The sequence below is a fragment of the Pan paniscus genome, chromosome 6 (genome assembly GCF_029289425.2).
Source record: "Pan paniscus chromosome 6, NHGRI_mPanPan1-v2.0_pri, whole genome shotgun sequence".
Classification (NCBI taxonomy): domain Eukaryota; kingdom Metazoa; phylum Chordata; class Mammalia; order Primates; family Hominidae; genus Pan; species Pan paniscus.
Window position 1 is genome coordinate 117,739,793 of NC_073255.2, and position 72,089 is coordinate 117,811,881.

Consider the following 72,089-nt stretch of genomic DNA (forward strand, 5'->3'; position numbering starts at 1 on the left):
GAACAAGTGGTAATATCACTACTAGTCTCATGTTTCTTTCCAAACTTAGATTAGTAGTAGAAAACCTTTTTGTAAACTTGTTCTTGGTATACATCTAGTGTTTTTATTTTTGCTATGAGTATTCTGCATTTCTGGTCCCTGCCCCTTCAGAGATGGTCTTTGCTTTCCTTTGTCTTGTTGTCATTTGTCAGAAAGAGGAGAATTGTAGGGCAGAACATGGGCATAAGGTCTTTTTATAAGCCTGTCATTTAAGCCCACCAAGCAGACTGGTGACTTCATATTTCTCAGCAGACCAGCATCTGTTTAGACAAACTTTGCAGTGTATCTCTCAGAAAAAAATCAAATGAGATCTTCCTTTTGTCTATTTGTATGTCCTGAGAAATTGGCTTTGTTGCCAAGTGAGAACATCTCTCTCTGGTCTCTGTTACCTGGGGGTCTGATTGTTGGTTCCCAACTGGCTGCTAGTCAAAAAGGCCAGGGACCCATGACATGAAGTAGAAAGTAGCATTCTCTTTGTCTGACCATGCCAGCTCATAGGGGAGTTAGTCTTAAGAGGCTCAAGTCCATGAGGGCTTTTGTCATCTCAACCTTCACCAAAATGAGTGACTGAAGCATAAGTCTCAATCACCGAGGATTATTGAGCCAGCTTAAGTGCATGCCCAGGAAAAATGTAAGTCACACATGCATCTGTGGCTGGTTTTTTTCCAAAGAGGTTCTCAGAGATTTAATATTTATACATTTTCCTTTAAAATGGTGGGGGGGTGTTATGAGATGAATGATTACATACTTGTGAGACTTTAGTTAGTGCCTTGTCATATGATAAGGTGAACATTTAAAGAAAAAGTAATAGAGGAAGTAGATATCTCAGGGAAGGGTGAGGGAAGGATTAATCTCATCTTATCCTTACCCTGTACCTGGAAGGATAAGCTCATAACTGACAATATTGGTGTGGAATCTTTTGAAGGGGCTGCTTTCTTTTTCACCTTTAGGAAAGAAGGTCTAATGACAATGAGCAATGGAGGGGGTATAATGAGGCATGCTGGACCTCCCTTTTCCTCATGCCCTGGAATTCAGTTTTTCAGGTTCCTCTGGGGTCCACTTAGCCAATGGTGGGTCTGTTTATTTGGTGGAGGGGGCTTGGGATTTTGTTTTTGGTTTACATTCTCCTTTATTTGGGCCAAGATTTTCCAGAGCCAACATCAGTGGCAGACTTTTATTTGGTCTCATCATTGCTGTAATGGTGTGGCTGTCTGCCCCAAGTCCACCCTGTCCCTCCATGGGGCTCTTATGGCCAAAGGACTTAAAGCCAAAAGACTAATCGCTGATTTATATGTTCTAGGCCAGACAGGAATAGAGGTGGGAAGGCATTCATCAATCCTTAAAATCTTTTTTAAGTAATATAAGAGCCAAAAAACAAAAGTCAAAAGACTTTTGTCATGAAAGGCAAGGTTACAAAATAGACTTATCTGTAAGTTGTATGCATTGAGCTACTATAATCTAGGTTTTAGTTACAGACTTGTAGCAATTAGCTGTATAAAACTTGAGCATTTTGTTAAAACCATTTAAGCTAAGAAATTTAGAGACTCTGGTTGTCCTGCAAAGTTTTTTGTGGTCTCTCTAATATTTGTCCTAAAGTGGTCAGTACATTTATTTTTATAGATCTATTTGCATAAATTCTATAACTGGGAACAAGTGTACAAAGGTTATTGATGGCAGTGGCTGCTCCAGACAGCCTGCCACTGCCATCACGCTGGCTGCAGCAGGGAGGTGGGCGGGGCTGCACACTCCATGGAGCCCTGCCCAAGTTGGGGCAGGAGCTCCCTGGGTGCTGCTGCAGCCACCCAAACCACAGCTGCAGACCCAGGCCTCCAGCTCCATGGAGCAGGCAGAAATCCTCCCTCACCCACCCCTACAACCCACCCCACCTTTCCTCACCCCCATCCCCCCTACCCTGCACAGCTGCAGCCACCCACCAGCTGCAGACTCAGGCATCCCTGCACTCTTGGGGGCCCAGGAAGGCCCCCCTACCCTCACAGGCTCCAAAGTGCCTGCTCCTGCTCCCTGGCTTCTCCCTGCTGTCAGCACCCTCTCCAATCTCATAGCAAAGTCAGGCTGAGCCCTGGTGCCATGAATGGAAGCAGGAGGCAGACAGATTCCCAGGTAGAAGGAGGTGGGTCCCCAGTGAGGCCCCACCTTCAGGTCAGGGAGGGCCTGAAGGCTGGTGGCTGGGCTGCCAGTCCCATTGACCAGACTGGGAACTTGTGATTCTTTTTCCAGCCCTTCCATGGCTGCCCAAGGACCAATCAGTGCACACTTCCTCCCCTCTAGGGCCCATAAAAGCCCCAGGCTCTGCTAGAGCTGAGCAGACATCAGGTGGACCAGCTGCAGAAATGAGCTACCCTCTCTGCTGATAGCAAGAGACATTTAGACAACCAGCGGCAGAGAGGGGCTACCCACTCTAGGGCCTCCTCTCTGCTGAGAGCCTCAGAGACCTGCAGAGACATGCAGACTACCAGCTGCAGAGAGGAGCAACCCACTCCAAAACCCCCTCTCTGCTGAGAGCTGCAGAGATGACAGGATGACCTACCTGAAGAGAGGAGCCTCCCAACCCAGGGTGTCTTCTCTGCCAGGAGCTGAACACTGATCGGGCCACCCTGACTGTGGAAAGTAGCTACCCTTTGTGGGTCTCCTGTGAGCTGTTCTATTGCTCAATAATGCTCCTCTTCATCTTGCTTTCCCTCCACCTGTCTGCATACCTCATTCTTCCTGGTCGAAGGACAAGAACTCAGGACCCACTGAATGGTAGAGGTAAAACAGCTATAACATAAACAGGGCTGAAACAGGCCCCTTGCTCACCACGTTGCAGGCAAAGAGAAGGAGAGAAGAGCCACAGTCCTTCAGGGAGCCCAGACCTGGAAGCTCCCCAAAACAGGGTTGTGACTCTTTGGTATCCTGCAGTGCCTGGTGTCTCCAAGTTTGCAGTAACCACTGCATTCCCCAGTGCTGGCTGGGGAAACTGCTTGCAGTACACCTGGTCCAGCCACAGCCTCACAGAGAGCCAGTGCCTGTGCCGGCACCTGGAGCTGCCTGTCACTGCAGCGGCTGTAGTGTCTGACTGTGCAGTGGCCTGACCCCACATTCATTCACACACCCCTCATGGCTCCATTCCTAACTCACCCTTGGCAGGCATGGGATCCAGGCTGGTAGTGTGGGCTGTGTGCAGCTTGCCAACCCAAGTGGGTGGAAGAAGCCCAGCAAGTCCGAGCAAAACTTGGGCAAAGGTGCCACTGGCCAGAGGTTTTAGGCCATAAAAGCAACACCTCAAGGATCCTATAACATTATTGTGATGTCTTCTCCATAATTTTCTTATCTTTTTATGGAAATTTCTTGATTAGATTACTGAATTCAGGATGGAGCTCTTAAATAGAGTGATGAAAGCTTTTTTTCCCTCTTTTTTGAAACAGTCTATCTCTATCTCCCAGGCTGGAGTGCAGTGGTGTGATGTCAGCTTACTGCAACCTCTGCCTCTCGGGCTCAGGTGATCCTCTGGATCACCTTAGCCACCCCAGTAGCTGGTATTACAGGCATGCGCTACCATGCCCAGCTAATGTTTGTATTTTTAATAGACATGGGGTTTCATCATGTTGGCCAGGCTGATATTGAACTCCTGGCCTCAAGTGATTCACCTGCCTGAGCCTCCCAAAGTGCTGGGATTACAGGCGTGAGCCTCCTCACCTAGCCAAAGAAAGCATTTTAATGTTTGGCTGTACTATGAATAGTTCTCAAAAGAAGTCAGTCTATTTTACCTGAGGATCTATCCTTTATAAACATTTTAGGCTTTGATTTTTTAAAACTGAAGGTACCCTTTTGAGTGAAACCAAAACCAGTAAGTTCAGGCCTGTTGATATGTGACACTGGGTAGGTTCTCCGGGGATTGGACTTTCCCAGGACTAACCAAGTCACAAGGGTTAGGGAAGCAAAAGACCCATAGGGATGGGGCTTCTTAAGAGAAACTCCCCCGAGAGCTGGACATGTGTAGAACAACAGGTGTGTTCTTCAGAAGCACCAGCTTCTCAGTCTGCAGAGCCAGCTCCAACAAGTGGGCTTATAGGGGTTTCAGGCCCATGTTCTACACTCCTGTAGCCCCTTTTATGACAGAACAACACAGAAATACAGGAACAAAGGAAAAGACTATTTCTAGAGGAAAAGGGGATCAAACAATGTGAGTATTCATAAGAGAAAGTACTAGAGAGTACCCTAGAGTTGCTGCACCCAGCACTAGTAACACAAATCCTTTTCTCCTATTTATTAAGATTTTGCAGAGGAGACAAAGAGCAATTCTTAACATCTGCCCAAGTGGATCTCCCAGAAAGAAAGGCCAGGAGCTTGTCTGGAAAGAAATTCTTACTTTTCTCAGCCAGACATGGAGGCGTGTGCCTGTAGTCCCAGCTACTTGGGAGACTGAGATAGAAGGATCACTTGAGCCCAGGAGGCGGAGATTGCAGTGAGCCAAGATCACACCACTACATTCCAGCCTGGGTAATAAAATGAGACTCTGTCAAAAAAAGAAAAAGAAAAAAGAAAAGAAAAAAAAAGAAATTCTTACTTTTCTGCTGACTTACAAGTGCTTGGGCTCGCTTCACTGAGGCTTCTGAAAGAACAGAGTGGCTTTGGTATCCTGCTCATAGGGACAGAACTGCTGAGGCCAAGAAAAATGTTTGTCCTTTCTCCTCTGAAGGTTTGTTAACAAAAAAAAATCACCCACAAAGGAGATTAATGGGAGAAATAGCATACATATTCATTCATATGTTCATGGAGGAGAAATACAGAGTGATTCCCCCTTCTTGAGAAACAGTAAGTCTCAAAGAAAGAGACTTTCTTTCACTCCCTTTTATCCAGGGGTAAGAACAACTAGCTGAACAAAACTGACAGCTGTCAATCAAGTGGGAAGTCCAAAACTCATGAGAGACCCACCCAGTTTTCAATCATCATGAAGGAGCCAGGGGCTCAATGGCCCCTGCTAGTACCAAGTTGCCAGGTCCCTGCAATGTTCCAGACAAAGACAGTGATGGTAAAAAGGGAAAAGTGGAGGTAGAATGCAAGTGCAGCAGCAGGAAGATATGGGACTCTCCGTTTTAGGGTCTTCAAGTTTTTCAGATTTTCTGAGACATGGGTTAACTCTTCAGGTTAGTCTCCTATTAAAACACAGCCAAAGTCCCAATTGTGTTTGAAACTTTCAAAAATGCAGATTGAAAGAAAGCCTCTTACTGTCTTTGAGAAGTCCAGACTCCTCTTATCCTCATTGCATGCTTCAGAGTTCAATTTAGGTGTATCTCACACATCCATTTCTGTCAAGCCTTTACCTTTAAATTTTAAACTTGAAAAACTGCCAGATCAGAGACAGAGCCACTGAATTACCCGATGGCAGGCCTTAGAGACCATGGCCTTAGGACCTAGGTTATGCATAGCCCTCACCTTAGGAAGGGGTCCCTTCAAGGGCAAATAAAATGCGATAGTCCTTGCAACACTGAAGCATGGAGTATCCTGTGAGGCATGAACTTGCTTGATGCAGCATGAATGCACCCCAAGAAACATGGGCATGCCCCTCCAAGTGCAAGCATACCCCACAAGTGGGTAGCCATAGAGCCAGAAGGGCAGGTTCCCTGAAAAAAATAAAGACCTCAAGACCTCATCCTAAATGTGAGATCTTGGATGTAAGAGGATTTACTGATTTTTCCACAAAACAGCCAGGCCAGGAAGATAACTGAGCTTAGAGGACTCTTGCTGGTGCCAATGCATTGATTAGTCCAGATGGCACAAGGGAGAGGATCTTGAGAGCCAATTTTGATCCCTTCCTCATCACCAAGAAATATGAGTAAAGATTGTGGGATCTGTGGAGGACAGAGGGAGAGCTTCATTTTCTATAAAACACAGTCTGCAGATTGAGGAGATGCAGCCTCGGAGGTGGAGAGCTATAAAGTCAAAAACCACAGAGCAGGATAGAGGAGTCAGAGGAGTGAAGAAAAGAGTCTTGATTGGACAGCCTTTAAGCCCCAAGTCACATGTCTCTTAATTGGCTGTTCCTAGGTGGTCAGTTAGTTCTTACCACATGATCTGTTGGTGAGCAGTTGGAAAATTCCCAGGTACAGATTTTTTCAGAAAATGTTATTTGACTTGGCTACAGAAAAATAGGTTTTGCAACACTTACTAAGAACACAGAGAACATGACCATCACCTAAACCTGCCATGGCCTCTTGGGTTTGTTTTTGCTTTTGAGGCACAGGGAGTCCTTCTTGTCTGTTTACCTGGAGGCATGATTTGGCAACCTAGATAACAAACAGAGATAGGCTTTCTAAAAAGAATTATTTTTATTTGGGAATAAAGCATTGCAATGGGAATATGCGTGCCAGGGTAAACTATGTGCTTATTCAGGTAGGTAAAGTAAGACAAAGTTTAAAAAAATAATGAGAAGGATTACATATTTGTTTTGGAATGATTATCCTTGGCTATAAAGATCAATAACAAGACTGACATCAGTTTGAGGTTGGACAGGCAGTTGCTGGGCAGATGTTCTTGCAGAAGTATTTTTCTTTAGGTTTCTGAGAATCTATAACCTTTGGGCTTACCAATAGCAGTGACTGATTTGTTTACTGATTGTTCACAGAATAGGAAATCAAAGGAGGCCAAAATAAGGACAGCCATAATTATTTGCCAATTGTCAATTTGAAAAGGGTACCCAAATCCCTCCATATGAGGAGTAGCATAAGTGGCTTTTCTACTGGCTGCCGCTGTAGACCCACCTCCTTCTCCAGCACATAAATATCGCTGTTAACATTAACTAAATCACCTCTGGGCAGAGAAACAAAGCTCTATATGCACAGCCCAGCAAAGAGCAGCACACAGCTGAAAGAAAAACTCAGAAGACAGAGCTGAAAAAGAAAACTGGTGATGGATCTCATTCCAAACTTTGCCATGGAAACATGGGTTCTCGTGGCTACCAGTCTGGTACTCCTCTATATGTGAGTAACTATGCAGGCATGTTTGCTCTTAACTCTAAGACCTGAAGTGCTAATTGGGCCCATCTTTTTCTTATTTGTTTTGAAGATAAAAGAGATAACAGAGGGGAAGTTACCTAAGTGCCAAATACTGTGAACACATAAAATATTATTAATCTGTTAGGACTCCTAATACAACATTTGAAAATGTAAAATTTAGTCTGGGTGCGGTGGCTCACACCTGTAATCTCAGCACTTGGGAGGTGGAGGCAGGCCAATCACAAGGTCAGGAGTTCAAGACCAGCCAGACCAACATGGTGAAACCCCTTCTCTACTAAAAATACAAAAATTAGTCAGGCATGGTGGCACACACCTGTAATCCCAGCTACTTGGGAGGCTGAGGCAGGAGAATCGCTTGAACCCAGGAGGCAGAGGTTTCAGTGAGCGGAGATTGCACCACTGCACTCCAGCCTGGGTGACAGAGCAAGACTCGGTCTCAAAAAAAAAATGAAACTTTGTCATACTGAGTAGTTTGAACTAAAGAAGACTGAAAGACTTCACAAGTGTCTTCAGAGTCTCTGACCCTCTTCTGTCTACCCATCCCCCATTCTTTCCCTCCTGAAGTGCAGGGTTGCTCTGAAGTTCTCTTATCTGACTAAGGGAAGATCTTCCAAAAAGAATGCAATTGTCTTGAGCCTCTCCAAATAATCTCATCAATCAGAAAACTAATTCACAGGAAAAGAGAAAAAGTTTGATAATAACTTATTCTTTGGAGCACTGCTACCTGAGAGACTTTATCTCCACAATAAAATAACCTTTGTTCATCATGTGTTTTCTCCCCTCACCTTCCCATAACTTGTGTCAGAAACTCCCTATCAGAAGCCACTCCCTACTTTTTAGCTTACAATGCTATTTAAGCTTTACTCATTCAGTCCTTATTTTAGTCTCATATATTGTGGGCCTCCAGCACATATGCATGTAAAATTTTGTATGGATTTTAACTGTAACCACCCAAGGGATTCACCTTGCCCCCTGCCTCAACAGAGCCCATTCATCAAGACAGGGGAATTGTAATAGAGAATGAGTTAATACATGCTGCCAACAAAAAGAGCCAAACTCTGTACAATACTTGAAGAGATTTATTCTGGGCCAAATATGAGTGACCATGGCCCATGACACAGCCTTCAGGAGGTCTTAAGAACATGTACCCAAGGTGGTCAGGGTGCAGCTTGGTTTTATTCTTTTAGGGAGGCATGAGATATCAAATACATTTAAGAAATACATTGGTTTGGTCCACAAAGGCAGGAAATGTGATTTTTGCAGAATTCTTTGTGATAGAGCAGACTCCAGAGAAATTGCAACAACTTAAAGTCTTTCAGATCTGGCCCTAAGGAGCTATAGGAGAGAAAAAAATCTGTCAGATCACCATTGCCTACCTCTACTCCAACTGGAGCTGTTTCAAAACCAACATGTAGAAATCTTTTTATCTGGCTGCCCTGTGAACTCAGAAACTAGTCTGCTAAATGATTAACTTTTGGTCTCCTTTTGCTTTGGTAGAATGACCTCTTATTAAGTACCTGTTTAACTGCACCATATACAGACCTATCTTTCATGACAGCAGACCTGCAACATCACCTCCTGAAATGAGGCACAGCTGTTTAACTGGACTGACATTGCTAGGAATGTGAGACTGGTTTATACTGGTTTAATGTGATTCCTTGCAACTCAGCTACCAATTCAATTGTCCTCTCCACAAGCATCAACTCAGCTTTAGTATGTACATTTTCTAGGGAAGTTTATGACAGGGGAAAGTTGGGGCTCCAAAAATGAAACCCCAAAATATGGCACTTAAGCATGTTGAGGACTTTGAACCAAAGGAAATTGAAAGGTCTCAGAAAGTCTTCAGAACCAAGCTAACTCTTATGTTCTCCTGTCTCCCAACCCTGCTATTTCTCCCAAAATATAGGAAGGGGCTTTCTCTGAAGTTCTCATACCTAAAGGAAGATCCTTCTAAAAAAAAAGCAATGGTCTTGAGCCCCCTCCCTATAATCTCATGAAAAAGAATCTTAGCAGGGCCAGGCATGGTGGCTCATACCTGTAATTCCAGCACTTTGGGAAGCCGAGGTGGGTGGATCACGTGAGGTCAGAAGTTCAAGACCAGCCTGGTCAACATGATGAAACCCTGTCTCTACTACATATACAAAAATTAGCTGGGTGTGGTGGCAGGTGCCTGCAATCCCAGCTACTCGGGAGGCTGAGGCAGGAGAATCGCCTGAACCCTGGAGGCAGAGGTTGCAGTGAGCCAAGATTGTGCCTTTGCACTCTAGCCTGAACAACAAGAGCAAAACTTAGTCTAAAAGAAAAAAAAAAGAAAAAAAGAATATTAGCTCACAGAAAGGGAGACTAAGGTTGATAATACTTGTTCTTTGGAGCACTGATGCCTGACAGACATTATAATAAGATGACTTTTGTTTATCATGCTTTTTCTTCCCTCACTCTCTCATGTCTTGTGTCACCCACTCCCCATCAGAAGATACTACATTTTTATAGCTCAGAATGCTATTTAAGCTTCAATCATCAGGCCATTCTTTGAGTATCATATATTTCAAGGCTCCCGTGCATATTCATGAGATAAATTTATAAGGATTATCTCCTATTAATTGATCTACTGTTAGTTCATTTCTCAGACTCAAATATCAAACCTCCATAGAGGAATGTTCTCTTGACCCTACAGATGTTACACAGATCCATTGAAGAAGTAAATAAACATTATCCACCTCCTCTTCATTCAACTTCCAATTTCTGTTACTAAGAGTGTTTACCAACATCATTCAATCCTGGGGATGCTTTCTGATTGACTACGAGTTTTGATCTACCTAGACTAACAACCAGAATTTAGCATGGGCAGGTAATGGATTATAAACAACTGGAAACCCAAGAGGTTATTTTCGATGTGTGAGTAGGAAAAGATCCCCACAGAGGGAACCAAGCTAACAGCTGGGCCTGGCCAGGGTGCCACTGTGGGGTCCTTCAAACACATTCTCTTCATGCAATTTTTCAGCTTTATCACATTTTATAAGATTTATTTATTTGTACTGAATATTTAGGATCTAAGAAAAGCTAACCTATAAAGAAGAGAAATCAAGTTTCTAATTCAACTGTCTGGAATATTTTATGGTTACTTATGCTATGTAGCACAGTGAAACTTTTCTATCAACAGAAATGTTCCTGAATTTTGGAAGACCTCTCTTTCAGCTGAAAGCACATAAGGGGCATTTAAAACTATTTATGCACACCATAATTTTCAGCCACACTTTCCTAACTTACCCCTATAGGGCCTACTTTGTGGCACCAGCAGTTGCATGGTTACATCGGTGGGATGCAGCCTCTCTTTTTCCTCCAGTCTTCCATCCCTCAGTAACACCAGAGTGGGAAGTTCTGCAAGGATCCAGAACGTGCAATTGATGGAGTTCGCACATAACCCATCAAAGATGAGTTGCAGGCAGGCCTGCCATAAGGAGCACCAGACTTAATGGGTTTTCCTGCAGGATAGTTGATGTACAGAAGCAGTAAACTGACTCTGTGTGACTGATCATTTTGAGAAAAAAAAAAAGTGAGCATGACTGGCATTGTGCTTATCAAGTAAGGATCACCAGTTGGAGGGCCAGATTGCACAAGAGGAGGAATGGCCTTGAAATTTATTCTTTAGTCGTTGGTTCCTCTGCATAGTGCCATTCAGAGAACATATAGGTCAATCACATTTACTGTAGTTTATATCAATCAAATCATCTGACCACAGAGATTTGGGTGTAGCTGGAAGGTGCTCACATTTCTATGAAGCCAGTGGAAGCCTTGAATATGGTTGTCATTCCATAGAAATAAGAACACTATGGTTCTTCCAAAGCTCCTCTGTGCAGGAATGTTTAAGGATGGCCAGATCCTAAAACAAGGTCAGTGTTTAGAGGGAAGGAAAAGCATAAACACCTCTGAGAAAACAGGAAAGAAGGTGTCAGCAAAGGGCCTCAGTAACCCTCTGTAATTCAATGGATGTAGTGATGCACAAACTCATTATTAGTTCAAAAGATAAAAAAAAAACCTCACCTAGTGATATGGTTTGGCTCTGTGTCCCCAGCCAAATCTCATCTTGAATTGTTATCCCTATGTGTCAAGGAAGGGACCTGGTGGGAGGAATTGGATCATAGGGGTGGTTTCACCCATGCTGTTCTCATGATAGTGAATGAATTCTCACAAGATCTGATGGTTTTAAAAGTGTGGCACCTCGACCAAACACCGCATGTTCTCACTCATAGGTGGGAATTGAACAATGAGAACACATGGACACAGGAAGGGGAACATCACACACCGGGGACTGTTGTGGGGTGGGGGGAGGGGGGAGGGATAGCATTAGGAGATATACCTAATGCTAAATGATGAGTTAATGGGTGCAGCACACCAACATGGCACATGTATACATATGTAACAAACCTGCACGTTGTGCACATGTACCCTAAAACTTAAAGTATAATAATAATAGAAAAAAAACAAAACAACAAAACAAGAAAAAAAAAGTGTGACACCTCTTCTCTCTCTCTCTGTCTTTCTCTCTCTCCTGCCTCCATGTAATACATGCTTTGCTTCCCCTTCACCTTCCACCATGATTTTAAGTTTCCTGAGGCCTCCCCAGCCATGGAGAACTGTGAGTCAATGAAGCCTCTTTTCTTTATAAATTACCCAGTATCAGGTAGTTCTTTATAGCAGTGTGAAAATGGACTAATACACCTAGAAAGAGAATTTCCAAATCAGGAAAGAATCAATTAACTAAATAGACATACGTGAATGAAATGCCCTGGAAGAATTCCAGTCTGAACCTCTTAAGGGCACTCAAATTTGGGAACATTTATTAAGCATTCACTCTAGCACTGGGATCATGCAGACTTCAGCTGCTTTTAGTTAATCATTGTGACTTTTTGGGGTCTCACAGAGGAGGCAGCAAAAAAGATGAGGATTGAAATGTAGTGGGATTTTAAGGAATCAGAGAGACTGATGGGGTTCAGGAGGATATTTATTAATTATTTAGGTGCACCAGCCCAGTCGGATTAACATCCAGAGGACTGAGCTCTGAACAAAGAGTTTAGTTACCTTTTAAGCATTTCGTGGAAGGGGGGATATCTGTGGAGAGGGAAGCATACTAGAGAAGTAAGAAACAAACACAGTTATTCAATTGAGAAATGCATTACATCATTTCTTACATTTCAAGGAAAAACACATTTTGTGACTTGAGTTTATCTGTCTAGTGACCTTGCAGCTGCACGGCTAGGGAAACAGGGTCTTTGCAATGCCTGGGAAGGGAGGAGAGATAAGGCTCACTAGCCTCAGAAAAACAGACAGTTAGTTTTTAAAAGACTCCAGCTCTTTCTCTTTTTCAGGGGAAGTTGGGTTTTTTTCATATACAACTGAGTTTCTGCTTACGCACTCTTTAATTTCTTTTAATTCCTGTTCCATTGCCCTCTTTGGTGCTTTTTACAACAGAAGTGTTAATAGAAAGCACCACTATTTGCCACCTCCTCGTGGAGCTGAGCTTTTTCTTCTACCGGCAGCAGCTGATATCTGGTTAATGCCACAACTGTGCGGTAGCGTGTCAGGCTACTATTGCCTCTATAGTTGACTGAATACTCCTAATAAACAGGGGTAAAAGGCAAGGGAGGATGAGGCAAATGCCAAAAATAAGCAAGAACTCACTAATGAGGGTTTTGAATTCTCCAAAGGCTGACAACCATCCTCCAGATAAGGAATCCAGGGACCACCTGGACCAAGTCTGAACTAGAACATGTGCCAACTTGCACATTCTAGCTGTGATTTTCATGACAGCTAGGCCATTATCATCGATTTCTAAGCAACAACTGGTTAAATTAAATTTTTCACATACTCTTCCTTCTGAGGCTAAGAGGAAATCTAAAGCCAGCCTATTTTGATATATAGCATTTCGCATTTGTGTTGCTTGTATTGCCAATAAATCTAGTGCCCTTGATGTTTTATTGGTTATAATTTCAAGGACTGCCCGCAACCTTATGATGCAGTTGAACATATAGATGGGGGTACGGTACCCCCATGACCTTTCTTGCACCTAGGTAGCTGGCCTATAGTATTTAATGATTCTTTCAGGAGGCCATTTGTTATCTTTCCAGTCTCCTATGTCCACATCTTTTTTGATATTTGTGTTTATTTTTGTGATTATGCCTCTTCTAGTTCTTTTATTTTCATCATAAACTGGATATCCTAAGAGTTCCCCTGGCTTTAGAGGAATTAGAAAGAAGGATGGCTTGATTGTTTCTAACACACATTCCCCTGTCCATTTAGTCAGCAGCTGATATGCCTGTGCTCCACAGGTCCAATATAGGCCAGAGGGTGCTTTCTAAGCATTTGGAGCCTCTAGCCGATGCCAAGTGCGGCTTAGAGTAGACAGTCGAGGGAAAGGGTTTTGATCTTGTAAGTAGGAGTTGTTCTGGGCATTTCTTCAATAGAGTTTTGTTTTTAGTCTCATCATAATACTGTTGCCCTAGGCAGGTTGTTTCTCCTACTGCCTCTGTGAAAGCCTTTCCCCTTTGGGCAATACAGTACTTTCCAATTATGGAGGTTTTTAACAACCAAACACTGGTTGAGGCTGTTGGTTCACTGGTAGGGTTAAGCGAAGTGAAGTTATTTTGTGGCATTAATTCCTTTGCCTCCCATGGCCACTGGTCCCCCATATTAGTTCCTCCACATACATAGCATGAGGAAATTCCTAAGCTGCCAGCTATGTTTTCAGCTAGTTGAGCAAATAAGTTTTTGGTTGATGGGGGAAGCTCAGGCACCGGCTGATCAAAATGCTTATAGAATGACTTATGAACCCAGAATTGCGGGGTTGGACACATCTGAGTTCTTCTAGTCTTTTTGACAATCAGTAGTGGAATTCTAAGGCCTGCTCCTTGCCTATCAACTCTTAATAGTGCTGTCTGTCCTGTAGACCAAAAAGGTAGCTCTGGCTTTAAGATAGTAAAATTTAAAGGATTGCATGTCTTTGTCTTACGATCTGGTTTGGTTGACATACTACTTAGCAGAACAGTCTTCCCTGAATATAGGTGTTGGTGTTGTGTCAGTGTAGACCACCTAATGTTACAGTCTGGGCATCCGATTTGTCATTCTCTGTACAGATGTTTACGACTGCTGCTGATAAGCCTCTCGTGTCAAACCATTGCAGACTGCTTCTGGTTTTTTAGGATTATGAACATATGCGGTATGGTAGGCATCAAAATACAAGGAAATAGGCCTGTTATAGAGGGGAAGGGCTTCTTTGGTTTGAGCTATAAGCTCTCCTTCTTTTTCTCCCTCTGATTTAACATGTACCTCAAGCCAGAATTCATAGGGTGAGAGCTTAGGGTCATAACATACATATAGCTGATTATTTCCTGGGTCACAGACTGAATAGGTGGTCTGGTTGTATGTGCAGGTTCCTAACTTGGTTCCTGCACATTCATAGTAGTTATGGTACAGTAGAGTTTTGACTATGGTATTCCTTACCCAGGTAGTGTGTACACAGTGTGGGCATCCTTCTAGAGATTTCTCCCCCTTTAGTGTAGGCAGAAATGGTAACAACATTAGTGTATGTAATAGAAACATGCTTACACTACACGTGGGAATGGCAAACCTTCCTCTGGGCATAGACATTTGCAGCATTTGCAGTAATAACGTAACAACAGAACAATCAGTACTGACAGAATTATAACTAGGCTTGTAAATTGTATCCACATTTACTTATCCGGAGATGGTACTCTTAGCTTCGGCTGTGCATAGACTAGTCAGCTTCCGAGATGTAACTAGAGCAGAGCTTGCAGGAATCCCCAAAGATCAGCCGAAATCAATTATTCAGGCCCCACCTGAGGAAAGGGAATGTCCATCCCCATGTGTGCCAGTATACCTGTCTTTGGTCAGAATAAGGCAGGAAGCAGAGTCAGGAGCACCCGGAAAGTCAGGCTTGGAAGAAAGTGAGGCTCAGTCCTTTGGATGTTAATCTGACTGGCCCAGTGTACCTAAATAATTAATAAATATCCTCCTGAACCCCATTGGTCTCTCTGATTCCTTAAAATCCTGCTATAAAATGTAATTATTGCCATCAGAGTTTCTGTTGTTATTTATTGCCTCCATGTTACCTCCCTCCCTTGAACATTCCAGTTCCTGAGGTAATGTCTGGCCAACCCCTTATCTATAAAGTTACAATTTCTGTAACCTGGCTTTCTCTTTTATTTTATAGTTATGGGACCCATTCACATAAACTTTTTAAGAAGCTGGGAATTCCTGGGCCAACCCCTCTGCCTTTTCTGGGAACTATTTTGTTCTACCTTAGGGTAAGTGTTATTTGAGCTCCCTCTTTTGCTTCTTATCGATGCAAACCCAAGCTTAGTCCTATCAGTAAAAATGCTCCTCCTCAGGAGGAAGTTCCAATGTTTTACACTTTCAGAAATGGTGTGTATGCTCCACCCAGAGCAGGGCCAGGTTTATACCAGGACTCTCATGTTAATGGTCAGGGGGTTTGGGTTTGCCTCAGTTGCACGGCACAGATATCTGGGGGATCAGCACTCGATGTTCAGGACTTGATGTTCAGAGGACTTTCCTTTTGCCCTGTGCAGATTTTTGAGAAGCTACAGTTGTCCTTAGTATTAAGAGAAAAGCAGAAATGGGGAAATGGGAGCCCCAGTAGCGGCTCATTAGCATCATGTACCTGATTCAAACTTTCCTGTTTTCACCAAGAGCTTTAGTAACCTTTTGTTTCCTTCCTCCTGTACAGCTTTGAAAATTCAGTTCATTGGCCGGGCGCGGTGGCTCACGCCTGTAATCCCAGCATTTTGGGAGGCCGAGACGGGCGGATCACGAGGTCAGGAGATCGAGACCATCCTGGCTAACACGGTGAAACCCTGTCTCTACTAAAAATACAAAAAAAAAAAATTAGCCGGGCGCAGTGGCGGGCGCCTGTAGTCCCAGCTACTCGGGAGGCTGAGGCAGGGGAATGGCGTGAACCCGGGAGGCGGAGCTTGCAGTGAGCCGAGATAGCGCCACTGCACTCTGGCCTGGGTGAAAGAGCGAGACTGTGTCTCAAAAAAAAAAAAAAAAAAAAGAAAAGAAAAAAAGAAAAAGAAAATTCAATTCACTAGGCAGCTATTTACCGCTGGATAATTTGCACATACTTGAATTCTCTCAAGAACTGTTAAATTCCCTGCAGGTAGTTCCACAGTTGTGCTCCAGCTTCTTCTCCCCAGGATGTATTTTACAGATTTGAGAGGAAGAACAAGAAGGTTCTGCTTTCCTGCTGCTTTTCTTCAAAGGCAGCACCCTATGAGTGAGCCTGAGCAGGGAGTGCTTATAATGAAGACAATATGGAGGCTGTCCATCAACTTCAGATATTTAACCACAAAATGAGTTCTGTTTTTTTTTTAAAGAAAGGCAAAATTACTTAACAAAATAACTAGAAAGGGGATAATTTGACAAACTTATTCAAAATTTAATTATCTAAACAGGAGGTAATATGTGTCTCATAGTCTACGAATTTTGACTGAGCCTTGTGGCTACCCTGGTCTGATGCTCCACCAAGGGCCTGGGGCCATGATGGAAAGTCACAAGTGCATGTCCACATGGCCAGTAAGAAAGCCTGTGTACAGGTTGCTCTCTGACTCAGGTTTTCTGTCTTACAGACCTGAGGCTTGTTTTTCAGATTCTAATTCTCCCAACTGAGGCCTTCATTGCAAAATTACCACTTAAGAATTTCATCCTTTTTTACCCCCCGAAAAAGCAATAATTTTCTCTTCATATTTCCCAGATCGATCCTTTAGTAAATCCACATTTCCTGGGCTATATGTTGCCTAGTTAGAACATCAAAACTGAAACAAGGAAGCAGGAAGGTTTGCTTTTAAGTGTCAGAAGTGAAAACTCTGAGTGAGTATTGTAATGTGCTGTGTCTGACATCTAGAGGTGGCATTTCCCACACTTATTATGTGTTAAGCTGGAAAACTGGAAAGTGAGTCCACTCTGTCATTTGCCCACTCACTCATTTTCTCGCTCAACAAAATGCCTTGGACTTTTATTTAAATCTGCTAGACTAAAAGTGGTCCCTGATGTTTTTGACTTTCTAATTCAGCTAGAATTCTAGAGAGAATACATGAGATAAATGAAAAGGATGCTGAACAAGGAGATAAAAGATTGCACATTCCCTTGAGACACTCACTCACTTTCTGTCAGCCTCGGTTTCTTCATGTTCCCATGGTGGTGATAATTCAGGGGTTTATGAGATTGCAGAGACAACATATGCAGAAATGAAAACACATCAGAAAGACAATGAGTTGCTTAGTGTTCATAGACAAAAGTAAGTCATTCAACATCTACACTAGTTAGAGAAAATTTAAAAGTGACTTTAAATTCTCCATTTCAAATATCTTCTGTATTTTCTCTCCTTTTCCTTAAGAGGTCTCTGAATAAGATTCCCAGCTGGGCGTGGTGGCTCACGCCTGTAATCCCAGCACTTTGGGAGGCTGAAGCAGGAGGATCACCTAAGGTCAGGAGTTCGAGACCAGCTTTGCCAACATGGTGAAACCCTATTTCTACTAAATATACAAAAATTAGCTGGGTGTGGTGGTGGGCCCCCATAATCCCAGCTACTTGGGAGGCTGAGGCAGGAGAAGAGCTTGAACCCAGAAGGCAGAGGTTGCAATGAGCCAAGATCGCACCATTGCACTCCAGCCTGGGCAGCAGAAAAAAAGGAAAAAAAAAAGATTCCCTCTAACTGCCAGTAAATGGTAGCAAGCTTAACGTCATTGGATTTGACTTTTTTGCCCTGGTTAAATGTAGTGTTCAGTACATTCGAAATAATACTTGAATTGTATTTTGTTTCTTCTGCCAGGGTCTTTGGAATTTTGACAGAGAATGTAATGAAAAATACGGAGAAATGTGGGAGTGAGTATTCTGGAAACTTGCATTGGATAGAGCTGTTCCTATGCTGAGTTATTTTACTGCAGAGAGAACAATCTCAGCCCAGAGTTTGTTTGGATAATGCTATTGTCAACCTAAGTAACAAACAGAGAGAGGCTATCTAAAAGAAAAAGATGATCTGGGAATTGAGCATTGCAAGGGGAATATGCATGTCATAGGAAACTCCATGCATATTCGGTATGTGAACAAAAATAAAATCTTTGAGACCCTAAACTCACTATGCCAAAGGGAAAATCGAGCTTGAGAATTAAGTCATACCTTACTGCCTTCCTTTTTTCCCCAGACAGATAGCTGTAATTTCACAACCCTGGGTAATAGCTTCATACATAAGCCACATTCCCACAACAATAGCAATGTGGCATCACTCATCTAGGGTAATACCCGAGGTTTGTTGTCCCACAGATATAGGGGGTCTCCCTATAGTGGACGCACAAAGAGTAAGGTTAAGAGCAGAGGTTGGATAGGTGAAAGAAAGAGAAAAGCTCTCTCCTGCAGAGAGAGGGGGTCCCCAGTGGGTCTTCTGACCTGCGGTAAAGTGCAGGAGGTTTTATAGATGAGCTTGAGGAGGCAGTGTCTGATTTACATAGGGCATGAAAGATTGGTTGGACCAGGTGTGTCATCTGCATAGCACATAAAAAACTGGTTGGACTAGGTGTACTGTTTGCATAACATGTGAAGAAGTTGGCTGCCCCACCCTAATCTTTTATTATGCAGATGGTTCTCTTCCTGGCTGGCACCATGTTGCCTGCTTTTTTTACTGTAAATGGGGTGACAAAGATAAGGGAAGATGGGGCCTCCATGTTGAACATAACCGGCTTCCAAAGTAGCCCTTTTCTATTGGCACAGCTGCCAGCATTTACCCGTGCAAGCTTCCAGCTTGCTTATCGATGTCTGCAGCTTGATTTTTTCAGGCTGCTCTTTGTTAGAAAAGAAATGATTTGGGGGGCTGCTTTTTGTTAAAAGGGAAGCTTTGCTGAGGACCCCTTTGCCCTCACTATCTGCCTAAATAATTTTTTTCTGGCTCCTATATCAATAAAAGGCTACATATCTTTCTGGATGGTTTCCCTCACAAGTTGCTCGCATGGAATTCTATACATCTGCCCTATAAACCAGCCCTGTCATTGAGTTCTGTTGTCTCACACCTTGATCATGTAAATTACCAGCTTATCACAGGTACAGAATAAGGACAAGACCAGAAATCATCCCTCCACCTACCTTGAGATGAATATGTAACTGACTTCTCCTCTACTCTTTCTTTTCACATGTATATCTCATGTAAAATGTAGATTTTCTGAGTACAACATGAATGCATAATTGATTTTTTCCTCTACTCTGTCTTTTCACATGTAAAATGCAGGTTCGATGAGAGCTAATTGGTGCCTTACAGAAATGTAATCATTTGCCACACTGCCTACTCTTTCCCCACTTTTTTCCTTCCTGCTGGTTCTTTCCTCTTTAAATTCGGAAGTTCCCAAAACCCTCTTTGGAAAAACACAGGTCGCAGCTACCCCTGTGGCTCATGTGTTTCCAGGTGTCCCCTCAAGCTTTGACTCAATAAACCTCTATCAATCAAGACACCTGTCTCAGTCACTTTTTGGTTAACACCTTGGTAACCACAATGGGATTCACTGAGGGCAATTTGGCCCTCAGCCTGCAGAAATTTTCCCATCAGTGTGATAGAACCAACTAGAACTTTTTATCACTCTAACCAATTGGCTCATGTGCTGAGGTCTGGGAGCTTCTCCTTCTAGAGATCCTTGATCTCCCATAAAATGTTGCTTGAGACCTGAATTTTCTTCTGCCATAGAGCTCCTTTCTGGGAGTTTTTACTTACTTCCAACAAGGAAGGTGAGTTTTCTGCTTCCATAATGATGAACAGTTTTTAGCTTGAGATCCGTCTCCACATAAGGAGCTGATGTGGCTTTTCATTTTGGAATTTGGTAGCTGAGGGTCAAGGTTTATTGTCAGCTAGCTATAACTTCCCCTTATGCTTGGAGATCTTGACCCTATGTAAATTGTGTGATAACTTTCTGTTTTGAGTTTCAATCTACCTTCCACTAAGTTTTACCAATTCGTGGCCCCCTCTAATGTTTACTGGAATGCCCACAGCTACAAAATGTCAATTTTCCCCTCTAGAAACCCCAGCCAGTTAAGAAAAATCAATATGCAGCTCAAAATATATTTCTTTGACACTTTTCTTTTTTTTTGAGATGGAGTCTTGCTCTTGTCACCCAGGCTGGAGTGCAATGGGGCGATCTCGGCTTACTAAAACTTCCACCTCCCAGGGTCAAGCAATTCCCCTGCCTCAGCCTCCTGAGTAGCTGGAATTATAGGCACTCACTACCATGCCCAGCTAATTTTTGTATTTTTAGTAGAGACAGGGTTTCCCCATGTTTGCCAGCTGGTCTCAAACTCCTGACCTCAGGTGATCTGCCCACCTTGGCCTCCCAAAGTGCTGGTATTACAGGCATGAGCCACTGCACCCGGCCTACACATTTTTTTTAATTGAGATGGAGTCTCACTCTGTTACCCAGGTTGGTGCAGTGGCACCATCTTGGCTCACTGTAGCCTCTGCCTCCCAGTGATCCTGCCACCTCAGCCTCCCAACTTTGACACATTTTAATGTGGCCTTACCAGAACTTCCCTTGTCTGAATCTAGGGAAGAGTAGAAAAGGATCTGACACATACTCTGAGGGCTACTACCTACGAGGTTTTCTTTGCATAACAAGGCCACCTTCCCAGCCTCTCTCTCTCTATGTGCTGTTATAATAAATACTTCATTAGAAATTCTAATTGTCAATGACAAAATAGTGGAAGCCTTTGAATTAAGACTTCTAAATTTAAAATTTTAGTGACCTTTTATTCTAAACAATTAATTAAAAGATCAAATTTTTTAAAGGACATATAAAATGGTCATGTCTATCCTTAAAAGTTATCTTCTTTTTCTATGCCCATTTTCTGCCAAACTAACTCTGCAAAGGAAACTTGTTAATTTACAATCTCCCTAGCTATATAAAAAAGTATCCTTTCCCTCCATCTTTGCCAATCTATGCTTTTAAATGTAATTTTTGCCATTTTAATAAAAATGGCATCTTTTTAGTTTGCATTTTCCTGACTTCTACCAATACTGAGGAACTTCCCATGCTTATCATTGTCAATTATTCATTCATATTACTGATAATTCAGACTTCATTTCCTATGAATTGCTTATTAATATCCTTTTCTCACTTATCAAGTAAATCCTTCATTTATAGAAGTTTTATAGATTCTCTATATTAACTCTTGTACAAATATCTTCTCTTAGTCTCTTTCCTGTCTTTTAACTTTGTTTACGGTATCTTTTCATACAAAAGTTTTAACACTTTTTACGTAATAAAACATACTGTGGTCCTTTATGAAAAAAAAAGTTATCTTGACTAAATTAAGAGCAAAAATCTGACCAAACTCACTATGCCAAAATGAAAAGTTATGGTTGGAAACTGAGTCATGCAATACTGCCTTCCTTTAGTTCAAATCATATAGCTGTAATTTCACAATGCTGTGTCATAACCTCATAAGAAAGCCAGATTCCCAAAATGATAGAAGGCCACATATCTCCCCAGATGGCGTCCCTCATAAGTTTCTCACAAGGACGTTCCTTATGAGTCCCTAAATCTTTTAGGATACATATCCTCCTTCCCCCCCATGAACCAGCCCTTAAAACCAAGTTCTGTTGAATCTCACTTACCCTGACAATGTCAATTTCCAGTTTACCTTGGCAGGCACAGGACAAGGACAAGACCAAGAAATTATCCCTCCACCCAATCCAAGTTGAATGCGTAATCGACTTTGCCTCTATTCTCTCTTTTCACATGTTTGCATTATCTTATGTAAAATGGAGATTTCTTTATCACAGTAGAAATATATAACTGACTTTTTCCTCTATGCCCTCTTTTCACATGCAAAATGCAGATTTGCTGAGCACTTCTCAGAGCCTCACAAGAATGTGACCATTTGCCTCACTACCTACACACTCTCCTTCTTCTCTCTCCTGCTTGCTCTTTCACCTTTAAATTCTGAAGTTCCCAAAACCCTCTTTAGAAAAAGCACAGGTCACAGAGGCTCCTGTGGCTGGTGTTCTTCCCAGATGTATTCTCAAACTTTGGCTAAAGGAAACTATTAATCAAGGCTCCAGTCTCTGTCACTTTTTGGTTAACAAGAAGATAAAAGAAGACAGTATTTTTAAAGAAAATAATGAAGAGGATTACATAACTGTTTTGTTTTTTTTTTTTTTTGAGATGGAGTGTCGCTGTATTGCCCAGGCTGGAGTGCAGTGATGCGATCTTGGCTCACTGCAACCTCCACCTCCCGGGTTCAAGTGATTCTCCTGCCCTGGCTTCCCAAGTAGCTGGGATTACAGGCGTGAGCCACCACGCCCAGCTAATTTTTGTATTTTTAGTAGAGATGGGGTTTCACCATGTTGGCCAGGCTTGTCTCGAACTCCTGACCTCAAGTGATCCACCCACCTCGGCCTCCCCAAAGTGCTGGAATTACAAGTGTGAGCCACTGCACCCAGCCTATAATGAAATATTTTAAACATGCAAAAGATTATGGAGAACGGTATAGGGAATGCCCAAGTATACACCACCTAGATGTAACAAAGGCTTCTGTTATTTCTAACCATGATCTCTTTGAAGAGCTCTTTTGTCTTTCAATGACTCTTTCCTGTTTGAGCCACATCACCCTTCATTGTATGAAGGCTTAAGTGGCTTCCGTGGTGAGAATCTTACTCTGTGTCATACCCTAATTGACCTTGGAGCTGGCTTTGCTGTGTATTGCACAACTGCATGTATGGATGGTGGAATGTCAGGATCAAAATCTGGATTCTTTGGTGTGGTTCCAGCTGCAGAATCAGGCAAGCAAGGTTTAGTCAGCTCTGTTTTCCCCCACACAGGCTGTATGAGGGGCAACAGCCCATGCTGGTCATCATGGATCCCGACATGATCAAAACAGTGCTAGTGAAAGAATGTTACTCTGTCTTCACAAACCGGATGGTAGGCCTATATTTTCAAATGTATTAATCAAATTTTTATTCTTAAATAATTATATATTCATGGAAACTTGCCCAGAAAATGGACAGGAAAGTGCTTTGTACTTCCTCCTATTTCCCTCAATGGTGATGTCTTATTTAACTGTAGATACAGTGTATTTCTGTCACTCTAGTAACAGAAAATTGCCATTGACACAATCCACAGGACTTATTCAGAGTTCCTGCTTTACATGCCCTCATTTGTGTGGGTGTATACGTGTGTGTGTAGCATTATGCAAATGTACCCATGTGTATAATTGCATGACTATCAGCACAATATGTACAGATCTGTTCTAGCACCAGGAGGCTCCCTGCTGGTATTCTGTTGTTACTATGAGTTGTAGGGGTGGGTTGCCCCTACACACCTGTGGGTGTTTCTCGTAAGGTGGAACGAGAGACTTAGGAAAGAAAAAGACACAGAGACAAAGTATAGAGAAAGAAATAAGGGGACCCGGGGAACCAGCGTTCAGCATATGGAGGATCCCATATGGAGGATCCCCTATGGAGGATCCCGCCAGCCTCTGAGTTCCCTTAGTATTTATTGATCATTTGTGGGTGTTTCTCTAAGAGGGGGATGTGTCAGGGTCACAAGACAATTGTGGGGAGAGGGTCAGCAAACAAACACGTGAACAAAGGTCTTTGCATCATAGACAGGGTAAAGAATCAAGTGCTGTGCTTTTAGATGTGCATACGCATAAACGTCTCAATGCTTTACAAAGCAGTATTGCTGCCCGCATGTCCCACCTCCGGCCCTAAGGCGGTTTTTCCTATCTCAGTAGATGGAACGTACAATCGGTTTTATACCGAGACATTCCATTGCCCAGGGACAGGCAGGAGACAGATGCCTTCCTCTTGTCTCAACTGCAAGAGGCATTCCTTCCTCTTTTACTAATCCTCCTCAGCACAGACCCTTTACGGGTGTCGGGCTGGGGGACGGTCAGGTCTTTCCCTTCCCACGAGGCCATATTTCAGACTATCACATGGGGAGAAACCTTGGACAATACCTGGCTTTCCTAGGCAGAGGTCCCTGCGGCCTTCCGCAGTTTTTGTGTCCCTGGGTACTTGAGATTAGGGAGTGGTGATGACTCTTAAGGAGCATGCTGCCTTCAAGCATCTGTTTAACAAAGCACATCTTGCACTGCCCTTAATCCATTTAACTCTGAGTTGACACAGCACATGTTTCAGAGAGCACGGGGTTGGGGGTAAGGTTATAGATTAACAGAATCTCAAGGCAGAAGAATTTGTCTTAGTACAGAACAAAATGGAGTCTCCTATGTCTACTTCTTTCTACACAGACACAGTAACAATCTGATCTGTCTTGCTTTTCCCCACATGAGTAGCTTGTCTTTTCCTCCTTGCAGGGTCTATAGTAGAGAAAACTTTTTTTTATTTCAATGAGGCCAATTTATCCATTTTTCTTTTATAGATTGTGCTTTTATTGTAAGTCTGAAAATTATTCTCCAAGCACACTTTGTCGCTGGTGTTTTTTCTAAAAGTTATATGATTTAAGGCTGGGTGCGGTGGCTCACGCCTTAAATCCCAGCATTTTGGGAGGCCGAGGTGGGTGGATCACGAGGTCAGGAGATCAAGACCATCCTGGCCAACATGGTGAAACCTCATCTCTACTAAAAATACAAAAATTAGCCAGGCATGGTGGTGGGCGCCTGTAGTCCCAGCTACTCGGGAGGCTGAGGCAGCAGAATCGCTTGAACCCGGGAGGCAGAGGTTGCAGTGAGCCAAGATTGCGCCATTGCACTCCAGCCTGGCAACAGAGCAAGACTCAGTCTCAAAAAAAAAAAAAAAAAAAAAAAAAGTTATATGGTTTAATGCTTTATATTTAAGTTTATGATACATTTTGTGTTAATTTTTTGTCTTAATTTTTTGCATAAGATGTAAAGTTTAGGTCATAGTTCACTTTCTGTGGCCCGTGGCTGTGTGATTTTTCCAACACCATTTTTGGAAAGGTTATTTTCCCTCTATGGGGTTACTTTTTCACAATTGTCAAAAATCAGTTGAGCAGATTTCTGTGCATCTCTTTTTTTTCTTTTTCTTTTTTTTTAATTGAGACAGAGTCTCGCTCTGTCACCCAGACTGAAGTGCAGTGGCGCGATCTCAGTTCACTGCAAACTCTGCCTCCCAGGTTCAAGTGATTCTTGTGCCTCAGCCTCCCAAGTAGCTGGGATTACAGCTGTGCACCACCATGCTCATCTAATTTTTGTATTTTAGTAGAGATGGGGTTTTGCCATGTTGGCCAGGCGGGTCTCAAACTCCTGGGCTCAAATGATTCACCCACCTCAACCTCCCAAAGTGCTGAGATTACAGACGTGAGCCACCACACCTAACCTGTGCATCTGTTTCTCATTCACTGTTTTGTCCCATTGATCACTGTGTTTATTCCTCCACCAGTACCACATTGTGGTGACAATAGTAGCTGTACGGTAACTATTAACATCATGTAGAGGGATTCCTCCCACTTTATTTATTGTTTTAGTTCTTGTTTTTGCTTTTTTTTTTTTTAAGACAGTCTCGCTCTGTAGACCAGGCTGGAGTGCAGTGGCATGATCTCGGCTCACTCTAGCCTCTGCCTCCCGGGTTCAAGAGATTCTCCTGCCTCACCCTCCCAAGCACCTGGGATTACAGGCATGCAGCACCATGCCCGGCTAATCTGGGGTATTTTTAGTAGATACGGGGTTTCGCCATGTTGGCCAGGCTGGTCTCGAACTCCTGACCACAGGTGATCCACCTGCCTTGGCCTCCCAAAGTGCTGGGACTACAGACATGAGCCACCACGCCTGGCCCCTTTTCCTTTCCATAAAAATTCAGAACAAGCTTGTCAATGTCTACAAACAAACCTGCTGAGATTTTGATAAGTATTGAATTAAATCTATAAGTTGGTTTAGGGAAAATCTGTATCTTTACTACATTGAGTCTTTCAAAACATGAACATAGTATCCCTCTCCATTTCTTTAGGTTTTCTTTTAGTCCTTTCATCAACGTTTTGTAATTTTTAGCATAGAGATCCTGTACGTGTTTTGTTAGATTCACACCTAAAGTATTTCATTTTCATTGACATGTAAATGGAATATTTTTACTGTATTTTCAGATAGTCATTGTTATGGCATAGAAATGTGATTGATTTTTGCATGTTGATCTTGTGTTCTACACCCTTGTTGAATCCCACTTTTTAGCTCTAGAAGTCTTTTTGTATAGTCCTAGAAAGGTTCTACATTGACATTTATGTCACCTGAAAATAGAGGCCCTTCTATTTCTTCCCGTCCAATCTGTATGCCTTTAATTTTTTTCTCGTCTATAGCACTGAGACATCCAATATGATGTTGAATAAGAATGGTGAGAGTGGATATTTTTGTATTGTTTCTGATCTTGGAGGAAAGCATTCATTTTTTTCACCATTAAGTGTGATTTAGCTGAAGGTTTTTTGTATATATTTTTTTCCATGTTTTTCAGAATATCAAATTGAGGATGTTTCTCTTTCTTCCTAGTTTGCCAGGTTTTATCATAAATAAGCATTGAAATTATCCATTTTAAAATACAGGTTTGAAAGATGGAAGAAGGTTTCAAGTTATTGGACTGATAGGCCTGTCGCAAGTTGGGAAATAGCATTCTTTTCTTTATTTTTCCTCTAATCCTGGGGGGAAAATAAAAGAAAGGGACTTTTCATGTAATTGCATTGTTTCTTCAAAGTGCATTCTTAGTCTTTTGCTTATTACTAATTTTTTTTTCAAAAGTCACTAAATCAAACCACCCCTTTGTCAAGTTTCTCATGCTATAGGTGTGTTAAAGACAGAGCTGCTCTGAGGCAACGTACAATCTGCCAAGGCGACCTGCCTGTCTGTCACCAATCCCTTTCTGCTTTGCACAACCCTGGAGGAGTTGCTAGGTCTTGTTCCCATCTATTCTACTGGAAGAACTGGTTCTCTTCCACGTGGAAACCATGCATTTAAAAGGAAACTGGGATATAGTGACTGGAAACCACACCATTTGCCTCGATTCCACCATCCCCCTTCCATATGCTTACAGGAGGCTACACATTCAAGATAAATCTTTATTGAGCATCTAGTATAGAGCCTGCCACCCAGTAGATAGTTACTAAATATTTGTTAAATTCATGATGCCTGTTTAACACATTTTCTACAACCATGGAGATCTCTAAAACTTACGTAGGACAAACTGCTTCTGCTTTGAACTCAAGCCTTTAGGTCCAATGGGATTTCTGAAAAGTGCCTTAAGTTTTGCCGAAGATGAAGAATGGAAGAGAATACGAACACTGCTATCTCCAGCTTTCACCAGTGTGAAATTCAAGGAAGTAAGAAAATAAGGTGATTTATAATTAGAAACTTAAAGGATGAATCTGGAGACAGGTAGTAAGTATCATCATAGTTCCTTTCTAATGGGTAGTCCACTGAGTTTGAGCTTTCTAAAAAGGGTCTTTTCAGCTGGGCACAGTGGCTCATGCCTGTAATGCCAGCACTTTGGGAGGCCGAGGTGGGTGGATCACCTGAGGTTAGGAGATTGAGACCAGCCTGGCCAACATGGTGAAACCCCAACTCTACTAAAAATACAAAATTTAGCTGGGCATGGTGGCGGATGCCTATAATCCTAGCTGCTCAGAAGGCTAAGGCAGAAGAATTGTTTGAATCTAGAGGCGGAGGTTGCAGTGAGCCAAGATTGCGCCATTGCACTCCAGCCTGGGCAACAAGAGCGAAACTCTGTCTCAAAAAACAGGGGCAGGGGGCGGTCTTTTCTATTTATGTCCTAGAGGACATGGTGAGTCATTACAAAATGTCATTTACTGTTCCATGCTGGGCAAAGCCATGTCCTTCTGAGACTCGAGTCTGCGTAGTTAACTATGGGTGGTGTTGTGTTTTAGATGGTCCCCATCATTTCCCAATGTGGAGATATGTTGGTGAGAAGCCTGAGGCAGGAAGCAGAGAACAGCAAGTCCATCAACTTGAAAGAGTAAGTAGCACAGTCTTGAGGTTCTGAGTGTCATGAACCCCCCCAGCTGCCTGCAGTGGAGCTGATATTCCCACTGTTGGGTTACTCCAGTGACCGGACAAAAGCAGGGCTGTGGTGTTGCAACTCCAATAGGCCACCCAAGATGGTGTTGCTCACAAAAGAAAGCTAGGAAGCTGAGAGAAAAGGATCTTCTCCCCTGTGCATAGGAGCCAGGAATAACTTATCTGTTACATTGTCCCCTTGGATATTCCAAAAGAATAATACATTGTGTAGAAAGAAAAAATAAAAACCTGATTGTACTAAAGTTTTGAGCATAGACGTTATGGAGTGGTGGGAAGGGAAGGTGTTTGATAGCTGTTGGCTGGCAGTGACTGGGGCAGGAAAGTTACAATGAGGAAGTTGGAATAACTTCAATCCCTTCATTATTTTGCTGAGGATACCACCAAAATATGAAATATTAAACCTTCCCACCACTTCTAATTTCTTTTCTCCAATCTTAAATTTTAAAAGACTCTGTAAAGGCTATAGGTAGGGCAATGCTATTATTGTTTATTGTCTGAACTGGAATGTAATTTGAATTATGCTGGAACAACGTGTAAACCGAACCTGTCCTGGGCAGACTGGGGACATGTGGTCACTCAGCTATGGGATACCCCAATCAACTTTGGAGTGATCTATTCCTTTAATCAATATCACTGTTAGTTCTTACTTTTACAAAAATAATCTGCCCTCAGAGCAACCTCAGATCCCAGGAGTTGGGGAAAATCAGGTGTTTCAGGAGGCTTATCAGGGAGTGCAGTGGAGACATGACGCTCACAGCAAGTCTGAACAGGGTGTGGCTGTTCTATAAAGTGCTGAAGAGACATCAGCTCTGGGCATAGACTCTGGGGTCTGGCAATGTCAAATTTATTGATTGGCCGAGAAAGAGTTAATTATTTTATTCTTGTCCTGCAGAAGCACAGTGTTGACACACCTTTTACCATCCACACTCAACACAGACTACTGTAATTGTCTGATTGTTGGGTCTGTGTCTCCCTATGACTGAGGTCCTTGAGCTCAGAGGTGAGTCTAACTCACCTTAGTGTCTCCATCACTCCCAGCACAGGGCCAGCTGCATCACTGATACCCAATAAATGCCTCAAGAGTATGATGGGAGATGATGCAGCAGGTTGTTCTGATTGTGTGTGGGTTTTCACCTGTCTTGCTCTGGCATAGCACTTCTTGCTGTGTGTATAGCAGAAGGAAGGTAAAGAGGTGCTGGTTTTAATTTTCCGTGTTTTACTCTGCTCAGTTTCTTTGGGGCCTACACCATGGATGTAATCACTGGCACATTATTTGGAGTGAACTTGGATTCTCTCAACAACCCACAAGATCCCTTTCTGAAAAATATGAAGAAGCTTTTAAAATTGGATTTTTTGGATCCCTTTTTACTCTTAATATGTATGTGGACTTTTATGTTATTTCTCTCTCTCTCTCTCTCTCTCTCGTCTAATTTTTAAAAACAGTTTTATTGAAAACAAAATTCACATACCATATAATTCACCTACTTAAAATGTATAATTCAGTGGTTTTTGGTACATTTAAAGATATGCACAACCAACACCATTGTTAACTTCTGAACATTTTTGTAAACTTCTGAACATTTTTTGTAAACTCAGAAACCACATACCATTTAACCATCATCCCCTTCCAATCTTCCTCACCATTTTTTTTTTTTTTTTAGACAGAGTCTTGCTGTGTTGCCCCAGGCTGGAGTGCATGGTGCGATCTGGGCTCACTGAAACCTCCACCTCCTGGGTTCAAGTGATTCTCCTGCCTCAGCCTCCTGAGTAGCTGCGATTACAGGTACACACCACCACGCCTGGCTCATTTTTGTATTTTTAGTAGAGATGGGGTTTTGCCATGTTGGTCAGGCTGGTCTCGAACCCCTAACCTCATGATCTGCCCGCCTCAGCCTCCCAAAGTGCTGGGATTACAGGTGTGAGCCACCACACCCGGCCTTTTTTTCTTTCTTTCTTTCTTTTTTTAAACAGAGTCTCACTCTGTTGCCAGGCTGGAGTGCAGTGGCTCAATCTCGGCTCACTGCAACCTCCGCCTTCCAGGTTCAAGTGATTTTCCTGCCTCAGCCTCCCAAGTAGCTGAGACTGCAGGCATGCGCCACCACACCCAACTAATTTTTGTATTTTTGGTAGAGATGGGGTTTCTCCATGTTGGCCAGGATGGTCTCGATCTCTTGACCTCGTGATCTGCCCACCTCAGCCTCCCAAAGTGAGCCACCATGCCCTGCCTTCCTCACCTTTTTTATGTTGCCCAGGCTGGTCTTGAACTCCCGGCCTCAAGCCATCTTTCTGCCTTGGCCTCCCAAAGTTCTGGGATTACAGGAGTGAGCAACTGCACACAGCCCCAAAACCCCCCTCAGCTTTAAGCAACCACTAATCTACTTTCTGTCTCTAGATTTGCCTAATCTGGCACATATCATATAAATTGAATCATATAACATGTGGTCTTTTGTGACTGGCTTCTTTCATTTAGCATTACATTTTCAAAGTTAATTCATGTTGAAACATGGATCAGTACTTCATTTCTTTTTATGACCAAATAATATTTCATTGTATAGATATGCTGCATTTTGCGCTGGGTGTAGTGGCTCATGCCTGTAATCCCAGCACTTTGGGAGGCCGAGGTGGGTGGATCACAAGGTCAAGAGATCCAGACCATCCTTGCCAACTTGGCAAAACCCTGTCTCTACTAAAAATACAAAAATTAGCCAGGCATGGTGGCGGGTGTCTGTAATCCCAGCTATCAGGAGCCTGAGGCAGGAGAATCGCTGGAACCCGGAGGTGGAGGTTACAGTGAGCCGAGATCGCACCACTGCACTCCAGCCTGGTGACAGAGCAAGACCCCGTCTAAAAAAAAAAAGATATGCTGCATTTTGCTTATCCATTCATAGTTGATGGACATTTGTGTTGTTTCTACCTTTCAACTATTGTGAATAGTGCTGCTGTGAATAGTTGTTTACAAGTTTATGTTTGAATACTTGATTTTTCTTCTTTTAGGTATACATTCAGCAGTGGAATGGATGCGTTTTATAGTAGTAATTCCATGTTTCACTTCTTAAGGAGTTTCTAAACTGTTTCCCACAACAGCTGCACCATTTTACCAGGAGCATATAATGGTTCTAATTTCTCTACATTCTTGCCAACACTTGGTTTTCTCATTTGTTTAAATTATAGACACCTTACTACATGTGAACTGGTCTCATCGTGATTTTGATTTACTCTTCTCTAATGGCTAATGAAATTGAGCAACATTGGCCATCTTTATATCTTCTTTAGATAAATGTCTGTTCAAGTCTTTTGCCCATATACAGCTGAATTCTTTTTGTTAATTGGTAAGAGTTCTTTACATATTCTACATACAACTTCCTTCTCAGGCATATGATTTGCAAAATTGTTCTCCCATTCTATACATGTCTTTTTACTTTCTTGATATTGTTCTTTGAACTTTATCTTCTTTGAACTGTATCTTCTTTGAACTTCTTTGAACTTTAATTTTGATGATGCACGATTTGCGTATTTTTCTTTTATTGCTTATCCTGTAGGTATCAAATCTAAGAATCTTTTGCCAATTGTGAGCTCATGAAGATTTGCCCTCTTGGTTTTCTTTTAAGGGTTGTATAGTTTTAGCTCTTCTGTTTAGGTCTTCGATGCATCTTGATTTTCATTTTATATGCCGTGTGATGTAAGAGCCCAGCTTTATTCTTACACTTGGCTATCCAGTTGTCCCAGGACCATTTGTTGAAAAGACGATTTTGTCCCCATTCAATGATCATGACACCTTCCTCAAAATTCAGTGGACCAGAGACATGTGGATGTATTCTGGACTGTAAATTCTATTCTGTTGAACTATACTTCTATCTTTATGCCAGTATCACATTGTCCTGATTATTAGAGCTTTGTGGTAAGTTTTGAAATTGGGAAGTATGAGTCCTGCAACTTGATTCTTTTTCAACATTGTTCTGACTACTCTGCATCCCTTACAATTCCAAATCAATTTTAAAATCAACTTGTCAATTTCTACAAAGAATCTAGCTAGGATTCTGATAATACATTAAATCTGCAGATCCATTTGAGAAGTATTGCCATTTTGACCTTTTTAAGTTTTCTAATCTGTGAACACGGGGTGGTGGTTCCTTTTATTTAGATACTCTTTCATTTATTTCAACAGTGTTTTGTATTTTTCAGAGTCTGGGTTTTGCACTTTTGTTAATGTTATTCCTGATAAGTGTATCACTAATATTTTGATGTTATGGTAAATACAATTTTTTAATTCCACTTTTGGATTGTATATTGTAATGTACAGAAATACAGTTTATTTCTGTATATTGACCTTCTATCTTCAAATATTTCTGAACACATTTGTTAGTTTTAATAGGTAAATAGAAGTGCTGAGAGAGGTATCCTTGTCTCATTCATGATCTTAGGGGGAAAGGTACTAAGTATGGTTAGCTATGGGTTTCATAGATGCCCTGTATCAGGTGGAAGAATTCTCTTCTATTTTTAGTTGCTGAGTGTTTTTATCACAAAAGTCTTTTGGATTTTTGTCAAATGCTTTTACTCATACTGAGACGATTGTGTGTTTTCATTTAATTGACATGGTATATTACACAACCTTGTTTCCCTGGGGTAAACCCCTCTTGGTTATGGTATATAATTATTTTTATATGTTGCTAGATTGATCCAGTTTGCTAGTATTTTGTTAAGGATTTGTGCATTTATATTTACAAGATATGTTAGTCTGTAGTTTCTTTATCCTGTGATATATTTGTCCAGTTTTAATATGATGGTAATACTGGCCTTATAGAATGAATTTGGAAATGTTCCCTCATTTCCTAGTTTTTTAAAGTGTTTGTAGAATGGATATTAATTCTCCTTTAAATATTAGGTAGAATTCATTATTGGAACTATCTGGCCTGGCCTTTTCTTTGTGGGTAGTTTTGATTACTGATTCAATGCCTTTATATGTTATAGATCTATTCAGATTGTCTGTTTCTTTCCAACTCAGTTTCTGTAGTTTGTGTCTTTCAAAGAATTTATCCATTTTACCTGTTATCTAATTTATACAATTGTTCTAATAATAAAATTGTTACGAGAATATCTTTATGCTACTTTTTATTTTTCTTAAATGTCAATAGTAATTATTTCCCATCTTTTATTTCTGAGACTAGTAAACTGAGTCATCTCTTTTTATTTCTTCATCAATGTAGCTAAAAGTTTGCCAATTTTGATGATATTTTCTTTTGTGGTAAAATTTGAGCTTTTTTTTTGAGATGGACTTTTGCTCTTGCCGCTCAGGCTGGAGTGCAATGGCACGATGTTGGCTCACTGCAACCTCCACCTCCTGGGGTCAAGCGATTCTCCTGCCTCAGCCTCCAGAGTAGTTGGGACTACAGGCATGCAATACTATGCCTGGCTAATTTTTGTATTTTTAGTAAAGACAAGGTTTTTACTGTTGGTCAAGCTGGTCTCGAATTCCTGACCTCAGGTGATCCACCTGCCTCGGCCTCCCAAAGTGCTGGGATTATAGGCGTGAGCCACCGCGCCCAGCCTTGAGCTTTATTTTTGAAGCTAATTTTTTTATTTTTAACTTTTGTGGATACACAGTTGGTGTATGCATTTATGGGGTACACGAGATGGTTTTGATACAGGCATGAAATGTGAAATAAGAGCATTATGGAGAATGGGGAATCCATCCCCTCAAGCATTTATCCATTGAATTGCAGACATTCCAATTGCACTCTAAATGATTTTAAAATGTACAGTTATTATTGACTGTAGTCACTGTGTTGTGCTATCAAATCATAGGTCTTATTCATTCTTTCTATTTTTTGTAACCTTTTATTATCCTTACCTCCCCCGCCCCCACTACCCTTCCCAGAGTCTGGTCACCATCCTTCTACTCTCTATGTCCATGAGTTTTGAGTTTTGATAATTTTTTTTTTTTTGAGACAGAGTCTCAAAAAAGTTGCGTGATCTAGGCTCACTGAAACCTCTGCCTCCCGGGTTTAAGCAATTCTCCTTCCTCACCCTCCTGAGTAGCTGGGATTACAAGTGTCCACCACCATGCCCAGCTAACTTTTGCATTTTTAGTAGGGACGGGGTTTTGCCATGTTGGCCAGGCTGGTCTAACTCCTCACCTCAGGTGATCCACCCGCCTCAGCCTCCCAAAGTGCTAGGATTACAGGCGTGAGCCACCGCGCCCGGCTGATGATATTTTCAAGGAACCAATTTTTGGTTTTCTTTATTGCTTTTAAATCTGTATTTCATTAGGTTACACTTTAGTTTTTATTATTTTCCCCCTTTCTGCTGGCTTTAGTTTTAGTTTACTCTTCATTTTTCAGTGTGTTATGGTATACATTTAGGTTATTGATTTGAGATTATCTGACATTCACAACTATAAATTTCCCTCTGAACATTGCTTTGGCTACATCCCATACGCTTTGGCACATCATGTCTTCATTTTTCTTCATCTCAAAACAATTTCTAATTGTCCTTTTGCTTTCTACTTCAGCTCATTGGTTACTTAAAAGTGTATTGTTTAACTCCCACATATTTGTGAGTTTTCCAATTCTCTTTTCTCTCTCTCTCTTTTTTTTTTTCTTTCGAGAGACATTTTCATTCTGTCACTCAGGCTGGAGTACAGTGGCACAATCTCAGCTCACTGCAACTTCCGCCTCCCTGGTTCAAGCGATTCTCATGACTGGGTCCCAAGTAGCTGGGACTACAGGCACATGCCACCATGCCCGGCTAATTTTTGTATCAGTAGAGATGGGGTTCCGCCATGTTGGTCAGGCTGGTCTCAAACTCCTGACCTCAAGCAATCTGCCTGCCTCAGCCTCCCTAAGTGCAATTCTCTTGCTTTTATTGATTTCTAGTTTCATTCCATGGTAGTTGAAGGACATTTGCCATATTGTTTCTATCCTGACTACTATTTCATGGAAAAACATGATTCATTAAAGCAGCAGGCTATCCAAAGAGATTCTAGTCCAGTAGATAAAGGCTAAGAAGTCAGGGAATTTAATTCTGTTCCTTTGGTCACTCTGAAGATGCAGAAGGGACCACTGATCTCACTGCTATAGTGGAGGCCCCTATGTGTGGATCTGCTCTTGCTCAGCCATTGGCATGGAAGAGGGGCAAAGGTCATACAGGAAGAGGGGCAAAGGTCATACAGGAAATGGATCCTGGTTGAGAACCCTGAAGTCTATAGGTAGAGAAAATTGTAATTGTTGTAGGTAAATTTCACATTTTTCACTATGATTTATTTTTTCTTTTTCTATTTAATTTTCCTATAGCACTCTTTCCATTTCTTACCCCAGTTTTTGAAGCCCTAAATATCGGTTTGTTTCCAAAAGATGTTACCCATTTTTTAAAAAATTCCATTGAAAGGATGAAAGAAAGTCGCCTCAAAGATAAGCAAAAGGTAAAATCTGGTGGTGGTGACATGAGAATGTTCACTTTTTTATTATATTTTTGGGCTGTTTACATACGATTTGTGTACTTATCTGTGTTTTTTAAAGGCAGCTAGAGAACTTTAGACCAAGAGGGTTTTTACATTTTGCTGGGAATAAAGAAGGTGAAGCTTGGGGAAGAAAGAGAATGAGTGAAACAGCATTTGGAATTTAATAATAGGCATGACTTTAGTATATTATGGCATAAATAATGTAGAGATAGAAGCTTTACCGCTTCTCTTCCTTTCAGTAAATTGTCAATAAATTTGACTGTATAAAGTTGCCAATAAATCTGACTGGATAAAAATGACTGATAAAATTATTTTATGGGTATTACAATTTCCGTAGTTCTTATATTAGTAAGGAATCATTTCAAGTCCAAGCCTGTTATTTTTACACCTTCCTCAGCAGGAGTCCCTACCAGGCTACCTGCAGAAGTAAGTGTATGTTCAATTTCAGTCCTGTCATAGCCTGGACTGGGCAGGGGTCTTCTCTGGGCATTGTGGGTGCAAGCTGACTGATCCAACTTTGCCTTTATGAGCCCTGGAGACCAGCCCGATGATGATGCCTCAAAGTCAGGAATGCAGGACTGGGTCTCCTAGGTGACACTGAACATTGTATAGAGTTCTAGGAGTGGGGAGTATTTGAAGATGCATTCAAATCAGCTCCCCTGGGATTATCCAGAGATTAATCTATTTGTCCATTGGTTAAGAATAAAAGCAGCAGAACAAATAGGATTGAAATTCAGGACTTCTTCCTGTTCAAGAAATTATGACTAGAGAATGAGCTGACAACTCTTTGGCCAGGAAGTTGTGTCCAAAGGCCAGAGAAGCTGAGGATCAGGGAGAGCAAAGACTAAAAAGCAGATAGACATGACAAAAGGATTTCTCTCAAGGAAACATCCTGCTCTCCAAGGTTTTAGATGCATGATTTTATTCTAAACATTGGTGACTCAGGCAACACCCATTACACTTCTGAACTTAAAGAGAGCATATTCTCAGGAGGGGTGCTTAGGACTGGACTCCTGATTCACTTCTGACTTCACAAGTGACTTTCTGTCATTAAAATTTCTCTTTTTGCTTCCAGCATCGAGTAGATTTCTTTCAACAGATGATCGACTCCCAGAATTCCAAAGAAACAAAGTCCCATAAAGGTAACCAAGAACTGTATCCGGGGGCTACTGATGGGGACACTCAGAGAGAAGGCCATGTTCTGAAAATGTGCAGAAAGTTTTCCAGGAAAATGGGAATTTCTTCCACATTGCAGAAAGGCACACATTTGGATGTTATAAATGATAGCTGGAGGCACTTTCTAGAAGCACACAGGCATAGCCACATTCCAGGCTTGAAGGGCAACCCTGAACAAGTGTGGCACTCCCGGAGGTCGGTCAGTGATCTGTGGATCACCCACATCAGATAAAATGCCAGTTCTCAGCCTCCTCCAGATCCACTTACTCAGAACCTCTGCTTGGAAACGTACATCTAACATCCAATCAGGAGACACACTGTCCAAATAAGGGTGATTTTAACTGGAAACACTTGGTGAAAGTGTGTTCACAAGGTTAATCTACTGACGGGTTTTATTTTTCCCTATATAATGGAAAAGTAACTGTGAGAAAACCTTTAAGACTGTGTAATGTCCTTTTCCTCTTCAATTTTTCACCTACTAGTTTTACCACCCATGGATGGTTTTGACTGAAACCATCATTACTATGATGGTCGCAAAATAATGACCATGATCAATTTCAAGCCATCAAAGTTTGACAACCATATGACATAATTGTGAATATTAACAATTAATTCTAAAGAGCAGGAAGTGGAGGCGGGGCATGGTGGCTCACATCTGTAATCTCAGCACTTTGGGAGGCCAAGGCTGGTGGATCACCTAGGGTCAGGAGTTCAAGACCAGCCTGGCCAACATGGCGAAACCCTGTCTCTACTAAAAATACAAAAACTAGCCGGGTGTGGGTGGTGGCGCACACCTGTAATCCCAGCTATTTGGGAGGCTGAGGTGGGAGAATCACTTGAACCAGGGAGGCGGAGGTTGCAGTGAGCCAAGATCACACTACTGCACTCCAGCCTGGGCAACAGAGTGAGACTCCGTCTCAAAAATAATACTAAATAAATAAAATAAGTAAAAATAAAGAGCAGGAAATGTTTAACTCAAACACACCATTGTAAATATATCTATGTCTTCATCTACTTGTCTATGTGTCATCTATCATCTGTCCATCTGTCCCAATGCAACTTTTTGTGAAAAGGGAAACAGTCTATCGTTTTGTTGCTCAATACAGACATCACTAGATACATGGCTATTGAGTACTGAACATGTAGCTGCTGCCAATGAAGAATAATTTTTAAGTATATCTAATTTTAATTAATTAAATTTAAGTAGCCACCTGTGGCTAGTGCCTGCCCTACTGGGTAGCAGATCTACACTTTGAGATTATGATTTCATTTCAATTCCATGTCCTGGAGTTCATGCCAACTGAATAAAATAATTGGAAAGTTGAATTTACCCACATCATCATGAAAATTATCACCAGTAAATCACAACTCTGTAGACCTTTCTCACACTCATCTTGTATTGTTTTCAGTTATGAAATACATGGTTGGAGTGGGCACCATATTTATTTTAGTACCCTAGGTCTCTAAAGGTCTTAATCCAGTCCTGATCAAACAGACCAATGGCTGACTGTGCTAAGCTTTTCTTGGGAGAAATATCAAGAGGGAGGCAAACCTGTAGTCATAAATGCTGTTCAGTGAGCATGAAGTGGAGCAGAGAGAATGGGCATGTACTAAGGAAGATGCTATTCGGGCCAGGATGGAATAGGCACTATGAATTCCACTCACTAGACCCTATTGTTTTTATATTTCATGTTGGCCAATGCCCATCTATACATGCATTCTTCCTGCTGTATTATTATTATTATTATTTGAGATGGAGTCTCCCTCTGTCACCCAGGCTGGAGTGAAGTGGTCTGATCTTGGCTCACTGCAACCTCTGCCTCCCAGGTTCAAGCAATTCTCCTGCCTCAGCCTCCCGAGTAGCTGGGACTACAGGCGCCCACCACCACACCCAGTTGTGGGGTTTTTTGTAATTTTAGTAGAGATGGGGTTTCACCATGTTGGCCAGGCTGGTCTCAAACTCCTGACCTCAATGATCCTCCTGTCTCAGCCTCCCAAAGTGCTGGGATTACACGCTTGCACCATTGTGCCCAGCCTCCTGCTGTTTTATTAAAACCACTCATTGGACTACAGTCAATCACCTCACTTCTAGATTTTTGTCTCTGTAGCTTTCGTATATCCAGAGGTCATCCATTTTGAAGACTAGTGCCCTAGGAACTCTATTACTTGATGTCACTCAAAGATGTAATCCATGCTTCTCAAGCCATGCTGGGCTCACAAATTACCACATCTCATGAAAGTTCAGATTTTGATTCTGCAGTTTGAGGGTAGGGTTTGAGATTTTGCATTTCTGATAAGCTCCCAGATGCTGCTGGTGCTGCTGGTCCATGGACCACATTTTGAGTGGCAAGAGCCCAATATTCTTCCCTTGGATTCCCGCAAACATGTTTAGAGAAAAGTTCCTTTATATTTCCCTAAAATCAAGCCTTAGTATTGCAAACTGTCTCATTGTTTGTCAAGCTATATTGTAGCTAGAGTAATTTAAATCTTCCCTGGGGAGAATGTTACTCCACGTTTACTTATAGATAAAGAACTTCTATGATTATCCAAGGGACATCCCTATAACACTGAGTATGTTAGACAGAAATGCTCTCTTTGAAAGTTACCCAGCTGTGCAGCTGGTGGGGATGGTATGATGAGGAGTGAATGGCCCACAATCGTGTAGACCCTGGAAAAAAACTGGATTAAAGTGACTTTGCCTTATTCTGGCTCTGTAGGATACACATCAGAGTGAAGCCACCCCCAGTGTGACTCTGAATTGCTTTTCTATTTTTGCTCTTAGGGATTTGGGAGCTTCACTGGAATTTTGCTTCATCTAAACTGTGATGCTCTACACTAACCACTTTTCCTAAAATATATTTCTTCTCCTTTCAGCTCTGTCTGATCTGGAGCTTGTGGCCCAGTCAATTATCATCATTTTTGCTGCCTATGACACAACTAGCACCACTCTCCCCTTCATTATGTATGAACTGGCCACTCACCCTGATGTCCAGCAGAAACTGCAGGAGGAGATTGACGCAGTTTTACCCAATAAGGTAAGGGGATGATCCCCTGGAGAAGGAGGGAGAAGGTGAAGCCTCAGCAAGAATGCCTCCTCACCACTTGCCAGGACAATTTTTGCAAAAAGCGTAAGCATCAGTTCTTTCACTTACACTATGCAGAAAGGCTGTAAAGAGTAAAAACAAAGGGAGATTCGTAGGTAGTGGATGCTTCTTGCGTAAGTGTAAGATCTTTGTGAAACAGTGCTGGTCCTGCTGCATCCGTTGTCTGTTACCAACATAACACCAAGTAAAAAATATCCAGAAATCTCAATGACAACTAAAAACAATCATTTATTGCTCACAAGTCTGGATAGTGAGCTCTGCTGATATTGGCTGGACTCGCTGTGGTCTGGCAGTGGTCTGATGGAACCTGGCCCTGGGTGCGCTGGGCAGGCTGACTCAGCTCTGCCTCACACCTCTCTCTGCTCCAGTCAAGTAGCTAGTGGTGAAGAAGCCAAGCTAGGACCCAGGGTGCCTGACGCCTGGGCCAAACACTTAACCTCTACAATATTACCTTCCAAATATAACACCAAATGCTAGCCACGTATTACCCACACTGTTTCCAGAATTCTGCCCAAATTGGAATTCTTTATGGTGTAACGAGATCTGGCCTTGGGGCTGGCCCTGGTTTGGCAGTGAGGTGAACACAAAGGAATGTTCATCTAAGTTCATGGTCCAGGCCTGAAGGAACAAGTGGGAAATTGTTCGAGAAAGACAGGATGGGGCTGCCCGGAGGGTTCCTATCCTGTTTACAACTCTCAGTAGCACTGAAATTGTGTGCCCTGTCCAGTTATAAAGTTCTTTTGTCATATTTGGGTTACAAAAGAACTAGTTTATCCCCAAACTATTTATAGGGTTTTTATATAACATAGTGTTACTCTCCACATTTTTTTTTGCATGGAGTCTTTCTTCGTCGCCCAGGCTGGACTGCAGTGGGGTGATCTCGGCTCACTGCTACCTCCGCCTCCAGAGTTCAAGTGATTCTCGTGCCTCAGCCACCTGAGTAGCTGGGATTACAGGCGTGCGCTACTATGCCCGGCTAATTTTTATAGTTTTAGTAGACACAGAGTTTCACCATGTTGGCCAGGCTGGTCTCAAACTCCTGACCACAAGTGATCCACCCACCTTGGCCTCCCAAAGTGTTGGGATTACAGGCATGAGCCACCATGCCTGGCCTAAACAGGACTTTTCCATTTTAAATGCTTGTATGAAATAGAGAATTTGCTTTTTACATTTTCTTTTTCCTTGGTACAGATGCATAGCCTGTCTTTGGAAAGGTGACACTGGCTTTGGCATATTTTAGGTGATTCAAATGGCCATCGTCTATTAGTCATGTTTGTTCGCCCAAGAAAGAAAAAACACGAAATGGTAATGTCAAGGATTTCAGTCTCTGTGTAAGTGATTGTGCCAAATTCATAACTCCTCCACACATCTCAATGGGCCATCGAGCACATCACTGGGTATGGAGAATTATTAAAATAATTTATAAATGCAACAATCTTTTACCAGAATGAATTATTCTCCGGAGCTCCTAACACTTCAATAGTACTGCATGGACTAAGTTGAAAGTTAATTCCCAATCTCAATTTATCCAAATCTGTTTCTTTCTTCCCAGGCACCTGTCACCTACGATGCCCTGGTACAGATGGAGTACCTTGACATGGTGGTGAATGAAACGCTCAGATTATTCCCAGTTGTTAGTAGAGTTATGAGAGTCTGCAAGAAAGATATTGAAATCAATGGAGTGTTCATTCCCAAAGGGTTAGCAGTGATGGTTCCAATCTATGCTCTTCACCATGACCCAAAGTACTGGACAGAGCCTGAGAAGTTCTGCCCTGAAAGGTACAAGGCCCCTGGGAAAGGAGCCTTCCCTCAACCAGCCTGATTCAAGTATATTCTGCCTCTCTCGATGCACATGGCAATCATTTGAATATGTGCCTTTTCATTTTGGAAGTTTTTTATTACAAAATGATAACTGTTAAACTTTACAAACCATAGATTAAGAAACACCTTATAACAACCCTCATTAACTATGTAATGCCTGTCTTGTAGGCATTTTTCTATGCATACAGACATTTTTAAAAACTAGTATACTATCACATTTTATTTGAGTTTGAACTGCTGCTTACTTCATTTCAAAGTAAACCATTACCTATCTACTATCTTATGTTACTACATATTTCTATATGCATAAGCTATAATTCATTTCACCATAATGTTATTTTGAGTATATAAGCTTGTTATTCATTTCAGTTTTTCTTTGCTGTGCCCTTTAGCTCTCTGAACTTAGCACCACGTTTAGGACATGTTTCCACATTCCTTTTTCTTTCAACATTGCTTGCTGTTTTCCGTAATGTAACTGTGAAAGTGCAGGCTGAGATCCTGAGACATCCTCATCCCTGATGGTTTAAGCCACTTCATTGAGGACAGAGGGAAGCAGAGGTTCTCCTGGTCCTGTTTGTGTCTGCAGTCCTGTGCCGGCTCCCTTATACTCTCAGTTGTTGATGACTCTTCCAAAGCAAAGTCACCTGCTTTCTAGACTTCTCAGAAGTTCTTCTTTGGAAGTGTTGGGCATGATATTCTGGGAATTCAGAGCCAAGGTCAGGCTTTGGGCACAATTTGCACTCTGGAAATAGTTGATATTTTCCCATTTTGGAAAGGAAAATTTGGAATGAACTTTGTAGGGCACTGGCTGGTGAGGCCTGGGATCTAGACTTTTATTGGCCCCTAACTATAAACTTCCCAATAGGGACCTTGTCTTGTTAGGCATGCTGTCTCTACTGCTGGCACAGACTCTGTACATAATACTTGTTGGAAGAGCAAATCAGAATTGACCAATTTCTCTGTTTTCTGGAGTAGAGGACTTCTGTGTTTCCTCCATCTTGGCACTTCCACCTCCTGTGGCTGCACCAACACAAAATCAGAGACCACTCATTGTACTTCTCTTTGCATCATTCAGTCACCAAACAGATAGTAAGTGGTTACCTTGTGTCAGGAACTGGGCCAGGCAGTGAGAAATCCATATACTAAAAAAAGTCTGTTGTGAAGAATGTTTGACATACACATAACTATATTCTATAGACACCAGGCTATAGAACAGTATTAATGCATCTCCCTGTGTTCATCACCTGTCTCAATAGTCAATGCTGCATGTCAGCTTCCCTGTCCACACACCACCACAATCCTCTCTGTGACTACAATGTTATCTTGAAGAAATAACCTGTAAATATTTCAGAATTTTCTCTAAAATATAAGTAGTCTTTTAAAAACACATAACCACAAGGGCATTATCACTTTCCTCCATCAAAATTTTTTCACAATATAATCAAATATTGAGGAATCAAATTTGAATAAACATGGGTTTAACCTTCAAAAATTGTATAGCCAGCCAGGTGTGGTGGCTAACACCTGTAATCCCAACACTTTGGGAGGCCAAGGAGGTCCTCGCCTCCCAAAAGCCACCACACCCTGCATAACGTGTAGTTTTAATAGTTTTTATGTTTCATTAACTTGTTTTTATGTACTACTGTGAAAGTAGGTTCAGTAAGAAGAACAAGGACAGCATAGATCTTTACAGATACATACCTTTTGGAGCTGGACCCCAAAACTGCATTGGCATGAGGTTTGCTCTCACAAACATAAAACTTGGTGTCATTAGAGCACTGCAGAACTTCTCCTTCAAACCTTGTAAAGAGACTCAGGTCAGTAAACTTTCTTATAAATAATGTTTATTGGGAGTTTTTTAAACTGAGAAGTCTACATTTTTTAAAAATTATTGTTCATTTTTCAATAATTTGCTCTGTAGGACAAAGAATCTAATTGGAGCTATCCATAATGCTTAAAGATGAATCACTTCTGGAGTTCAAAATCTGTAGCTTTATAAAGACAGAACTATAAAGATCATCTAATGTCAATATAGATTAGCATGGTATAATTATGTTCAGTCTCTGTGAACTTGAGCAAATTTTAAATTCAGTTTCATGTCAACTGTAAAGATGAGGAAGTGTTTTGCACAATCATGAAGTGCAATGATTACTTTGTCAGGACTTTTGAATGGTGCTCTCCTCCACTAGAACTTGCAGAAGCTTTCTCATGACAGTGTTTCTCAACCACTAGCTGTACATTGGAATCACTGGGGAGCTTCAAAAATTCATGATGCCTGGATCATCTCACAAATTCTAAACTAATTTGCCCAGAGTTGTGGCTTTAAAAGCTCTCCCATTGGTCCTCATGTGAAGCCAATGTTGGGAATCACTAATTTAAGGTATTTCTGCCAGATAGAAAAGATGCTTACAGTCCAAGGCCATCCTGACCATTTGACCTTATCTTCCAGGAGCACTGCTTCGCTGCTTCATACAAGCTGTGCATCTTTTCAACCCAATAATAGCTCTATGAATGTTCTTCTTTTCCTTCTCATTATGTTCCTATCCCACAAGTCCTACATCAATTCCCCAAGCCACTCTAAGAAACCTTCCCCATCGAGTACAGGGCCAGTTATTCTTCTGCTTTGTTACTATTTATTGCAGGCTGTTATCATCACCTAATCTTATACTTTTCATTAAACCACTCAGTTTTATTCTACAAGTCTTTTCTCTATTCTAAGAATTTCTCCTCTCTGCCCCATTTGTGTTGTTTTGTTTTAATTCTTTCATAAAAGTCCAATAGTGTCTTGCAGAGGACATTATCCATTGCAGGCATTCCACACATGTTTAAGGAGTGAGTTTCAGTTGATTTGGAGTTCTTGGATACAAGTTTTAAGCTGTTTAATTTTTAAATTTAATATGTGAAATTTGTATATTTGAGTGTGTATGTCTGTCTGCAGGAAAAACATTCATGCCATTTGAAATTTTAAAATAATGAGTCACATTAATAGAAAGATATGGAATCCTTTCTCTGAAGAACTTAATGAACACTTGTCATTTATTTATATCGAGCAAGGCCCTATAAGCCTTATTTCTAGGACTTGTGCATTTACTATGCAACTCCTATTCTAAAGTAGGCTTTGTGCATGGGAAGGAAGAAGAATAGACAGGGTTTCAATCTTATTTGTGGCTTTAGGGAAGCTGTACATCCATCCTCTAAGTGTGTACAGACAGGGGCTCAACTCTGAATAAAAGCAGGTCTCTGGCACACATGGGGTGGGGTGATACTCCCTGGCAATTTCCCAAGCATCTACTAGCTGGCACTTTTCAATTTCCATGACAATTTGCCTGCCCTTCACTCAACTGACATCAGAACATTTCTCTGCTGGCTGCTCCCCTGACACTGAAGTGACTTGGTGAGAATGAGGGCTCAAAGTATTAGTCAAAACACTATAGGCCTTGAGAAGCTTCCCATTTGCATTTCCTTTGGAAATCAAGAGAAGAAGTAAAAAACAAAAGCATAATGCTTCTTGAAGGTCTCTTCCGATCATTACACTGGATGGGTTCAGTTGGATGGAGTTAGTGAATGCTTAATAAGTTGAAGACTGTCCATATAATTGAAATATATAACACCTACTGAGGATTACCTTGCAAGTTTCATCATATACAAAATTAACTTTATATGGCTTTTCCAAAATAGTTTAACATAATGCCTAATAATCTGGATTTGATTTTTTAAAATATCTCTTTGCTTAAAATTTAAATAAAAAGGAACAGAAGCCAGCATGAACAATCTCAAGCCTGGCACAGAATAGATACTCAATAAATATTTTGTTAAATGATGAATGGTAAATGCTTTCACTATCCAATCTTCACAGAGCTAACTGAACAAGTACAAATAAACCAACATGTACGGTGCTGAAAGTAGTTTTTTTTTAGTCATTGCAAAGCATTACCCTTGATGTCATCTTTTTTATTTTGCTTCTATCTTTTCTTCATTTGCTTCATTGTTTCTGAATATTCTTGTTTAACTTTTGCAGATCCCACTGAAATTAGACAATCTACCAATTCTTCAACCAGAAAAACCTATTGTTCTAAAAGTGCACTTAAGAGATGGGATTACAAGTGGACCCTGACTTTCCCTAAGGACTTCCACTTTGTTCAAGAAAGCTGTATCCCAGAACACTAGACACTTCAAATTGTTTTGTGAATAAAACTCAGAAATGAAGATGAGCTTAATTAACCTAGTGTACTGGGTGAATTATTAGAAATTCTCTACATTCATTGAGCTCTCATTGTCTGGGTAGAGTATTACACGTTGCATACTATGAAGCAGGTGACAAATCAATGCTAAATAAGTACAGTCATCTTCTCTAGTTCTCATAAGACTATCTCCCCACCACCTATAGTTAGTACCCTCAAGTCCTCCTGAGCTGTGATCAGAGAATAAACATTTCTCAACAATTTTACCAACAATTTTTAATGAAAAGGAAAATTATACTTGTGATTCTCATAGTGACATTTATATTACATGTTCCATTTGTGATATTCTATAATAAGTATTATATTGAGAAAGTCAATAAGCACCTCTTTACAAAACTGTTATCTGATGTCTTCCTGCATATTAAGGATGAATCTACAGAATTAGATCAATAAGGATCAACAAATAAATATTTTTGGTCATTATAATTGCTGGTTCTGTGGGGTCTTTTACAGGACTCTAACTTGATTATTAATCTAGGTGTGAGTTAAACCACTGTGACTTTGCCCATTGTTTAGAAAACATATTCGTAGTTTCATTGGCCTCTTTTGAAGCACATATTTTGGTAACATTCAACTTAGGAACTTATTTTTACATTATTAGTTTTGATTTAATGTTATATCTCATCTCACCTGATAGTGCTGGAAGGCAGGGAACATGTTTTCCTATACTTGTTCTATTTCACCTTTAACTCCCAAATGTTTTAACATAATGAACACCGAATAAAATGTGGTTTATTAGTCAACTGATTGGGCAGCAAAGCTAAAGGTATTCATCAGTTTCAGCCGGTATCAGAGGCTGCACAGAGTTCTTCCTTTTCCTTTTCTGCTTCATCCCAAAGAAATGGGGCTATATATTCCCAAATTTTCAAAATAATGTTGATATTTTGACCTCCTCCCATGGCTCATAAATGCTCTCAATGGCATCTAGAGTAGTAAATCCTTTCCAGAAGGCTTTCAATTGACTTTGCCCAGATCCATCAGAGGAATTACTATCTAATTCCTCTGTAGCCTTATGAAATGTATTTCTTAAATAATAAGACTTGAAAGTTAAAATTACTCTTTTATCCACAGCTGCAGAATGGATGTTTTGTTAGTAGGCATTAAAGCAACAATAATCTTTTTGTCATCTTCATCGGAGCTCTTGAGTGACTAAATGTATTATCAATGAGCAGTGACATTTTGTTTTGTTTGTTTCTCTTTTATTTTATTTTAGGTTTCAGGATACATGTGCAGAACATGCAGGTTTGTTACATAGGTAAAGGAGTGCCATGGTTTGCTGCACCTATCAACCTACCACCTAGGTATTAAGCCCCACATGCATTAGCTATTGGTCCTGATGCTCTGCCTCCCCCACCCGCTCCCAACAGGCCCCAGTGTGTGTTGTTCCCTGTGTCCATGTGTTCTCATTGTTCAGCTCCCACTAATGAGTGAGAACTTGTGGTGTTTGGTTTTCTGTTCCTGTGTTAGTTTGCTGAGGAGGATGGCTTCCAGCTTCATCCATGTCCCTGCAAAGGACATGATCTCATTCCTTTTTATGGCTGCATAGTATTCCATTGTGTATATGTACCACATTTTCTTTATTCAGTCTATCATCGACGGGCATTTGGGCTGATTCCAAATCTTTGCTATTGTGAATAGTGCTGCAATAAACTGGCTAAGTCTACCTGAAGTCAATTGTTGTCTAATTTTATCTGTGTTGTAGACATTTTAAAAATCATCTCAAGAGGCTAGACCAGCACTATTTGCTTGGGAGTTGTGCTTATGTAAAGAAATGTGACTAGTAACAGATACAAGGTTTAAAAAGAAAAAAAGTGAAATTAATAGTAATATGATAACTGTAGTTTGCATAATGCTTATAAGCCATGAACCTAGGCTTAAAGGCAAGTAATTAAATAAACCAAATGACCATAAGGAATTAGTCGAGACAGGTTGTAACCATGTGGCCAGTTTTTCTTATTTTGTGTATATGGGTCTCCACTTTTCCAGAGTGAGGACTAAGCCCTGAATTTTTTCATCTTGCCCAAATTCCTATCCACAGGGTCTAGGGAGTCATGCCCTACAAACCATAAATTCTCATCAGATGGGTTTTATTTAACCCTATATATCGTGACTTACTTTCCAATCTGACTCTGGCATAACATTACGTGACAAAGAAGAAACTCAAAATATTTTACCCCAAAGCATGTTTCTTTGCCATATCTTGAAATGGTCCTGCAAAGCTGTTCTTTGTGGGGGGAAAATTTGCATCTGTAAAGAATCTCTTTTCATCATGTAGCTAGATCTTTTTCTTCCAGGCCCTCCCAATCCTGAAGAGATGAAGTAAGAGTCTAACACCTTTTAAAGGTCTGAATGGGAAATATTTGTCATCTATTGTCTCTAAGGGCAGTCACTGTAAAACCTCAAAAGAACCCTGGTCTCCACAACCTGTTTTTTTTTTTAATCTTAACCTGAACATTTCCTTTCTATTGATCCCAGGTCTTTAGACAAACTCAATCAATTGTCAGTCAGAAAATATTTAAATGTACCTATAGCCTGGAAGCACACACACCCCCAACATCCCACTTTGAGTTGTCCCACCTTTCTGAACCAAACTAATGTATTTCTGAAATGTATTTGATTGATGTCTCATGCCTCTCTAAAATGTATAAAACCAAGATGCACCCCTACTACCTTGGGCGTATGTTCTCAAGACCTCCTGAGGGCTGTGTCACAGGGCATGCTCACTAATATTTGGCTCAGAATAAATCTCTTCAAATATTTTACAGAGTTTGACTCTTTTCATCAACAAGAGGAAATTACCCTAATATAGCATGTAATATTAGCAATAATGTTACCGGAAAGGGGTCCCAATCCAGACCCCAAAAGAGGGTTCTTGGATCACTCATGAGAAAGAATTCAGGGCAAGTCCATAGAGTAAAGTGAAAGCAAGTTTATTAAGAAGTAAAGGAATAAAAAATGGCTACTCCACAAGCAGAACAGCAGCATAGGCTCCTCCTTGGCTATTTTTATGTTATTTCTTGATTATATGCTAAACAAGGGGAATTATTCGTGAGTTTTCCATGAAAGGGGTGGGCAATCCCCAGAACTGAGGGTTCCTTCCCTTCCTAGACCATATAGGGAAACTTTCTGACATGGCCATGTCAATTGTAAACTCTCATGGCACTGGTGGGAGTGTCTTTTAGCATGCTGATGCATTATAATTAGCATATCATGATCAGTGAGGATGACCAGAGGTCATCTTCCATCGCCATTTTGGTTTTGGTGGGTTTTGGCCAGCTTTTTCTTCACATGCTGTTTTGTTTTGGTTTTGGGGGTTTTTTTGGAGACAGGGTCTCACTCCATCACCAAGCCTAGAATGAAGTAGTGCAATCTCAGCTCATTGCAACCTCTGTCTCCCAGGGTTCAAGGAATTCTCGTGCCTCACCCTCACCGCCACCCCCACCGCCCCGAGTAGCTGAGACTATAGGCATGCACCACCACACCTGGCTAATTTTTGTAGTTTTAGTAGAGACGGGGTTTCACCATGTTGGTCAGGCTAGTCTCAAACTCCTGATCTCAGGTGATCCTCACACCTCAGCCTTCCAAATTGCTGGGATTACAGACATGAGCCGCCCTGCCTGGCCTCATCTGCTATTCTTTTAGAGTTGTAATGTGTTGCTTGTCTTTTCCTCTTAACAAGTATTTTATTGCTTTTATTGAGCAAATGAAAGCAATGATCAAAACAGTGCTAGTGAAAGAATGTTATTCTGTCTTCCCAAACTGGAGGGTAGACATTCATTTTTTTAATTTAAATAGTTACTTAATTTTTATTTGGAAATATATATTCACAAAAGTTGCCCCAAAAATGTACAGAGATGTGTCATGTACTCTTCATTCTGTTTCCCCCAATGTTAATGTCTTCCATAACTGTGTATATAGTATATTCCTATTACTCTAGTAACAAGAAATTGACATTGATATAATCCACAGGGCTTTAGTCAGATTTCACCAGTTTTATGAGCCCTCATTTGTGTGTATGTGTGTGTGTGTGTGTGTAGCTTTATGCAAATTCATCACATGTGTAGATTTGCATAATGCCCAGAAGAATCAAGATACAGAACTGCCCCATCGGCGTGTGACCCTTCTGATTCTCACCTGCTATTCTTTTATAGTCACAATGTGTAGCTTAACTTTTCTTTTTCACAAGATTTTTTCATTGCTTTTATCAAGCAAAACTTTATTTTAAGGGGACCAATTTATCAATTTTTCCTGTTATGAATTGTGTTCTTGGTATTGAGTCTGAAAATTGTTTGTGTATCGCACCCCACCCCCAATGTTTTTGTTGTTTTTCTAAAAGTTACATAGTTTTATCCTTTACATTTAAGTCTATGATTCATTCTGCATTAATTTTTGTATAAGGTATCAGGTTTAGATCAAGGTTCGTTTCTTGGGGCTTATGGCTGTTCATTGTTCCAACATCATTTCTGGAAAGGCTATCCTTCCTCCACTGAATTGCTTTTGCACCACTATCAAAAATCAGTGGGGCCGGGCGTGGTGGCTCACACTTGTAATCCTAGCACTATGGGAGGTTGAGGCAGATGGATCACTTGACATCAGGAGTTCGAGACCAGCCTGGCCAACATGGTGAAACCCCATCTCTACTAAAAATACAAAATTAGCTGGGCGTGGTGGCGCATGCCTATAGTCCCAGCTACTCAGGAGGCTGAGGCAGAAGAATCGCTTGAACCCAGAAGGTGGAGGTTGCAGTAAGCCAAGCTCAAGCCACTGCACTCCAACCTGGGTGACAGAGCAAGACTCTATCTTAAAAAAAAAAAAAAAATCAGGCCAGGCACGGTGGCTCACGCCTATAATCCCAGTATTTTGGGAGGCTGAGGCAAGCGGATCACGAGGTCAGGAGTTGGAGACCAGCATGACCAACATGGTGAAATCCCGTCTCTACTGAAAAATACGAAAATTAGCCAGGCATGGTGGTGTGCACCTGTAATCCCAGCTACTCAGGAGGCTGAGGCAGGAGAAATGCTTGAACCAGGGAGGCGAAAGTTGCAGTGAGCCAAGATCGCGCATTGCACTCCAGCGTGGGCGACAGAGCAAGACTCCGTCTCAAAAAGAAAAAAAAAAATCAGCTGGGCCTATTTGTGTGCATCTACTTCTCATTCTCTATTGTGATCACAGCGTCTTGACTATAGCAGCTGCATAGTAAGTCGTAACATTATTGAGAGTGATTTCTCCCACTTCATTTATTTTTTTCAGAAATATTTTATCTATTGTTGGTCCTTTGACTTTCTATACAATTCAGAATAAACATCGATATCTAAAAATAAACTTACTGAAATTTTGATACAAATTGAAATAAACTTACAGATCAATATGAAATAAATCTATATCTTTACTATGTACAATCTTGACCTTATGAACACAGGATACCTCTCCATTTCCTTTCCTTCCTTTCTTCCTCTCATGTACATTTTGTAGTTTCAGGATAGTGAGATGTTTTGTTAGGTTTATACCTAAAGTCTTTAATTGGAGGGGTTATAAATCATATAGCATTTATAATGTGTTTTCACATATTCACTGCTGTCATGTAGAAATGTGTTTGACTTTTTATGTGTTGATCTTTTATCTTACAATTGTGCTAAATTCACCTATTTTTTTTGTTTTTATTTTTGTTTTTTGAGTCTTACTCTTTTGCCCAGGCTGGAGTGCAGTGGTGCGATCTTGGCTCATTGCAACCTCTGCCTCCTGGGTTTCAGCAATTCTCCTGCCTCAGCTTCCCAAGTAGCTGGGACTAGAGGCATGCACCACCACACCTGGCTAATTTTTGTATTTTTAGCAGAGACAGATTTCACCATGTTAGCCAGGCTGGTCTCAAACTCCTGGCCTCAAGTGATCCACCCACCTCAGCCTCCCAGAGTGCTGGGATTACAGGCATGAGCCACTAATCTGCCCCATCGGCGTGTGACCCTTCTGATTCTCACGCCGCACCCGGCCTGAATTCATTTTTTTATTCCAGAGTTCCCCTTGCATATTCTTTGAGTGTTGAGATGCTCCTGATCATACTCTAGTACGGAGATGTGTTCTTGAGAAACCTGAGACAGAAAGTAGAGCCCCTCACTTTGAGAGTAAGCAGGAGCACAGCCATGGAGTTCTGAGCTGTAATGAGCCCCTCCAGCTGCCTGCCATGGAGCTGATATCCCCACTCTTGGGTTAGTCCAGTGACCAGACAAAAGCAGGGCTGTAGCGTTGTGACTACAATGGGCCACCCAAGAGGGGACGGCTCCAATGAGAAGACAGGGAAGCAGTGTGGCATCGGGAGTCAGGGGGATTATTTTCTCCTCTGTTCACAGAAGCCTAAATTTATTCATCTGCTAAATTGTCACCATGGATATTCTGGAAGAAAAATACATTTTCTAGATGTAGTACCTACATCAACAGCATCAGCACTATTTGGGATTTATTAAAAATGTAAATTCAGAGTTTTTGAATCAGAAACTCTGAATCAGAAACCCTGGAACTAGGGCCCAGCCAACTGCTTTAACATGACCTTCAGATGATTCTAATGTGTACTCATGTTTGAGAATCGCTGCTGTAGAAGAGCATGAGAACAAGGAAGTAACATGAAAGAATTTAAATGCAAAGGAAATGGAAAATGAAGACTCAATGAAGTAGGAGTTAAAGTGAGTGTAGCGTTCAGTGAAGAAAGTGTTTCAAAAAGGAAGGCATAATCAACTTTGTCAAAGGCTGTTGGGTACATTGAAAATTGGCCATTGATCGCTTCTTGGCCTTTTGGCTAAGAGCAAGTGAAAATTGGCCATTGAATGTGGCCACAAGGAGGCCATTTGTGACAATCATACTAATGGTTTCCATAGATTGATGATGACAAAAGCCAACTGAAGTGAGCTCAGGAGAAAATGGAAGCAGAAAAAGTGGAAATAACAAGTAAAGAAAACTGTTTTGGCCGGGCACGGAGGCTCACGCCTGTAATCCCAGCACTTTGGGAGGCCGAGGCAGGCGGATCACGAGGTCAGGAGATGGAGACCATCCTGGCTAACACGGTGAAACCTTGTCTCTACTAAAAATACAAAAAATTAGCCAGGCATGGTGGCGGGTGCCTGTAGTCCCAGCTAATCGGGAGGCTGAGGCAGGAGAATGGCGTGAACCCAGGAGGCGTAGCTTGCAGTGAGTGGAGATCGCATCACTGCACTCCAGCCTGGGCAACAGAGCAAGACTCCGTCTCAAAAAAAAAGAAGAAAACTGTTTCAAGGAATTCGTCTGTAAGACTGTTTAGACCATGGGTGGACGTCCAATCTTTTGGCTTCCTCAGGCCGCACTGGAAGAAGAATTGTCTTGGGCCACACATAAAATGCACTAAAACTAATGACAGCTGATGAGCTAAAAAATAAATAAAAGTTAAAATCTCATAATTTTTTTTTATACTTTAAGTTCTAGGGTACATGTGCACAACGTGCAGGTTTGTTACATATGTATACATGTGCCATGTTGGTGTGCTGCACCCATTAACTCGTCATTTACATTAGGTATATCTCCTAAAGCTATTCCTCCCCTCTCCCCCCACCCCACAACAGGCCCTGGTGTGTGATGTTCCCCTTCCTGTGTCCAGGTGTTCTCACTGTTCAATTCCCACCTATGAGTGAGAACATGCGGTGTTTGGTTTTCTGTCCTTGCAATAGTTTGCTGAGAATGATGGTTTCCAGCTTCATCCAAGTCCCTACAAAGGACATGAACTCATCATTTTTTATGGCTGCATTGTATTCTGTGGTGTATATGGGCCACATTTTCTTAATCCAGTCTATCATTGTTGGACATTTGGGTTGGTTCCAAGTCTTTGCTATTGTGAATAGTGCCGCAATAAACATACGCGTGCATGTGTCTTTATAGCAGCATGATTTATAATCCTTTGGGTATATACCCAGTAATGGGATGGCTGGGTCAAATGGTATTTCTAATTCTAGATCCCTGAGGAATCACCACACTGACTTCCACAATGGTTGAACTAGTTTACAGTCCCACCAACAGCGTAAAATTGTTCCTATTTCTCCATATCCTCTCCAGCACCTGTGGTTTCCCGACTTTTTAATGATCGCCATTCTAACTGGTGTGAGATGGTATCTCAATGTGGTTTTGATTTGCATTTCTCTGATGGCCAGTGATGATGAAAATGTTTTAAGAAAGTTTATGAATTTGTGTTGGGCCACATTCAAAGCCTTCCTGGGCCACATATGGGCTGCAGTACATGGGTTGAATGAGCTTGGTTTAGACTTTCCGGGATTGAGGAGAAGTTTCTTTTTAAGATGACAATCATAAAGGTATGTCTGTAGGCTGAGGTACTGATCAAGTAGACTGGGAAAATTTATAACGCAGAAGAGAGAAGAATAATTTCAAGAGCAAGATTATAAGAGATCCTTGCAGATCAGATGGTTATGATGACCTGTGTTAGTCCTCCCCCATATTGCTAAACCCAAATAATCTTGTCTCCATTGGATGAATTCTACTACTGGCCTCTTCTTGGACTTATTCTGTGGACAATTTGGCAGTAAATGGATATGTGAGTAATAGTCTCTAAATCTGGTTCTTTAGTGCTCCCACTGATTCTGACATCTTCCCATCATCCCTTCAATAAGCCTTTTTTCTGCTTGTTTCATTCAGAGTCCATTTCTGTTGCTTGGAACCAATACCCATAACTAACACAAAATCTCAGGTCACCCTATTTTTTTTTTCATTAAACACATAAGATTACTGAGGCCTTGAGAGGTTAAGTAACTTACCACTGTTAGCAAGTGGCAGACTCTCCTCCAGATCATTCTGATTCCAAATCACAAGGCTAGGAACCCTCAAAGAACAGAAAGGTATTTTCAGCCTGTGAAATAATAAAAGTTAATATGCCTACCTGCTGTGGCAAGTCCAACGTAGACCAAGGAAAAGCACAAGCAGATGTGTAAAAAATCTTAAGTTTCACAATGCAATTCCAAACATCTAGTCTACCACCTGGATCATACTAGGCACTCAACGAAGATTTGTTAAACACAACATGGATTACAAGAATTATGTTATATATTATTATGTATGTATACAAAATGTATTATTCTTTCCCTTATGAATTCTTACACACTGTGATTCATGGAACACTAAGGGTCTAAGAATATAACTTTTAGGGCCAGGTGCAGTAGCTCACGTCTGTAATCTCAGAACTTTGGGAGGCCAAGGTGGGCAGATCACCTGAGGTTAGGGGTTGAAGACCAGCCTGACCAACATGGTGAAACCCCGTCTCTACTAAAAATACAAAAATTAGCCAGGCATGGTGGCACGCGCCTGTAATCCCAGCTACTCTGTAATACTCAGCTACTCCTGGCTGAGGCAGGAGAATCACTTGAACCTGGGAGGCGGAGGTTGCAGTGAGCCAAGATCGTGCCACTGCACTCCAGCCTAGGTGACAGAGAGAGACTCCGTCGCAAAAAAAAAAAAAGAATACAACTTTTATATCATGCATCCTCCCTTTCAAACAGCCATCATTCACCATTTACTTCCCATGCTTCCAAAAGTAAGCAACACACTCCAATTTTAAACTCCATAAATACTCTCTGGTGGCATGTTTTATATATTTTTGTTAATAAAAATAATAATAGATAAGGTCCCTTATATCTTTATCTTGCCTTCTTTTTTTCAGGGTGTCAGTGACCTTTATATGTCTTCTTTCAAAGGGACTTTTTAAAAAGTTTTCCCTAATTCTCTAAAGATCTACTCAAATGTTCTCCACAGTGCTTGGATACCTGACACCAAGCTGGAATACTGGAATTGTGTGTTAAATGTGTTTTTCTTCCAGTAGTAAAACAGCATAAGGGAGCTAGCTCCCTGAAAAACTTTAGAGGTTTACATGAATTAATTTAAGGAGCTTATCCTATTCCACTCTACACTCGGGGCAACCACAATTGCAGTCGTTGAATGCAATGGGTGATAACATCTCTCCTCAGCACTCTTCTCAGAGCCTTAGCTACATCTTTATTCCGGAGAGTATAAATCAGAGGATTCAATGTGGGCGTAATGATGCTGTAGAACACAGAACCAACTTTGTTCTGCAATAGAGTGCACTGGGACCTGGGTCTCATGTAGGAGAAGATGCAGGCACCAAACCAAAGAGAAACCACCGTGAGGTGGGAGCCACAAGTGGCAAAGGCATTTCTCTTGCTCCCAGATGAGCACATCTGAATGACACTTTGAAGGATGAAGACATAGGATGTAGAAATCAGAAAGATGGGGAGGAGGAGGAGAATGCTGCTGATGTACACTGTGGTCTCATACACAGTGATGTCGCCACATACCAACTTCACAACAGCTGGGAACTCACAGTAGAAGTGGTAGACTTTCCAAGGCCCACAGAAAGGGAAGTGCATCAAGATCGCCATGTGAATTAGGGAGTTCACGGATGCCCCCAACCATGACATGACAGCCATCATCAGTCCCACCTTCTTGTTCATGAGCACAGCATAGCGCAGTGGATGACAGATGGCAACATAGCGGTCATAGGACATGACAGCTAAGAGAAAACATTCAGCACCACCTAGACACAAATAGAGGAAGTGCTGGGTTGCACAGCCCACAAAGGAGATAGATTTCTTGCCAGATAGGTAGTTGGTAGCCATCTTCAGGATGGTTGTGGAAACATGCATCAGATCCATGAGGGAGAGCTGGCTGAGCAGGAAATACATTGGTGTATGAAGCTGGGGATCAACGCAGATGAGGAGAATGGTGAGGGTGTTGCCACTCACCGCAATAAGGAAGACGACCATGGTCAAGGATAAAAGGAAAAGGTGGGTAAGGGAGTCATCGAAGAGCCCCTCAAGGATGAAGTCTGCCAGAGAGGTCTGATTCTTCTGCCACATTGTCCCCTTTCTCAATCCCTGAGGAAACAGAGAGTGGAGATAAAGGGTGTGACTGGAAATACTGGGGTCCAGCATACCCAAGGAAAAGCACCTTTTGATAGAGGACAGAACCTGTGAAAAAAAATTTCCGTTTCTAATTATTCAACCTCTCTAATTATTCAAATAACCTTTTTTTAAAAGAGAGCTTAGAAATCTGCCTTCACAAACATAATCACTCTGAAATTTCAGAATATCTGGACTCTATTATCAAACTTCAAGTCTCTTCTCGTTAAGAAAGATATATATGTGTGTGTATGTGTGTATGTATATGTATGTGTGTATATATTTATTCCCCATTTACTTCCTAGGCTTCCAAAACACACATATGTATACACACACACACACACACACACACACACATATGTCTTTCTTAATGAGAAGAGACTTGAAGTTTGATACTTAATGGAGTCTAGATATTCTGAGATTTCAGAGTGATCATGTTTGTGAAGGCAGATTTTTAAGCTCTCTCTCTCTATACAGACACACACAGAGAGACAGTTTGGAGCAAAGCTTGGGGGCGTTGCTTATTTTATCAGTGAGGATTTTACTAGAAAAGCTATAACACTAAGAGATTTCTCTTATACAATTGTGGAAGCTGGTTAGGCAATCTATGCATGGCTGTTACCTTTGTGTCTGGTGCTGGAACTTTAATTCCAGAGGGCAAGTAGTCAGGAAAAAAAAAATGGATATAAAGAGTGGCAGATCAAAGTCATGCTGGAACCCACAAGCATGAGCTGCAATCCCACAAAGGCAGACTGAAACCCATGTCAGTTCTTGTTGCCTCTGAAATTGGTGGTGTGGATATCCTGCAGAAGCTGGGGCGCCTCTTTTTTTTTTTTTTTTTTTTTTGAGTTGGAGTCTTGCTCTGTCACCCAGGCTGGAATGCTGTGGCCCGATCTCAGCTCACTGCAAGCTCCGCCTCCCGGGTTCATGCCATTCTCTTGCCTCAGCCTCTCTAGTAGCTGGGACTACAGGCGCCTGCCACCACACCCGGCTAATTTTTTGTATTTTTAGTAGAGACGGGGATTTCACCGTGTTCGACAGGATGGTCTCCATCTCCTGACCTCGTGATCCCCCCGCCTCGGCCTCCCAAAGTGCTGGGATTACAGGCGTAGCCACCGCACCCGGCCGCTGGGGCGCTTCTTAATGGCCAGATTAAAAATGCACACACCTGGCCGGGCACGGCGGCTCACGCCTGTAATCCCAGCACTTTGGGAGACCGAGGCAGGTGGATCACGAGGTCAGGAGATGGAGACCATCCTGGCTAACACGGTGAAACCCCGTCTCTACTAAAAATACAAAAAATTTGCTGGGCGTGGTGGCGGGCGCCTGTAGTCCCAGCTACTCGGGAGGCTGAGGCAGGAGAATGGTGTGAACCCAGGAAGCGGAGCTTGCAGTGAGTGGAGATCGCATCACTGCACTCCAGCCTGGGCAACAGAGCGAGACTCCGTCTCAAAAAAAAAAAAAAAAAAAAAAAAAAAAGAATGCACACACCTGACCCAGAAGTCAGAAAAACTAAAGGAGAATCCAAGGGAAGGCCTTTTGAAGACCATCTGGTTGGCAACACGTTTTGGTGCTGGGGCAGTGTCCTCCAGGATGTGAAATATACTCTAAATCTGCATCCAATTTATGCTGCTCTTCCTCCCATAGCAAGATTCATGGAACCAGAAATCACCAGGTAGAAAAGAGAATGAGTCCTCTCACTATAGCCCCCATAACTGTGACCCACCGGCACAATTTTAGCTTTCTATCCCTTCACTTTTAGCTTTTGCTGTTTTAGAGGTCTTAGTTCCAAAGGGAGAAATTCTTCCACCAGGTGTCACAACAATAATCCCATTTTCTGATAGTTAAGACTGCCACCATGCCACTTGGGTCTCCTCATAGAACTGAATCAATAGGCAAATAAGGTTACTCTATTGGCTAGTAAGACTGATTCTGACTAGCAATGGGAAATTCAGTCACTACTATACAGTGAGGATATGGAGAATTATGTCTGCAGTCAGATTTTCTAGGGTGTACTCTCATGTCTCATGATGTAAGCCAATAGAAAACTACAACCCACTTCAGACAAGACTGCTAGTGGCCCAGATGCTTCAGGAATAAAGGTTTGGGTTACCCCACCAAGCAAAGAGTCATGAATAACTGTAGACAAAGAGAATTGGAATGGGTAGTGAAAGCAAGTCGTTATAAATACCAGCCAAAAACCATGTGAGCAGCTACAGAAACAAAAACTGTAATAGTTATGGGCATTTATTCTGTGTGTGTGTGTATGTGTACTGAATATTTGTTTTCTTCTCCTCTGTTATCCCCCGTATCTAACATAAGATGTATTAATAATTGTTAATTTCAGGCAGGGGACAGTGGCTCAGGTCTGTAATCCCAGCACTTTGGGAGGCCAAGGCAGGCAGATCACCTGAGGTCAGGAGTTTGAGACCAGCCTGGCCAACATAGTGAAACCCTGTCTCTACTAAAAATACAAAAATTAGCCAGGCTTGGTGGCATATACCTGTAATTGCAGCTACTCGAGAGGCTGAGGCATTAGAATCTCTTGAACCCGGGAGGTGGAGTTTGCAGTGAGCCAAGATTGTGCCACTGCACTCTAGCCTGGGCGACAGGGCAAGACTCCGTCTCAAAAAAAAAAAGTAATCTTAATTGATTCCTCAAATATCCACCCTATTCTTTTTTGTGTTTTTTCTCCTAAATGTCTTTCTAGACCTTCATGCGGTGACGATTATCTATTTACTTCTTAAAGCAAAGAACTCAGAACTGAATGCATTCTCCCAAGCATTTGATCAGTAAGAAAGAGGTCACATCTGGCCGGGCGCGGTCGCTCATGCCTGTAATCCTGGCACTTTGGGAGGCCACGACAAGTGGATCACCTGAGGTCAGGAGTTCGAGACCAGCCTGACCAACATGTAGAAACCCCATCTCTACTAAAAATACAAAATTAGCCGGGTGTGGTGGCGCATGCCTGTAATCCCAGCTACTCCAGAGGCTGAGGCAGGAGAATCGCTTGAACCCGGGAAGCAGATGATGCAGTGAGCCGAGATCACACCATTGCACTCCACCTTGAGCAACAAGAGCAAAATTCTGTCTCAAAAAAAAAAAAAGTCACATCTGTTACTGTCTCTCTCCTAATGCAGCCTACAGTCTCATCTTTCTGGCTGTCACTTCACACTGTTATTTCACACTCAGCTTCTGGTGGACTAGAAGCTCAACTTCTCCCATGCTCCTCCTGATCACTCCAACCCATTAGAGATCTCCACACACTTCCCTTTTATTTAAGTATCCATATACTTCTCTATCACTTTCCACATTAGTGTCCATCTTTCTCTACAAATCTCCATGGTGTAAGTTTTTCACCATCTGACCTGTGTCTCTCTTCCTCCCTTCAGCAACTTTGCTAATAATTTCCCATTCTGATTTGTGGCCTTCAAGTGACTTTTTTTTTTCTCTGCCTTCCGAGGAAGCTTTCCTTATGGATTGGCCAAATATCCTCTGACTTAAGGGATAAGCTGACAATGCCCTAATTTATAATAAAGGTTTCCTAAATACCTCAAGCCCTAATATTATCTTACCTGTTATTTCCCTGCAGAGACTCGTAGGAAGACAAAGCATAGAAGTGAAATGCAGAGGGCAAGAGAGGTCCACACTGACCCGCCTGTTGGCTACTGGTGATCAAAACAAGCCTTTTCTGAGGTGCTCACCAGACTTCCTTCCCTAAGCCTGGAAATTTCCATTTACGTTACATTACTGTGGAACGGCATAGAAGAAATTGCCCCAATGCAGGCATTGTTGTTTGCACTAATTACCCTAATGGCAGAACATCACCAGGACCAATGGGACACATGTGTGTTCATATTGTGAGCTCCATCAACACACATCAGGACAGATTAAGTAACTGAACTTTAGCCTCTACTAGTTGGACCTTTGAATCACACATATGCTTCCTCTGGCTCTATACGTATATTTGAGACAACCCTCCATTCCAATATCAGAGCTTGGGCAATAGGAATTTCCATTAATATTACTTTATTAAGAAGGTAAACTGAATACCAGTTTAATCATGAATGTGCCCAGAGTCAAAAGAAAATCTGTTATGGTTTTCCATTGTTTTGGATCTCTCAAGGCACTCTCTTCTTAGCTTTACATCTCCTTCCCTACTTAATAAAATATGAATTTGGCTGATGCAGTCAGGAAGCACTTTTCTGACTGCATAAATGTCTTCTCAATAGTAATCATGGGGGTTAGAGTAAGAACATTCTTGGTCTGATGTGAGCCAATCATAAGAAAAAACAGACATCATCTGGGAGAAATAAAACATCCCCCTAACCCAGAGGACCTATGTCAGCTGAAGCAAATTGTGGACACTAAATAGAATGGCATCAGGGATTCCATCCCAGAGGACACATCTTGCATGGCTTCTGGAGACCATTACTCAAGATGTCAATTAGACTGTGCTGTATGCACTGAGATAAGCATCCCCAAAGGGCTTTACTTGGAGTTTGTTCCAAGTGATCGGGAGAATGAGATATTTTGCGGAGTGAGCCTGAAGATAACAGGAGAATATTCTCCTCAGGGGCCAATTAACTGTGGAGATAAAAAATTCTTAGAGTCCCTTGATTGTTTTTCACTTGGGAACCCAGATTTCTGTAACGCCTTTCCACGCAACCCTTTTGAGAAGACAGTCTGAGTAATAATATCTAGTCTCTTTTGCCCACAGGACCCTTTTGAGGGTTTCCATGTGCCATATCATAGGAAAGAAGTCAAGGAATAGAGGCAGGCAGTTCCCATCCTAGCTGTTGATCGTACTCCAATTTCATAGACAACATGAATATAACATGTCAAGAGATTTCAGGTCGAGTGCGGTGGCTCACACCTTTAATCCCAGCACTTTGGGAGATGGAGGCAGGTGGATTACTTGAGGTCAGAAGTCTGAGACCAGCCTGGCCAACATGGCAGAACCCTGTCTGTACTAAAAATACAAAAATTAGCCAGGCATGGTGGCACACATCTGTAGTCCAAACTACTCGGGAGACTGAGGCAGGAGAATCACTTGAACCCGAGAGGTGGAGGTTGCAGTGAGCTGAGATCGCACCACAGCACTCCAGCCTGGATGACAGAGTAAAACTTCATCTCCAAAAAAAAAAAAGAAAGAAAGAAAGAAAAAGATTTCAGACACAGAGGGAAAAGAAAAAAATGGCATAACCCTACCTCTCCTTCTTATGCACTCCGATATCATTCTCATACCCTGCTCTTCCTTTCCATTATAGGGATATGTTGACCTCTTCTTTGTTTCTCCATCTCAACTCAAATCCTAAAATGTTTTGCTTCACTGATATTTGCTGGTTGTTTAAAATTGTGTAGCACTCTCCCCAACTCTCTCTCACTCCTGCTTTCTCCATGTGACCTACCTGCTCTCACTTTGCCTTCTACGGTGAGTAAAAGCTCCCTGAGGCCTCCCAAGAAGATCATCAGACACAAGCACCAGGCTTCCTGTACAGCCTGCAGAACCATGAGCCAATTAAACCTCTTTTCTTTATACATTACCCAGCCTTGGGTACTTCTTATAGCAATGGAGGAATAACCTAATACAGATTGCAAATAATTTCTCTCATTCAATAGGTGGGCTTTTTATTTTTATTTTTTATCGTTTCTTTGCTGTGCAGAAGCTTTTGAGTTTGATGTCTTCCCACTTGCCCGTTTTTGCTTTTGTTGCCTTCTTTTGGTGTCATACCCAAGAAATCATTATAAAGGCTAATGTCAAGAAGCTTTTCCCTTATGTTTTCCTCTAGGAGTTTTATGGTTTCAGGTCTTACATTTTGGTCTTTAATTCATTTTATGCTGATTTTTGTGTATGGTGTAAGAGAAGGGTTTAATTTCTTTGTTTGCATGCGGATATCCAGTTTTCCCAAAACCAGTTATTTAAGAGACTATCTTTTCTTTTCTTTTTTTTTTTTTTTTTTTTTGAGACGGAGTCTCACTGTTTCGCCAGGCTGGAGTGCAATGGCGTGATCTCGGCTCACTGCAACCTCTGCCTCCCAGGTTCAAGCAATTCTCCTGCCTCAGCCTTCCAAGTAGCTGGGATTACAGGCACATGCCGACATGCCCAGATAATTTTTGTATTTTTAGTAGAGACGGGGTTTCACCACGTTGGCCAGGATGGAAAAGAGACTATCCTGTCTTTATTGTGCATTCTTGGCACACTTCTTGAAGATAAGCTGACTGTATATGCATGGGTTTATTTCTGCACTACCTATTCTGTTCTGTTTGTCTATCTGCCTGTTTTTATGCCAATACTGAAGGACATCATTTGTCTGGGGAAATACCCAAGGTTCGTTGTCTTGTGCTAAGGAAATCAAATATGAGGACACATACAAGGAGTGGGTTTAAGAGCAGAACTTTAATTAAAGTGAAAGAAAGAAGACAGAGCTTCCTCATGCAGAGGAAGGGAACCAAAGTGGGTTTCCAGGTTTGGGGTGAGATGCAGTTGACTTTATAGAGGGGCTTAGAAAGGCAGTGTCTGATTTTCATAGGGCCCATGGGATTGGTTGGACCAGGTGTGCCATTTACATAGCCCATAATTAGGCTGGCCATCCCACCCTAATCTTTTATTATACAGGTGGGGTCTCCACCTGGCCAGCACCATGACATCTGCACATGTGGCAACAAAGAGAAGGGAAGAGAAAACCTCCATGTTGGATGTATCTGGCTTCCAGGTATCTCTTTTGTATTGGCACGGCTGCCAGTATTCACCTATGCAAGCTTCCAGCTTGTGTATCAATGCTTGCAGCTTGATTTTTCAGGCTGCTTTTTGTTAGAAAAGAAATGATGTGGGGGCTGCTTTTTATTAAAAGGAAATTCCACTGAGAATTCTTTTACCCTTACTAACTGCCTAAATAATTCCTTTTTAACTTCTATATCAGTATCATGCTGTTTTGATTATTGTAGCTATGGAATATAGTCTTAAATCAGGACTTGTAATGGCCCCAGCTGTGTTTTTCTTGCTCAAAATTGCTTTGGCTATTTGAGGCCTTTTGTGGTTCCATGTGAATTCTAGGATTTTTTTCTATTTCTGTAATAAATACCATCAGGATTTTGATAGAGACTGCACTGATTCTGTAGGTTGCTTTGGTAATATGAACATTTTAACAATATTATTCTTCCAATTCATTAACATGGAATGTCTTTTCATTTATTTGTGTTTTCTCCATTCCAAAAACAACATAATACACATTCTTATCATCTGCAATGGCACATACTCTAAAATCAACCAATCAGCCATAAAACAATTTTCCACAAATTCAAAAAAACCAAAATCATACCAACCACACTCTCAGACCACAAAACAATAAAAATAGAAAACAATAATAAGAATAGCAATCAAAACTAAACAATAACATGGAAATTAAACAACCTGCTACTTAATGACTTCTAGGTAAACAATGAAATGAAGGCAGAAATCAAGAAATTCTTTGAAACTAGTGAGAACAAAAGATATAATATACCAAAATCTCTGGGACATGGCCAAAGCAGTATTAAGTGGAAAGCTTATAGCACTAACTGCCCACATCAGAAAGCTAGAATCTCAAATTAACAACCTAATATCACACCTTGAGGAACTAGAAAAAAAAGAGCAAACCAAATCCAAAGTCAGTAAGAGACAAGAAATAACCAAAATCAGAGCTGAACTATATGAAATTCAGGTGCAAAAAAACCATACAAAATATCAATGAAACCAGAAGTCAATATTTGAAGGAATAAGTAAGATTGATAGACCGCTAGATAGACTAATAAAGAAAAAGAGAGAAGATCCAATTAAACACAATCAGAAATGACAAGGGGACATTACTACTGACCCAATAGAAATATTTTAAAAAAACAAAAACCTCAGAGAGTATAACAAACACCTCCATGCACACAAGCTAGAAAACCTACTAAAAGTGGCTAAATTCCTGGAAACATACAATCTCCCACGATTGAACCAGGAAGAAATTAAAAATCTGAACATACCAATAACAAGTTACAAAATTGAATTGGTAATAAAAAGCCTATCAACCAGATAAAGCCCAGGATCAGAAGGATTCACAGCTGAATTCTACCAGATGTATAAAGAAGAGCTGGTATCATTCCTGCTGAAACTATCCAAAAAACTGAAGAGGGACTCCTCCCTACCTCATTCTATGAGGTCAGGATCATCCTGATACAAAAACATGGCAGAGACAAAACAAAAAAAGAAAACTTCAGGTCAATATCCTTAAAAAAAAATAGATGGAAAAATTCTTAACAAAATACTTGGCTGGGCTTGGTGGCTCACACCTGTAATCCCAGTACTTTGGGCGGCCGAGGAGGGCGGATCACGTGAGGTCAGGAGTTTTAGACCAGCCTGACCAATATGATGAAACCCTGTCTCTACTAAAAATACAAAAATTAGCCAGGCGTGGTGGCACGTGCCTGTAATCCCACCTACTCGGGAGCCTGAGACAGGAGAATCGCTTGAATCCGAGAGGCAGAGGTTGCAATGAGCCGAGATCATGCCATTGCACTCCAGCCTGGGCAACAAGAGCGAAACTCCATCTCAAAAAACAAACAAACAAAATGCTAGCAAATCTAATCCAGCAGCACATCAAAAAGGTAATCCACCACTATCAAGTAGGCTTTACCCCTGGGATGCAAGGTTAGTTCAACATATGCAAATCAGTAAGTGTAATTTATCACATAAACAGAACCAAAAACAAAAACCATATGATTATATCAATATATGCAGAATACATTGGGAGTCATCCACCTGCCCTCCCACCTGGGGGTTGGGAGGGCAGGTGGATGACTACAAAGCGGATACATAGGGTAATGATAGGATGATGAAACTATTCTATTTGGTACTGGAGTGATAAATACATAACTCATGCATGTGCCAAAACCCATAGAACCATACATCAACAAGGAGTGAACTTTGATATACACAAAATTTTAAAAATTAAACAGGATGTTCAAAGAATTCCAGGATGAAATGCAGACTGTGAGGATGACTCTAACTATATTACAAATCTATTACACAATCTCACTGAAGAATGGAGTGGTAGGGGAAGGAGCTGAATAACTTTGGAAAATGCTGTTTTGATGGAAAAACATAAGGTGAAAAATAAAAGGAATTGTGCACAAACACTGTACTCCAGTTGATAAATTTCTCACTGGGATACAGGTTAACAATTCTGAATCTGCTTTGCATGTATGATGGGGTTATAAATAAACAGATGGTGGATGATGAGAGCCAGGTTTCTATCAGAGAAGAAAATTACAGATGATAAGAAAGGAGGGAAGGCTAGAATGAATCTCATGGAGCTGGATTACAGTTGGAGACATTAGTATTAATTCATGCTTAGCTGAATATAAATATAGATGGGTAGACAAAGAAATAATTCTAGAAGTGTGTATATATATGGGTATTGTGATGGTTAATAATGAGTGTCAACTTGATTGAAGGATGCAAAGTATTGATCCTGGATGTGTCTGTGAGGGTGTTGCCGAAGGAGATTAACATTTGAGTCAGTGGGCTGGGAAAGGCAGACCCACCCTTAATCTAGGTGGGCACCATCTAATCAGCTGCCAGCACAGCCAAGATATAAAGCAGGCAGAAAAATGTGAAAAGGCTAAACTGGCTTAGCCTCCCAGCCTACATCCTTCTCCTGTGCTGAATGCTTCCTGCCCTCAAACATCAGACTCCAAGTTCTTCAGCTTTGGGACTCTGACTGGCTTCCTTGCTCCTCAGCTTGCAGACAGGTCTGCATGATATGCAGATACCACCGGAAAGTGGACAACTGCAGCACTACAGCCCCTTTCTAGGACATCCCTGAAGGACAGGAAATCTGTTAGCTAATTCACTGCATCAGACTGAGCTGTAAGGGTGTGTGACTTAAGGTCTGTCATGGCCTTAGGTCTTATTTATAATTTGGTATCTTATTGTCACAGAGCCCATTTTGTTAATCCTGTTGTCTCTATTTTAATATTAATGTTGGGCAGCTGTTGTGTCTAAACTCCAAAAGGGAGGAGGTGCACCTGAGACACGTCTAACTTCTCAGCCCATCATGGCCAGAAATTTGTTTTTCAGGCTTCTCCGGAGTCCCCTTAGCCAAGAGGGGGTTCATTCAGTCAGACGGGAGGCTTAGGATTTTTAGTTTACAACTGACAGTTTATTTTCAATCCTGTTTGTATATCAAGAAGCATGGGAAAGAGTTTATGGGTGGATTTTTTTTTTTTTTGGTTGGCTTTTTAAATAAAAATGAACACCTAGGTCCCATTCCATACCTGAGGAGACCAGAGGGGTCAATATCAAGACTCAAGCACAGAGACAAAGAATTGTGAAGAATAAGAAGGGTAGGGGAAAAGAATTTTTTCTATGTTGAAGATGCAAGTTCTTTGCAATCGTATGAAGGGGAACTCATGAAGGCTTAAAAGGAAAAGTTTGGAATCATTGCCACCAAAGACGTTAAAACAAGTCAAGTGATTAAAAAAAGTTTACCATGCAGCTCAAAGGGCCCACTTGAAGGCAGAGAGCAAGGATTCATAGCAGAATCAATCAACCTTTCAATAGGCAGAAGGAAGAGAGGAGGGAAGGTACTGATGAGTTTCCAAAGGATTAGCTATTAGTAAGACAGGCACTGAAGGACGTCCTGAAGGGCAAGTGTAGTCATCATTTCCTAAGGTGGCCATAACAAACTGGGTGGCTTAAAACAATGGAAATTTACTGTCTAACCTCAGTTTTGGCAGTTAGAAATCAGAAACCAAAGTGTTGATGGGGCCATGCTCCCTTCAAAGCTTCTAGGGGAAGATTCTTCCTGGCCTCCCCCAGCTTCTGGTAGCCCCAGGTTCCTTGGCTTGTGACAGCATAACTCCAATCCAATCTCTGCCTCCATCTTCCAGAGCCTCTTTCACGTTGTTTCCATCTGGCATTTTTCTGTGTGTGTGTGGGCATGAGTGTGTGAACATATGCATAAGTTTCCTTCTTTTTATAAGGACACCAGTCATATTGGGTTAGAGCCCACCCAAATGACCTTATCTTGTTTACATCTGCAAATATCCTATTTCCAAATAAGGTCATATTCACAGGTAGCTCTTCAACATATGTTTTTGGGGAACATAATTCAACCTATAACAGCAAATATCCTGGGAAGTTGAGAACTCAGTAGAAACTGTTGAATGAGGGGGCTGCTCAGGCTGAATAGGAAGACAAGCCAAGATGGTTGATGTATAAGAAGGGGAGGAGGGGAGGAGGAGTTAGGGAAGATGCTGTAAGTTGTGTAAGAATCCTCACTACCACCATTCAACCCAGCAATCCCATTATTCAGTATATGCCCAATACCCAAAGACATCATTCAACCATAGAGACATATGCATGTATATATTCATTGCAGCACTATTCACAATAGCAAAGACATGGAATCAACCTAAATGCCCATCAACAGTAGACTGGATAAAGAAAATGTAGTACATATACACCATGGAATACTATGCAGCCATAAAAAAAGAATGAGATCATGTCTTTGCAGCAACATGGATGGAGCTGGAGGCCATTACCCTAAGCAAACCAACACATGAACAGAAAACCAAACATCACATGTTCTCACGTATAAGGGGGAGCTAAACATTGAGTACCCATGGACACAAAAAAGGGAACAACAGACACCAGGGACTACTTGAGGGTAGAGCGTGGAGAAGGGTGGGGTATCAAAAAAGTACCTATTGGGTACTATGCTTATTACCTGGGTAATGAAATAATATGTACACCAAACCCCTGTGACATGTAATTGATCTATAGAACAAACCTGCACGTGTTCCCCTTAAACTAAAATATAAGTTAAAATAAAATCCTCATTAAATCACTGCCTGAAAGTCTTTATTGAAAATCTGGGAGAAAATATATTGAAATGTTAGTAGTGCATAACTTTAATTTTTATACTTTTTGCATCTTACAAACTTTCTACAATAAGTACACATGACTTATATAAACAGAGAAAAGCAATCATTATCTTAAAAATAACTATCCAGTAACTGCCACAATCTCCTGAGTCCAGACAATCTAGAGCAGAAGGGTAGACTGAGGAAAATATACACAGTATAAAAAAGTAACAAAATCAAAACCTGAAACAAAGATCAACATCCAATAAATGCTTCTGAATAAAGGGAGAGTAGATAAGAACATGGGCTTTCATCTCAGACAAATCTGGATTTTAATCCCAACACTGCCATTTACCAGCTAGCCAATACTGAGCTAGTTACTCTAAAGAGTTCGGTTTTCTTATTTGTACAAATAGGATTTGACTTTCCATCTCACTGAGTTGTGATGAGAGTCATATGCAACAGCATATGAAGAGGCTAGCAAAAGGTATTTAGCAAGCGTTCCAACATTCTCATGATGACATGAATAACACTGTACATACAACATACCAACTTGATAAATACACAGCACAGTTAATAGCTGAGGGCAGAGTCATGGTTGGGAAGAGAGAGAGTGCAACATGGGCAGAGTGAGGGGGGATTCCCACAATTTTCTAAGACAGAAAAGTGGGGGAATCAGTAGTTACTGGAAAGAATAGGCAATGCCTGACTGGATAGAAAAAGATTCTATGCCTTTGTCAAATTTCACAAAAGTGACATAAGCCTATACTGCGGGATGTTCACACTACGTCCCTTTAGTGCAGTTACGGTACTTCAGGCTGCAAGTAACCAAATACAACTAAAATTGTCTTATACAATAAGGGCATAATTATCTCATATAACAAGAAGCTTGGCATGAAGGAAATTTCAACAATTTCACAACGGCAACAAAAACTCTGTTTCTTCTACCTTTCCACCATTCCTGTGTTCTCAGTTCCAATATGGCTGCTAACATCCATATGTCTTCCCCGCACATCTCTTTAAAAGCTACAAAAAGATTTCCCAAAAGCATCTTGGAAAATTTCCTGTCCCATCTCCATTGGCCAGACCCACCTCCCATGGGACTGCCTCTTGTGAAGCACACAAAGGGCAGATACCAAACGGTACCGTTAGGGAGACCCAGAAGATGGACCATCCAGGATAGAGACATGAAGGGCAGAAGAGGGCCCAGGGATGTGTGTCCCTCATCTGGACTACAGGGAAGGAGTTTTGGTCAGGGGAAGAAAAGCCTCATTTCCTATCAGTCACTGGTGGAATGACTAAAGATGCTAATGGACTCAACCAAAAAAATGGCCGGAGGCGTGAGACAGAAGAACAAGAAAAGGTGTGCAGGTGCACTCCGTCCACAGCGCTGTAGAAGGAGACATTCCCAGTCCCACGATCCAGGTAAACCCCCACTCGGTGGAGAGCTGGCTCTTGCTGGGTGGGAGTTCCAGGGAAGCCTATCAAGGGCCAATAGCCAGCAGCACTCCAATAAATCGCCCAGATGCCCACATCTGGGGACATTTTTGAACGATCAGTAATTCCCATGACGTCCTCCCGACACACCCCAACGGCAACCTCCAGACTATCTCTACTCTCAACTTCCCAGTAATGTTTCCCTGAGGTGAAAACGTTTTTTCCCAGAACACAGGGTAAGTGCTGAAATCTCTCTACAAAAGCAGTCTTATGAGGATTCCTCCATCCAGCAAAGTAGTTCCATGCTGAAGAAAACACTGGCCAAGAACTGGCTGATGCTGTATTTTTCACGTATCTCCCTTCCTGGGAGAAGACAAGTTTGGGATGAGCTGTGTCTTCAGCTAGGTTTACAGCCACTGTGGAGAAAATGAGAGCTAAGTAGTGCAGCAGCTTATCATCAACCCTTCCCCAGAAATGCCCATCTTTTCCAGCATCAGTTTCATCTTTCTCCTCCTAACAAACACTCATGACTCCACTGCTGCCCAACTGATCCTCACCAGGCCTAGCAGGCCACAGCATGGCCTTTAGCAACCTGAAGTCCTCATTTCCCTTCTGCTCTAAGCAGAAGACTAAGCCCTAGACCGGGCACAGTGACTCATGCCTGTAATCCCAGCACTTTGGGAGGCTGAGGCGGGGAGATCACTGGAGGTCACGAGAGTGAGACCAGCCTGGCCAACATGGCGAAACCCCGTCTCTACTGAAAATACCAAAAAACAAACAAAAAAACTGGCCCGGCATGATGGTGGGCACCTGTAATCCCAGTTACTGGGGAGGCTGAGGCAGAAGAATCACTTAAACCCAGAAGGCGGAGGTTGTAGTGACCCGAGATCATGCCACTGCACTCCAGCCTGGGCGACAGAGCAAGATTCTATCTTTAAAAAAAAAAAAAAGACTAACCTCTAGAAACTGGGGATCTAATTATTTCATGCCCCAAGTTTTCACAATCAGCCTAAAATTTGGAGAGATATTAACAAATTCTCACATGTTGAATCAAAACTAGAACCAAGGCTGCCGACTAGCTGATTCTTTGGCTAGATACACACAGGTGTCACATAGGACAGAATAATGAGGTCTCTTTTCACGGGTTCCAGTTGTTTATGGGGCATCTCCACAAATCTCCCCACAGATCATTCAAAACTGAACTAATTATCTTACTTACACCCCCTTCTATACTCTCGGGACTAATCCACTTCATATGCAGACATCTTGCCTTCTATGTTCTCTAAGGTGTCAGAGTCCCCTCCACCTGAACACTCATGCTTTTAAATCTTTATTTTCGACTCTTTTTCCTCTAACCTTCAATAGCTAGTTAGTCACCAAGTCCTACCAATTCTACCTCTGAAATTTGTCACTCAGGTTCTTTTCCTCCCCTCCACTCCCATTGCCACTGCCTTTACTCCAATGTCCAGTGTCACTCAATGTGTTAATAATGTCCTCCCTGGCCTCCCTGACTCCAAATTCCCTTCCCTCTAACTCTCCATGTCTCTTGAGTTTGAGGACTTTTTTTAAAAAAAATCAGGAATGTATGCTAGAGTTTGACAAATGCTTTTCCTGCTTCCACTGAGACAATCACATGGTTTTCCTTTTTTTTTTTTTTTTTACTTTAGTGATATAAACTACATCGATTTTCAAATATTAAACCAACTATGCTCTTCTGGGATAAATCTCACATATTGTGATTATTATACATTATCCTTTTTGTATACCAAAGGATATATAAATTGGTTGTGATTATTACATATTATCCTTTTAATATATTGTTGGATTCAATTTGCTAAAGTTTTCTGAGAATTTAGGTATCTATGTTCATGAGAGACATTGATGTATAATTCTTTTCTCTTGTGACGTCT

At 41.6% G+C, this 72,089-nt stretch overlaps 3 protein-coding genes across 6 annotated transcripts in view; 1 reads left to right on the forward strand and 2 right to left on the reverse strand.

The window, feature by feature from the left end:
- The first annotated feature begins 6,948 nt into the window (after positions 1-6,948).
- Positions 6,949-45,827, forward strand: CYP3A43 (cytochrome P450 family 3 subfamily A member 43). 3 transcript variants are annotated; one of them, XM_008968741.4, is made up of 13 exons: positions 6,949-7,019; positions 15,283-15,376; positions 17,920-17,972; positions 22,942-23,041; positions 27,287-27,400; positions 27,965-28,053; positions 29,345-29,493; positions 35,405-35,532; positions 36,647-36,713; positions 39,622-39,782; positions 41,404-41,630; positions 43,324-43,489; positions 45,691-45,827. In XM_008968741.4, the coding sequence occupies exons 1-13, from the start codon at positions 6,949-6,951 to the stop codon at positions 45,784-45,786; spliced, it is 1,515 nt and encodes a 504-aa protein (XP_008966989.1). In that variant the 3' UTR covers positions 45,787-45,827. The 3 variants fall into 3 exon arrangements, with proteins under 3 accessions (XP_008966989.1, XP_003815769.1, XP_057158706.1); XM_003815721.5 differs by having other exon boundaries at positions 43,327-43,489; XM_057302723.2 differs by lacking the exons at positions 22,942-23,041; positions 27,287-27,400; positions 27,965-28,053; positions 29,345-29,493 and adding an exon at positions 17,485-17,606 and having other exon boundaries at positions 43,327-43,489.
- Positions 45,828-49,690: 3,863 nt separating this feature from the next.
- The window catches only part of LOC129398270 (olfactory receptor 2AE1), a 31,779-nt gene continuing 9,380 nt past the window's right edge, over positions 49,691-72,089 (reverse strand). Inside the window, exon 3 of the mRNA XM_055115181.2 lies at positions 49,691-56,826. Within this exon, the coding sequence (XP_054971156.1) occupies positions 55,837-56,808 (972 nt within the window). The 5' untranslated portion in view covers positions 56,809-56,826 and the 3' untranslated portion in view covers positions 49,691-55,836. The remainder of the gene's footprint in view (positions 56,827-72,089) is intronic.
- Positions 68,724-72,089, reverse strand: part of TRIM4 (tripartite motif containing 4) — a 28,738-nt gene continuing 25,372 nt past the window's right edge. For both annotated transcript variants that reach the window (XM_003815718.6, XM_063606002.1), the window contains one exon: positions 68,724-70,595. In XM_003815718.6, coding sequence (XP_003815766.2) covers positions 70,012-70,595 — 584 coding nt within the window. In that variant the 3' untranslated portion in view covers positions 68,724-70,011. The remainder of the gene's footprint in view (positions 70,596-72,089) is intronic.

What these genes read in the sequence shown, in the direction of transcription:
- CYP3A43 (XM_008968741.4), top strand. Translation starts at nt 6,949, where the DNA reads ATGGATCTCATTCCAAACTTTGCCATGGAAACATGGGTTCTCGTGGCT. An exon ending in AAATACGGAGAAATGTGGGA is followed by an intron (nt 17,973 to 22,941) that starts GTGAGTATTCTG and finishes TCCCCCACACAG; the next exon opens with GCTGTATGAGGGGCAACAGC. An exon ending in AAGTCCATCAACTTGAAAGA is followed by an intron (nt 28,054 to 29,344) that starts GTAAGTAGCACA and finishes TACTCTGCTCAG; the next exon opens with TTTCTTTGGGGCCTACACCA.